The 64069-nt window shown below is 52.5% G+C and overlaps 1 protein-coding gene and 1 long non-coding RNA gene across 2 annotated transcripts; both read left to right on the top strand.

Moving 5' to 3' along the window:
- The first annotated feature begins 30368 nt into the window (after positions 1–30368).
- On the top strand, positions 30369–33926 carry Pim3 (Pim-3 proto-oncogene, serine/threonine kinase). Its single transcript, XM_059247074.1, has 6 exons — positions 30369–30930; positions 31015–31124; positions 31214–31264; positions 31349–31718; positions 32498–32674; positions 32752–33926. Exons 1-6 carry the CDS (start codon positions 30846–30848, stop codon positions 32937–32939), a joined length of 981 nt encoding a protein of 326 aa, XP_059103057.1. The 5' UTR covers positions 30369–30845; the 3' UTR covers positions 32940–33926.
- An 8786-nt stretch (positions 33927–42712) lies between these two features.
- Positions 42713–43775, top strand: LOC131896992 (uncharacterized). The gene is made up of 3 exons (XR_009375562.1): positions 42713–42901; positions 43004–43269; positions 43390–43775. It is a non-coding gene; the product is annotated as an uncharacterized LOC131896992 (long non-coding RNA).
- The last annotated feature ends 20294 nt before the right edge of the window (positions 43776–64069 follow it).

Genomic DNA, 64069 nt, shown 5'->3' with positions numbered 1-64069 from the left:
GCACCCTTTCTCAGGCTAGGGTGGGTGGCCGCTGCTTTGACCTCTCTAAATAAATGAATGTTTCTGGTGGAGGAGCCTGGGGCCATATGCAGCAGCGAGGAGGGTCCGTTGCTTGGCAGTGGAGGGGACTAGACGGGTATAGATTGAAGAGAGGTGGACAGGCTTCAGTAGGACCCTGCCCAGCACGCAAATGATACCGGCAGGGTCCTTGACCACAGAGGCGGTGGGGATGGGGTGGGGGAGGAGGGGGGTGGTCACTAGCTGGAGATGGGGCGGGGCATGGACTCTGGGGTTTGAATGTAGGCACCTCTGTGCCAGCACTCCGCCTTCTGGGTTGGGGTGGGAGACCTAAATAACTTATCCACCCAGGTTCCCTCTGCTCCTCGGCCCCAGCAGATCATGTCCTCGGACAGTATGGATGGCCTGTAGGAATCAATCACATCAGTCCTTCCTGGGTATATGGCCAGCAGGTGGCAGTATGGGCTTGTACTGGCCAAGTCAATGAACCCCCGTGTTCCAGTTAAGGACTACTGTTTCTGGGTTGGGCCAATCCTGTACTACTGTGATCCTGCCCTAGAACTCCAGGCTGGGGTAAGTCAGAAGCATGGCAAGCTCATGTTCTTCCCTCCCACTAGTGTTTGTGAGAAAGCATCTACAAAACTGATCTTCAAAACTGCGCATAAGCCAGGTGGTGGTGACACATGCCTTTAATCTCAGCACTTGGGAGGCAAAAGTGGTGGATCTCTGTGAGTTCAAGGCTAGCCTGGTCTACAAAGAGAGTTCCAGAACAGTCAGGACTTGCCCCACAGTCCCCAAGGAATTAACCTGGGGCCTGTGCTGATTTTCTGGCCCAATCGCCTCTTTGCCACACCATTAAGGAAGAACACATATGTGTACATGTACGTCTGTAGAATCAAAAGGATCTCACTTTTGATTCTAGATCCAGCAGGGTCTTTGGGGTCTTACATAAGCCCAGGTCTGGAGCCTTGCCAGGTACATCCTTCCTTGGCCAGCCGTTAGCAGCCATGGTGGAAGCTTATGGACCTGGCTGGTAGAAGTTCTTTCCAAGACTGACTTTGTTAGAAGGTATACCTCAAAGTGGCCATCTGGGAACGCTGGAGGATAAGGATAAGCCATTCTTCAAGGCAGTGGTTATCAGCAGGCAGCCACTGCGACCCCAGTGGTGGGGTACACTGTCTAAAAATACCGTGTCACAACTGAGGGACCAGTGTGACTGCCCAGAGTAGGTAGGTCCAGGAGTGTAACTCCACATTCCAGGATGCACAACACTACAGCACTCGAGCATATGTGTGTGCGCGACACACACACACACACACACACACACACACACACACACACAATCACCCAATGGTTATCCACAGCCGAGAAGAAATGCTGACAGGGGCACCCGGCAGGGCAGCCTGATTCTCAGCCAAGATCTCTGGGGAGAGGGGAGCTGGGCTGTGCCCATGGGCTGCTGGGTGAGAACAAACCTCCCACTGTGGCAGGGCAACAGCCAGTCTCCTGGAGGCACTGTCCTGGAGGCACTGTCCTGGAGGCACTGTCCTGGGTGCACCCCGGAACACTGGGGCAGCCTTGCTGTCCAGTGAGGGCATAACTTCTGCCTAAACAATCACTGCCTTCCATTCCTATGCTCGTTGTGACGTGACAGAGACCGACAGCATGGCTGGTGTCACCCAATTAAGTCATCCTGTCTACCTGGCTGTTCAAAACAGCTTCCATGGTAGGTGCTTGTTGCTGATTACTGGAGACACATGAAGAAAACATCTCATCACCCCCAAAAGGTCAGCTGTAGCAGAAACCACACAACCTAAGCCCAGCTTGCCAAAGTAATGAATATATTGGTGAAGAGTTACAGGCGCATAGGTGGCCCTCTAAGACAGTCATGTCACCCAGAAGTCCCCACCTTAGCATGGGTGACAACCTGAAAGCCACAGAGAGGGAGTCTTCTCCAGCCCCCACCCTTTACTTACACCTTCACCTTGTATGTAGTCTAACCACCCCCAAAGCACATGAAGCTGAGGCAGGAGGGAGCGGCTGGATCTCAAGTAAAGGGCTGAAGACCCCTCGCCAACTCGCTCCACAAGGGCATGGTAATAGTCTTCCATCTTGTGAGAGTCTCACGCAGATAATCAGCAGCCACTCTGATTTCAAGGTGGGCATGACCATGTCATGCCCGAGGTCAGCATTCTTCAGCAATCCTACTTCCACAGTAGGATTTCACCGCTTTCACAGTCGTGGGTACTATACTTTCATGGTGAGTAATCTTCAGTGTAGGGACATCCTTTGGAGATTGGGGTGATATTTCACTGTCAACACCTGTGTCTATACCCCAGTCCTTCCATCTGTCTCACACCAGACCTCTTCTCTCTGGTATTTCCGTCTTTCTCCTCCCAGCACCCACCCAATCAAACAGACTATATATCTGTGAGTCTCTTGGTTTCTCCATTCAAGTGTATGACCAGGGTCACAAGCACTAACTCTTCCCATACCTGCCACACTGTTGATTGTAGCAGGCTTTCTTGGACTTCCAGCCCCCAAATCATGACACAGAGACTTATTATTAATTATGAGTGCTCGGCCTTAGCTTAGGCTTGTTTCTAGCTAGCTTTTTTTTTCCTTTTTAACTTAAATTAGCCCATTTCTATTAATCTGTATGCTGCCCCAAGGCTCATTTACCTCATCTATGTACTGTCCATCCTGCTTTCCTGTTTCCTCTGTGTCTGTCTTTCTGTCTGGCTCCCCTTTTCTCTGTCCGCCAGCCCTGCCTATCCCTCCTCTGCCTAGCTATTGGCTGTATAGCTTTTTAGTAGACCAATCAGGTGCTTTAGGCAGACAAGGTAAAACAGCAACACATCTTTACTACACTTGATCTTAGCCAAAAGGCCAAGAAGCGATAACACATCTTTATATAGTTAAATGCAACATAAAAGCAACACATCTTCACATAATTAAACAAATGCAGCATAGACAAATGCAACACATCTTTACATAGTTAAACAATTATTCTGCAACACAAATACAACACATCTTTACATAGTTAAACAATTATTCTGCAGCACATCGTTACATAATTAAACAAATATTCTATTCCACAATAATTGGTGACTGTCTATTTGTGTTCATATGCCAAAGTGACATCCCTGAACCATTACAGTTGGTGATAGGAGCTCCTGACAGGCCATATTGTGAGCCCAGGGTCAGGCACACATGGGTAGTGAGTACCACGTGGCAAGTCCCACAAAGACCTGAGCCACGCATACATGTGGCAAGTTATATATCCTGCCATCCCAGAATCACTACATTACCTAGTGACTGTCCCTGGGTTTGCTGACCTGATGTCAGAGCATGAAAGAATCAGGCTAAGTAGTCAGTCAGTGTAAGAAGAAGACGGTCACAGAATAGTCTGTGGTCAGCTGTTTCATCTTCAACTCAGCAGGCACCGTCCCTCACTGTGGGTGAACAGCCTGGCCCTGCACCTTGAGTTTCTGTGACAGGTCCACCATAGGCACTCGGCCACGGACTCCATATTTCCTACCGAGCCCTTTAATCTGGAGTCAGATTGCAGTATGTGGACTACTTTATGTGTGGTTCACTGGCGGCTCTCCCTATTTAAAACTGCCCTTTTGTGTCCCTGGTTTGGGGCTAAAGATTTCCCAAGTGCAGAAGCCGCCACTCAGCACTGGAGCACCCTCCCTACATTGTGTGTCATCTAGCACAGGCTGCAACCGAGAGACCTGCTTTGAAGTTCTCCTACTCCAGCACCCTGGGCCCACAGGCCTCCCAGCTCTCAGTCACCCAGCAAGTTCAAGCCACTAGACAAACAAAAGACAAGAGTTACTACAGCCCTGGGCAGAAGCACCATAACTTGTCATGAACACAAGTGTATGGATCCTCTGCTAAGCAAAGTGGCAAAGCACGCACACGTGCAAGGGACGTGAAAGCCCAGAGCTGGAGAGCCTTGCTTCGGCAAACATGCCATCTCTGGCTCCTATTCAGACCGTTTTTTGTGCCATCTACTCTCCTCCCCCTATGCCCATCCCCTTGCCTTGTATTAGACATTCTAGTGGGATGAATGGAGCTCCTGTGAAACTGCCAGCCTTGCATCTTTTGGGTCTTTAAATTGTGTCCCGACAACCTTTCTTGTGAGTAACCAAGGACAGAATCCACACTGATGTCCCACTCTGTTCTGGGTCTGGTTGCTGTTGCCTGGTATCTGGAGGTGTGGACTCATGATAAGCAGGTTGGATGTGGCTACAGTTCCACGCTAGGGTAGCCATAATGACACCTCAGGACATTAGGGTCAGGACAGAACAGTGGTTCTCTAAATGCCTGATGCATCCCTCTGTCTGTATAGTCCCCCAAGCCAGTGGCCTGGGACCTTTAGGTGGGACTTGCAATGGTGTTAGGGACCCAGCTTCCTTAGGGGGTTTTGAGTCTGGAAACTGGGCAATGGGTCATGACTTTACCAGTGACTGCCCTGGCCTCTAGTCATGCATCCCTGCTTTCTTCTGCCCTGCAGGCTAAGTTCCCTGGGTGACTGCCCATCTACCTCCCAGGAACACGGTGTTCTGTTCACCTTAGCCAGGCCTTTGGCCCCACGCCAAGCTGCTTCTCAAACAGCCAGCCGCATTCCAGCCACTGACAGCCAGAAGCAGCCACCTGCACCACCATCCACGTCATTGTCACAGCTTTCGGTGACGGCTTCCGTCAGTACTCCACCGTGGCCTCTCTTGGTATTCCCTAGGGCGTGGCCACATAGTATGTCCTCTATCCTCCAGGAGCAGCATACCTGCTTCTCTTCTTGTGTCTTCCCTCATGCCCACCAGGCAGGTCTTGTAGAGTCTGTCTCCTTGGCTGTATTAACATATGCCTTTCATCGTGTCTCCTATGCTGCTGGGAGCCTCCTAACACTGTGTCCATACCATGTTCTTCAGCCCAAGTCCTCGGGAAAGGACTCCATGGCCACCAGGCTTCCTTCACTAGAGGACCTTCTGCCAGGAGCACATTGTAGATCCTGAGGTTCCTGTGGGGTACAGTCTTTTTGTTTCATCCAAGCCAGCTTGTCCCTGCCAAGATGTACTATAACTTCATTCTAGCTATGGATTTAGTGTCCAGGAGGGAGGTGGGGAAGTCCTGGCACGCTTTGCATATTTCCCAGCTGATGCAGTGGAGGATTTGGGTGCGATATCCCCACCACCACCTGAGCACAACACACTGGGCATGACAAATGCACTCATGTGCACACACGAGCACACACACATACACACACACACATACACACACACACACACGCAGCATGCATGAGGTGAAAAGAGGGCACTGGAACTCAGCTTGGTGTTATTGGGAGGACCAGAAGACTTTAAGAGGTGGGGCCTAGTGGGAAGTTTCAGAACACCGGGGATTGATATGCCCTTCAAGGGGACTGTACAGCTCTCTTCCTGAGTTGCCATTCCGCTGCCAGTCATGGTAACTCAGGCTTCCCCCTCAACTATGTCCCCTTGCCCTGTACCCAAGCCCTTGTCCTTGTTCTCACTGCCAAATCTGCTAGAGCCAACTGTGTGTCTCTGTGTGTGTTGATGGCTATGCATTTGAGTTCACACAGTACACCCTCCATGACTTTCAGAAAATAGCCTACGGCCTGGATGTGCAGGAGACCCTCCTGCTGCTGCAGACTGAGCACTGTGACCTATGTGCCTGCTAGGGAAAACTGGCCCTACCCCTCACCCCTCGACGGCTGTGGCACTAGTGAGAGCGGACTCTGCCCCTCACCTGGGCAGTGCAGGAGAGCTGGTCCTGGTGGCATGGGCACGGGAGAGCTGGTGGGCTGACCAACTCAGCTACCACCCAGGCCCAGATCCAGGACTTTGAGTTGGCCCACCCCCAGCATCTAACCTGTCTATGAGCTGCAGGATCTCTATGACTCAGGGCAACAGCAAGCTATCCAAAAGGAGTCCAGTATTGATCGCGCAGCAGAAGCCAGAGGCCTCACACCAGACCAATGACTCGTTGTAATGAATATTTACAAGTAAAGCCATTTGGACAAAAGGATATATACTGTGTGACACACCATGACACACTATAACTTCTGTGGTGAGATTTTTGTTTGTTTGTTTGTTTGTTTTGTTTTGTTTTACTTATTTTTTGAGACTGGGTTTCTCTGTGTAGCAGCTCTGGCTGCCCTGGAAATAAATTCCTTTGTAGACCAGGCTGGCCTCAAACTCACAGAAATCCACCTGCCTCTGCCTCCAGAGTGCTGGGATTAAGTGTGTGCACCACCACCGCCAGGCTTTTTTATTTAATTTTTATTTCTTAATTTTCATTTTCTTTTGGGGGGGAGGTTACAAGGGTGGAGGGTGGATATGGAGGGACTGGGAAATGAGTGGGATTGGGGTGCAAGATTTGAAATTCACAGAGAATCAAAAAATTATGAAAAAAAAGATTGTGGGGAGGCTGAAGAGATTGCTTAGTGGTAAGAGCCCCTTATTCTCTGGCAGAGGGCCCAGGTTAGATTCCCAACATGTACATGACAGTTCACAATCATCTGTAACTCTAGTTCACAGAGATCTGACACTAGGCATGTACATGGTACACACATATTCATACATGCAGGCAGAACACTCATACACATAAAATAAAAATAATGTGTTTTTAAAATTGGGGGGAATTTGTGGGTCCCTGCCTCAGACGCTTCCCACCCTGGCCACGATGGTCTACCTCCATCAGCTCAAAGGCAACACAGGCGGAAACTTCTAAAACCATGACAGACAGCCGACTGATAAGTGGTTTCGGACTCTGCCCAGCAAACAGTCCCTTCTTGTCAACTCTCAACCCACCAGCAGGGACAGTCACGCCATCTGGACACCTGCTGGGCAGAAGCCCAAGCCCTTCAACTCCTATGGGCTTGGTAACAGCTCTGAGGGGGCAGTCAGCTGCGAAGCCCCTGAGATGACCCTTTGAAGTGTTCTGAGCTATGGCAAGGGAGCTGTGACCCACATGGGCTGCTTAGAAAGAAAGGCTCCAGCCTGGGGCAAGCCTGGTGCCTCTCCTTTCACCTGAGCTCCCAACAGCTGGCATGTTCCTGCCTCCCCATTTTTCTCGTGCTGGACCCCTAGTCTCACCAAACCCAGCCTAACCCCGTGACCACTGCCTGTCCACTAACAGCCACTTTTGTCTGCACCATTTGGCCCTTACCAGACAACTCCTGCCTGGTCCCAGAAATGCCAGGGGACTACCCCTGCAGCTCTCAGAGACCGGGCACGGTGAATTAGTGAGCCAACCTTCCCCAGCCTCCAGCAGACACTCCCTGAGCTAAGCGTCCTCCTAAACTTGTGTCTTGGACAGGATTGGCCCCTGGAGACCCCTGGGCCTGCCACTCTCTGCTGCCCTTCCCCCCAGTGCAACCTCCCTCTGGGGTCCTGCTCCACGGAACTGTGATCCACTGATCTTGCGGCCAAGGCAGCAGACAGACAGGAAGGCCTGGGGTTGGGTGATCTAGCCCAGTGGGGCAGGGTGTCTCACAGTGAGGACACAGAGGTGGTAGGAATACTGAACTGTGACAAGGTCATGCACTAATGGTGTTAAAACCTTGGGGACAGCAGATAGTTGGCTGTACCTCTGGTTAGCCCCAGGTGACAGAACTGACCTTCAGGAGGGGGCAGGACAGTGATTGGCTTCAAAGTCTCCCCTCTCCCTCTCTCTCTCTCCCTCCCTCCTCTTCTTCCCTCCCTCTCCATCCCTCTCTCAAAGCGCTCATTGTGGCTGGGTGCTCCAGACGCCAGGCCAGCTCCTTTGGAGGCAGGTTCCCAAGTCGGCTGTCCCAACCCAGAAAGGCGCTTGCCCCCGCCTTTGTCCAAGGCTTACACCCCAGCTGCACCCACCGCCAGCAGTGGGCTTCTGACCAGGCTCGCCACGCCCCTTGAGATGGGTTGCGGCCGGCCTCAGTGACCCGGTGTCTTTAGGGGCCAATGAACTCAAGAACACTCCCACATCCCCTCCAGGCCCTTCCCGAGCCGCAGTGATCCAGGTCCGCAGCTGGCACCGGCGGGTTCGGGTCCTGGGAAGGGCGCAGAGCAGCGCCGCTGGAAAAGGAATCCTGGAGGGTTTCCGGTGGGGAACCGGGAGGGGCGGGGATGCGCAGGGGACCGGCCGAGCTCAGAGTCGCAAGTCCCGCCCCTTGCTCCGCCCCTGCCCCGGTCGAGGCTCCTGGAACACCCGCCCCCAGCACAGAAGCAATAACAGCTCCACACCAACCCATTCAGGGCGAAGGCCACGACCTTCCTGGAAAGCACTTGGCAACAAATGGCCGTGGGCGGGCGCTGGCACCCCTCGTCATCCTATGTACCCACGTTTCCTGCAGAAGATGAGCCCCTGGGCCGCGCGCGCCCTCCCTGTGTGTCTGGGCACGGGCTGGGGTGTGTGGGTCCGCGGCTTTGGGACACAGTGGGGCGAACCTTCCGCTTGAGAGCCGGTGCGCCACACTGCAGGGTTGGGACGTCGCACCACACCCACTGCGGGTGCTCGCCTTTTGCGGTCGGTCCCACGTTTTCACCAGTTGTATGGTTAGGAGTGTGGGCTGGCTGCAACCTGGAGGGCACCCGCTGAGATTCCCGCGTTCCTGTGTCCCGGGACAAAGCAATGGGAGCCGGGTCACGTGGATAGTGATAGGAATAGAGAATTTATTACAAGAAAAACACTTCCGAGAGTGGAAGTGGGCTAAAGTGCTGGGCCAGATCCAAGGCTCAAAGGCCTCCTGCCAGGATAGTCCTCCATTCATAGGTCATTACCATAGTGTCCACCTTTTCCCGCATTCCTAGATCCTGGCTTTTCTCCGCACTTCCTCTGTTAGCTGTAGCCCAAGGGGGGAAGCTTACGGTCTTTCTGTCATTGGCTGCTGCTGCTGCTGCTTCCTCCTCCTCTTCTTCCTCCTCTTATCTTTTTATTCCTCTTCCTCCTCCTTTTCTTCTTATTTTTATTTGTTTGGTGGGGGTGGGTGGGTGGGGTGAGTGGGGTGGGTCGGTATGTGGAAGTCAGAGGACAGTATGTGGGGAGTCAGTTCTCTCCTTCCATCATGTGGGTCCTGAGGATCGGACTCAGCTCCTCAGGCTTGACGGCAAATATGTTTACCTGCTTAGGCATCTCGCAGGCCCCACTGGTTTCTTTTATTATTAATCTACATGTCTCTTGCTACATTCCTGTTCTCCTTCACGTTTCCAAAAGCAATCCAGGGATGGAGCCTGAGGCCGAGCCCAGGGAAGCTGCCCTCCCCAGCCCTGGTATCCCCAGGGCAGCCACTCCTGTAGGTGAGGGCTGCTGACCTCCTCCTAGGTCACCCATTGACTGCCAAGATACCTGTTTGAGCTTCCAGAAGTGTAACCTGTGGCAGCGAGATTGCTACATAGGTTGGGGGCAGGAAAATGACATCTCTGTGACATAGACCTTCCCTAACTCTCCACTGAGTCTGGTGATTCTAGGTCCCCCTGACCCATACACAGCAACCCTCAGGTGAAGTGTGGAGGAGAAAGGGGATGATGCTTTAGCCTTAGGTAAGATCTGAGTCCCTGGCTCAGCTGCTGTCCAGATAACAGTGGCCCTTGTTGGGCTTGAGTGGGGGCTAGTACCAGCCCCGGGTGTCTCCAGCAGAGAAGGCCCCGCCCCCACCGCCTGGGCAGCAGGGGCAGGCACATTTTCCACTCACCCTTGGCCCTAACTATTAATAGTGCACTCTCCCTGCAGGAGCCGCTATAAATAGCCCCCCAGCCCCTTACACAGGCCCATTCAGGCGCCCGCTGCTGGGATGCATACAATCACCCACACACACTGCACACTGAGGCTCAGAATCGTCCGCTGGGCACCTTGCCCGCTCTTGGCTCCTCCAGAGCCAGGCACATGGAGAGGGCACCCCCACCTCATCTGGCTTCCAGAAAGACCAGACTCTATCCCTGTACCCCTTCAGGGTCCACCCATGGCCGGGCCAGGGAGCTTGTCCTCATTTCTGTATCAGGGCCTGAAGCTGGTCTGGCTTCCTTTGCCCCCCAGTTTTCTCCATCAGGGACTTTGGCATAGTGGGGTACTCTCTGGCCCTCTAGCTCTTCATCTGTGAAGCAACTGGCAGCTGGCCTGAAGGGAAACCTGCCCAAAGGGAGGGCCTAGATCTGCTGCCCCTTTCCAGGGGACTACCCACTACTAAGTCAGGCTATGAGGGTCACTGAGTCCCACCAAGTCCTAAGGGGCATAAGCTCAGCCATTTCAGTTCACCCCAAAGCTGGTCCACTCTCCACATGCCCTGTAGAGTGGGTACCTCTGAATTCCTGTTCCTTGTGTCCTCCTCAGGCCTCACCATGGCAGGCAAGCTGTGAACTCTTGCCCAATTCTCTGGTAAAGGATGGCTGTTTAGCCTAGGAGTGCTAGACCTCTCCTCTCCGGCTGCCTAGGCCTGGTGGCTGGTGGTGACAGGCGTCAGGGTGGGGGATTTGGGGGATGCTGGTATTGTGTAGAGAGGAAAAGAAGAAAACAACCCTGTTTACGGAAAAGTTACCTCCGGCCAGTGGCCTTCCTGGGGGGGACAGAGGTCCTTTGTTGGAAAAACAGGAAGCCAGGATTTCCAGGACCTGCCAGGCCACCCGCAGGCCACTTGCCCCAGCTTCCGCCAATTCTCATTGCTTCTGCCAGTCATCAGCTGCTCCTCTTGTCCATCCTTGTTTGGTCCATCCCTCTGGCTGGTACTCACTCAGGCCTCCAGCTTTCAGGCAAAGCTGTCTGCCAAAGCTTGCAGTGTGGAGACAGGACTCTCCTTCAGAGGGGCAGATACCTCATAGAACTCCCACTGTCCACCTTATACCCAGCTGTGAACCTGACAGGCACAGCCAGCCTCTTGATACCATTATCTATGAGCCACCAATCTCTGAGGGGAGCCCACTGAGAGACCAGCCACAAACGTTCAGTGTGTGTGTGTGTGTGTGTGTGTGTGTGTGTGTTCCTGTTAGGTTCCATAGCCAAGGGTGCCTCTAAGGGCAGTCTATGAACTAATACTCCAACGTAGGGCGGTCTCACAGAGAAGGGCTGGAAAATGATGGGGGTGGGGGGACGGCGGGGGGGGGGGGAGGTGAGCTATCCAGGAGCCAGGAGACCAAAGTAGCCAAAAGCCCAAGGAACACAAACACACAGTGAAGGCCAGCTAGGTCCTGGTCCTGGATCAGTGACCGTGTGTTCCAGCTACCCGTGCCAGCATTAGGTGACAGTCCACATACTGCATGCTACTCCCTGGTTAACCCTTTGCTGCATGAGCAAGTGTGCGTTCACATGTCAGGCATGCACCAACACCATACATCAACCCAGGCATGCTCAGCATCTTCACCTCTGCACGTACACAGCACAGACCTGTTTGTGTACACACACACACACACACACACACACACACACACACACACACAAAGTCACTTGTCATCACCCAGCAGTCCCTCCTCCACCTGGCCCAAGAGCAGTTGCTCCCAACTCCAACACTACCTGCCAGGGAGGCAAGAGATGGCAGGTCTCCCCTGCCTCTAACGGGAGGGAGCACCGAACCCAGCTGCCCTGTCAGAGTCACCCATACTCAGACAGCCGTGAGGCACCGTGTGGCGCCTGGCGCTGCAGAAGCTGGGCCAGCAATGGTGTGTGGATTGACAGCCAATGGCTCTCCAACCTGCCTGGGAAGGCTCCCAGATGCTGCTCTTTCACTCATTGGCTCCTTTATTCTCATGTCCAGCTTGGCCACCACTGAACACCTCTTGTGCCCCATCTGGGTAAGGGTTAGGCTGCATCACTGGTGAGCATGTAGGACGCTGCTCTGAGGCGGAGCCGGGCGGGGGTGGGGAGGGGATTCATCCAGGTCTGGCTGATGCCCCACACTCTCACACCTCAATTCTGCAGCCTTCTCGCTGGGCTGATGGGGAGAGAGCTCTGGGGTGGGGGCTGAAGCTAGGCCACCTGCTTCTTCAGGAAGTTGACTTGAGACTAGAAGGATGAGAGTGCGGAGCTGGGAGGGATTTCCTATGAGAAAAGCATGAGTTTAAGATAAAGCCAGAGCTGGGCTGCGGTGGCACATGCCTTTAATACCAGCACTCGGGAGGCAGAGCAAGGAGGATCTCTGTGAGTTCGAGGCCAGCCTGGTCTACAGAGTGAGATCCAGGAAAGGCGCAAAGCTACACAGAGAAACCCTGTCTCGAAAAACCAAAAAAAAAAAATAACCAAAAAAAAAAAAAAAGACAAAGTCAGAAGGTCAGATGGAGGTGAAGGAGGGCAGTTTGGACATAGTGACCTTGGCACTACCTGGCACAGAATAGCTCAGGGGATATCACCCTTGTTTGAGGTGGGAGAGCTGGGGGCTGCTGGGAAATTGCTGCTGTCTAGGTCCAATCCCAGCACTCATGGTCCAGATGCAGCATCCATGGTGCCAGCCTTGTGTTGTGGTCCCCGTGTCTAGTCTTCTGTGGTTTTTGAATGTCCTGCAGCCTTGTCCCCATTATTCGAGATCCCCTCGTTTTCTTGTCAAGGGGACTCACTAGCCACACTAGGCCAGACACAGAGTAGATGCTCACATGGTACGTGCTATGAGCCCTGACCTTAGGAGCATCATCCCTCCTGATCTTCCCGAAGTCCAAGGATTTGTCTGCAGATTGAGCACCAAAGCCAGAAACCTATCGTAGGTGATAAAAGGAAGGGAAGGCAGAACATCCCCTGTGGCGTCTGTTCGCCAAGAGGGAATCCTGGAGCCCCCTCTGGACATGTCAGTTGTGTCAACCCGACAGCAGGAAAGGGAACTAGCCAGGGTTAGCTCCTAGGAAAAGGGAATTCACTGGGCAGAGTAAATGAGTGGTGAATAAATGAATGGGTGAATAGTAAGTGGTTAGTTAATGACTGAAGGATGAGTGAGTGAATGAATGAAGGAGTAATGAGTGAATGCATGTGTTAACGAGTGAGTGAATGAGGGTAAGTGAATAAATGAGTGAGTGAATGAACAAATGGATGGTGAGCGAACCAATGATGAATGAGTGTGAGAGAATGAGAGTTGAGAGAGTGAATGAATGTGAATGAGAGACTGAGAGAGTGAATGAAGGGCTGTGTGTGCATGAACGTGACTTGCCCCTCCCCCAGCTCCCACTGCAAATCCCAGGCCCCTTGAGTGAGCCCCCAGGTCGCGGAGGCCATGTGTGGGAAACAAGAAATAGCCCAAGATGCCTAGCGCGTTAAACTCTGGGGCTGCAGGCAGCGCCTGGGTGTCTGGAGTAGCTGAGGCCACTGCCTCCTGTTTCTGAAGGCACAAAGCTGCAGCTGTTCATGGCCACAGTGAGCCCCATGCAGGGTGGCAGATGTGTGTGTGTGTGTGTGTGTGTGTGTGTGTGTGTGTGTGTGTGTAGAGAGAGAGAGAGAGAGGAGGTGGGGAGAATGAGTCACTTTAGACCTAAGCCTCCTCCATACCACTTTTTCTGGTACCACACCCCAACCTCAGCCTCAACACCACTCTCTCCGCTAGAATCCCGAGTCTCTGTAATCCCTCATAGGACTGAGAAAATAGTTGTCAGCACACCAGGCAATAGCCTCAATCCAGGGACCTCCAGAGTGTGAGCATCCAGAACTCCAGAACATGCAGCCCTTATTCCAACAGCCAGCAGTAACCCACAGGGACAGGATCAGAAGGTGTGCATGTCTACAGACTGCAGAGGGTCTAATCGCCAGAGCTGTCCTGGGAAATGAGCTCATGACCCACCCAAAGTTTCACTGCTCACCAGGCACTCAGGGTCCCAGGACTCTGGAGGCAAAAGCTGCGTCTTTAAGAGTTTGCCTCCCATCCCATACTTGGGTCCTGTAGCGCCAAAGGGGTCATGCTTCAGAGCATCACAGCCCAATCAGACCCCAGGTTCTCACCAGGGGGCACTTTCAAGATGGAGGGAGGCAGCTAAACCATAGCTGGGGGTCAGACCCACTCAGAAACTGTGATAATGAATGGATGTTGGGTCAGGCAAGTCAGTCACAGAGTGTTGAAGTGGAACTGGACCCTGACCTTAGCATGATAGCTGAGGTAGAAAAGGGTGGCAAGACCAGAACTTGGGATGACCCATGAGCCGAACTGGACCTATCATTGGGGCAGCAGGAGGGTGGTGTAGGAAATTCTGGAGTGGATGGGCAAACACAGATTGTGTCCTCAGGAGGGCAGAGGGAGAAGCCCCCAAACCGCATCAAAACACCACTGTGAGAACAGGGAGAAAGGAGCAGGAAGGGGCGTGGGACATGGCTCAGTTAATAAAGTGCAAACATTAGGATCCATGCTCTACCACCCAGCATCCATTTTAAAAAATGGGTGTGGTGGTGCATACTTCTAATGCCAGCACAAGGGAGGCAGAGACAGGAGGATCCTTGCGGCTCATCAGTCATCCAGCCTAGTTTAAATGAGTCCTGGGTCTCAGTAAGAGACCCCGTCTAAAAAACCAATGTGGATGGTTCTCATGAGATAGAGGTCCAGACTGGAGTCCTAGATCCACCAAGGGAGGTGGGCCGGGAGGGAGGGTCCAGGAACTGTGTGCTGGCCATGGAAGCAGTATGGAAGCTAGCCTGACACACACTGTGAGGAGCTTGCTCTGTCTGGAGTCCCACGGCTGGTGGTCTATGGAGACCTGTCAACAGGAGAGAGGATGGGTTTGTAACCCTGGTGGGGAAGCAATGCCTGGAGAGGGATCCTGCTAGGGGCACTCACAGAAAGGGCATCTAGGATGGGATGCCAGAGTTTGGGCGGGGAAGGTTGGAACAGAAGGTGCAGGTGGGGGTTTCTCCAGCCAAGTTCAGCTGCAAGGGCTGCAAGAGCACAGACTTGGGCAGGGGGTGGGGGAGCAGGAGAGTAAGGTCAACACAGTCTGAGCTGGGGTGGGGGCAGGAAGGGGTCAGGAAAGACAGGGCACTGCCTTCTAAATCTACAGTCAGACGCCACTTCATACCCGCAGGGATGGCTGCTGTGAGAAAATGAAGATGGTAAGTGGCGGTGCGCGTGGAACACAGGGCAGCTGCCATTCTTCAGAGGGCTTGTCACGAGTTCCTCTGGGCCCCTCTGTTTCGTGTAGTTACAGCACAGTTCCCGAGATCTGGTCATTCACAAGCAGGACTGAAGCGGCTCAACGCTCATAGCTCTAAAAGCTAGGGACTCAGGGGTGTGTGGGAGTCTGGTGAGGGCTTTCTTTCTGTTATCCTGTGGTAGAACACAGAAAGCAAGAGAGAAGAGCACAGAGAGACAAGGGAGAAGAGGAAGCAGGTTAAAAAAAAAAAAAAAAAGGACAGGGTTGAGGCAGAAGCCAAAGAGCAGGAGCAGGAGGAGCTGAACTAGTTATGATGCCAGGAGCTCAATCCCATGATAAGGGCATCAAGGCAAGGCCCCCATCCTTGAGGGTCAGGCCTTGGGATTCATCTCTCAGCACCACCCAATCGGGGACTGAGCTTCCCACATTTGAGTTTCAGGGACACATTCAGACCATAGTACTGTATGGTCCAGCCCATTCCACTTCTAAGTCTAGAATATGGAGAACTACACAGACCCTCACACCCTTCCCTGCCCAGCTGGCTTCACACGTGGCGGTGCCATCTGTCATGGTCACAACATGGAAGCCACTCCAGTGTCCAGGACTGATGGGTGGATGATCCAGGCATGGCACATCCACACGATGGAACATGATTCGGACTTGAAAAGGAAGAGAACTGATGAATGCTACACCATAGAGTGGGGCATAGGCAGAGAAGCTGGATGTAAGAGGAAAACATTGGGGGTTCTGGGTATGTGAGGTCCCTGGGGCCGTCACAGTCCGAGAGACAGAAGGTAGGATGGTAGTTGCAGCAGCTGGGGTTGGGACCCGGAGTTGTGTAATCGGCACAGGTTTTGGGGTTCTTCAGTGATCCTGGAGACGATGGCGGTGATGGATGCATTGTGAGTCTGCCTGATGACATGAACTGTAGACTTAATAATGGCAAAAAAAGCAACCTTTGTGCTATTTATATATTACCACAGTCAAAACAAGATAGCAGTGCCTCTAGCAGCCCGGCGAGAACAAAACAAACGTGGAGATGGAGCCCCAAGATCTCAGCACAGCCACTGAAAAATCTGCCTTTGACTCAGGAGGCTGAAGCAAGGGGGATACAAGTTTAAGGCCAGCCTGGGCTACAGAGTGAGTTTAAGGCCAGCCTGGGCAACTTAGTGAGAAATATTAAAATATATTAAATTAAAAATATTAAAAGTGGAAGGCTCTAGGTGTGGTGGCATACATCGCTAATCTCAGCACTTTCGAGGCAGAGACAGGTGGATCACTGTGAGTGTAAGGACCGCTGTGAGTTCAAGGCTGGCTTGGTCTATGTAGAGTCCAGCCTGCAAAGGCTCCAAAGTGAGACCTTGCTTCAAAAACAAAGGTGGGGAAGGGGGGGGGTGGGGGCTGGCAGTGTTGCTCAGTGGTTGAGTGCATGCCTAGCAGGCGGAGAGCTTTGGGTTTGATTTCCAATATTTCCAGGGGGTGGGAAAATCAACTCTTAATTTTTCCTTCATTTAGGATGACGTTATATGACAGAAAATACAAGTTGAAACTATCGAAAAAAAAAACTGTGTATTTTAATACCTATAGTATCACTTTTCCCTAATTCTTGAACAAGGGACCTTGAATTTTGGGGTTGTGAATTTCCGTTGCTCGCTAGACCCCATAGGGCCAAAAGTTGGGAAAGAGAGGTAGACGCTGGGTGAAGGGAAACAGGGTGAGGTGGGCTGCCTGAGGTGTCCTTTGCAAGCCTGAACTTGGCCCCTCAGGGAAGGAGTGGCCATAAGTGGCCTGAAGAAGTGTGTGGATACAGTGGTCTCGCATAGCCCGTGAACCAAAGAAGAAAGTCAGGGACCCTTTAACATCTACTCTTCTATAGGGCAGATTTGCCAGGCAGCTCAGGCCCCCGGCTCTACTGATGACCTGAGACATTTAACAATGTAAGCATTAAAACATGTGTGTTTGTTTGTGTGGCTGGAGAAAAAACTGACGTCCTTGTGCATGCTAGCAAGCTCTTGGCCACCTAGCAACACCCTAGCCCCAGTGTGTACATTCTTAAAGATATCTTTGTCCACCTCTGTTGCCATGGACTTGGAGCTCAAAGTCTTCAGTTACCACACATCTCGGGCTCACCTTGGCACTCAGCAGTTACCCTTAAGCAGGCAGATTTCTTTAGATCTCTGTCTCCAAGCTTGGTTCATGCCCAAAGCCTCCCCGGGTTGGTCATTGTCCATACTCTACTGTCCTTCTGCATCTCAGAGAGAGGAGGCCTAGGGCCTGCTCAGAATCCACTCCCCTGCCCTTAGCCCTAGGCCCACAGGATGGGGCATGGCCAAGTCTGATGGCACATATCTTTAATCCCAGCACTCAGGAGGCAGGTGTATGTAGACCTCTGTGAGTTCAAGACCGGGGCCATAGGGAAAGTAGATAGACTAATACCAGGGGTTAGAAGACACTTCATGCCCTGCTACCCTACAGCTCCCTCCACCAACTGAGGAGCTTGGCAATGATGCACCTGGGCCTGGGTTGTTGACTCTCCCTATCCTCAAACTGGGCCAGGACCAGGTCCTCCCAACTGACCTGCAAGAGAGGAGACATTCTGCGGCCCAGAATCATCTAGGCCCTGGCTGTGGTCCATGGCTGACTTTCAGCTGGAGATTCAGAATGACAGGGTTGAAGGTTTTAGGGGTCAGTAGTATTTAGGGTACAGGCCTCTGACAGGTAGAGGTACTTGGTGATAATGGTCAGATTCAGTGTGGCTCTAAATTGAGGCTGGCCTAGAGGCAGGTGGGTGCTGTGGGCCTGTAGGATCATCTCACCTCCGTATAAATGTGCACGAGGACTTCCTAGGAACCCGGTTTCCATACCTCCTATCGCCCCGCCCACCTCCCCGCAGGGTCACTGTTGTCCGGCCAAGGTGGGGGTGCTGGCTGGCTACATCAAAGTCCCTCCCCTGCAGTAAATGACAGCTGAGGGACATCCCTTTAACAGAGGGTCCCTAGTTGCTCGCCTAGCCTGGCCTGGGACTTGACTCCTGCCACCCTGGATACGAGGCTGGCACAACCTCAGTGTCCAGCTCTGGTTACTGCTCAACCCTGTCCTCAGCGTGACCACATGGCATCCTAACACCAAGAGGGAGGGAGCAGGGGTCTCAGCCCTCCCATCACTCACTCTTTGGTGATGAGGTCGGCTGGGGAGTCTATACCCAACCAGTTCTGGGCCCTGGTACCAATACTAGTCAGTCAGCCTCTGAACCAAGTATCATGTAGGACCAGGGTGGCTGTGTGACAGGGACTCTCTTGCCATCCTGTGGGCCTAGCCAAGTACCCAGTGCACACTGTCCTGCCCCCAGAAGAACCTAGGTACCCAGTGAGGGAGGGGCACGTGGTCGATCCTATCCCAAAGAGAAGCCCAGAAACCTATCTTGGGGGAGCGCTTAGTGACTTCCCAGTGGCCAAGTGCCTGGATCTTTGGGAAACTGCTCGCTCATCTCATTTGACTTTTTATTTGTTGTTGTTTTTAATTAATTTAGCGCTCTCTCTCTCTCTCTTTGTGTGTGTGTGTGTGTGTGTGTGTGTGTGTGTGTGTGTGATACGTATTTGATTAAGAGTTCGCACATACCGTGTCATATATATGGAAGTTAGAGAATGACCTTTGGGAGATGGTTCTCTCCTTCCGTTGTGGGCCTCGGGTACCAGACTTAGATCATCAGGTTTACACAGCCACTAATTCATCTCACCCGACCCCCACCGGAGTCACAGAGCTGCTCAGTGCATGGGGCTACACGGACCTTCTCCCATGAAGCTTCCCTGTGCCCAGACTACCATCACTAATGTCCTATGCTTGGAGGTGCCTTGGTGCTGCATGGCAGGGGTCTCAGCCTGTGCTGCCCCACAGAAGGTCTTTCAGCATGTGTCTTGGGGAGGCTGGCAGTACTCTTCTCCCACTGACCCTTTTAGGGTCTGTCTCTCCCATAGTTTCTGGTCCCGCTGAAGGTACCATGTCGGTAGGTAGCAAGGTGTCTCAGGTGTCTATCAGTGTGGAGGCTGCTTCTGCTGCTACCAGAGATGTGCCAAGAGATAGAGGTGATTCTGGTCACATCAGCACTGTACCCCTTCCAGCCCCATTTAGAAACTCGATAAGGGGCACTCCTCATGCCCCTGGCTCAGGCCTCTGTGGGAGGATTCCATCCCTGTCCTTCCTGACTCCCAGTCCTGGCCAGGGACCTTTTCAGTACATGCTGGGGACCCAGCCACCCTGTCATAGAGCAGATCTGGGCCAAGCCATGGGAGAGCTGGGTGTGGGCAGGATGTCTGGCGGAGCTATTGCTGCAGCTAGTCACTGTCCAGAGAGGGCCAGTGCCCAGGAGGGGCCTCAGCAGGGACTGGAACCAGACCTGACAAGTTTGGCCTCTGTCACAGGCAAAGCGTCCAGAGACAGCACAAGGCGGCAGCTAGGTCCCCAGGGCCGGAGAGGACAGCCAGGGAAGAGTGGAGGTGCAAGGCCCCTCTTCCATAGGACTCCAGAAATGACCGGCGGCAGCAGCGAGGCAGCAGAGAGCAGCTAAGTAGAGCACCCAGCACAAGGGACTCCTGGGTGCTATGCAGAGGGTTCTGTGGAGGCCACAGGGACAAGCTCGGCACGTGTCCTGGCCAGGCTACTTTCCCTGCTGGCCCCAAGCCACGGCCAGTTGGGGACACAGTGTGCAGCGGGAACAGGGTGTGTGTTTGCTCAGGGCGCCTGGAGCCCGGCATGGGACAAGGGCCCATTGTGTCCCCAACCATCCTGGCTAATCCTGCCCCACTGGCCCATCCATACTGCCCCACCTCCATCTCTGCCCTGTGACCCCTCACCGCCGTCCACAGCATTCTCACCCCTCAGCATGCGTCTACATCGTCTTGCCAATACTGAGTCTCCACCTACATTTAATGCCCAGAGACCTCCGTGAACCTTGACCCCTACCTATCCCCACACCTCATGTCCCTTCCTTCACCACCCCCTCCCATGCTGCCCTCTGCCCTCTCCGTCATCATCCCCATCCAGCGCCCTCAGACCCACACATTCCCTCCATCCTCATACATCCTGTTGCATACCCCAGGCTCACACAGGTCCTGTTCACAAGCACAAACACGTCACCTCTGAAGCCCCGGAGTCTCCCTCGGGGTGAGTTGCTGATGCCAGAGACAGAAGGGAGTGTGATCCTATCAGCCCTAGGGAACAGAGATGCAGGACTATGTGTCTGGTCTGGGGGGACATCAGGTTGGTGACTGAGTCTTTCAATCAGCTAGCGCATGGCTAAGGAATGAACTGACAGCCGCCCACTGGGGCTCATCTGGGGCTGCTGCTCTGCCAAGCCTCTTCCACACACCAGGGCTATCTATGGCAGTCTCTTCCTAGACCCAGCGGACTGGACTCAGTGAAGCAGAGCCCAGCTGGCATCCTCCACGTCTGCAAGGGTCCCTCATGAGGTAGGTTGTGAAACGGTGGATAAGTGGCTGGATTTCCTGGCCTCACTGCCAGCTCAGCCTCATGAGGCAGAGGCGGGGGTGGGGGTGGGGGGTGGGAGAGTGGGGGTGTGTGTGGTCTCCATACTTCTCCATGCTGGAGATACGCTCTACTCAGCTGCAAAGTGTCTCCTCATGCCCAGTCTCACAAAATCCTTGGCTTAAGCTGTACTCTCTGGCTCACGGGTAAGAAAGCCGAGGCTGGGTATCACTAGGGCATGTGCTGGGGGCTGGGACATGGTGAGTATATAGAGGGCTTGCGGCAGTGAGTCCTATACCAATGTGAACCTTACAGAGGCCTGGCTGATGGTGCAGAACCGGTCTGACAGGTGAAGCTACACGTGTGTGTGTGTGTGTGTGTGTGTGTGTGTGTGTGTGTGTGCGCGCGCGCGCTTACGCCTTTGCTTGCTTGCTCACGTGGACATGTGCACTGGGGCCCAGCCAGGAGGTAGGCAGGACACAGGCCCTGTCCTGCGTCATGGGCATCACCTCCGTCAGGTGGCCACCTGCTGGGGGTGTTGGCTCAGCTGGGAGTGGCAGAGCAGGTACAGCTGAGCCTTGAAGGCTAGGATAGAGAGAGGAATAGGTGGGCTGGACAGCACCCAAATGCACACTCCACCCATCTTCATGGGTCAGAAGCAGAAAGCACCCAGCAGAGCTGGGGAAAGGCAGCCTCACCAGGAGGCCAAACCTGGACCGGGTCCCTGGGTGTTGAAAGACGCAGAGACTCCAGCCCCATCCCTGGCTCTGCCCAGCCTAACCTCAGCCCCTGAGAAGCCAGCCAACACTCTAAGCCCTGGAGCTGGCTGTGGCAGGGCTGGTCTGACAGCTGCCCTGCTCCTCATTCCTTTGACCCCCCAGTGGCCAGGTTGGCTTCATGCTCGCCTTGTCCAGGGGCCGCTAAGGGGCTCCACACCTGCTGGACAGGTCACTAAATCACCTCTGCTGAGAGATTGTGTCTAGCTAAGCAAGATCTCAGAAGGGCAGACCCGGCTGAGGTCCCCTCACCCCTACTGGAGCCAGCTCCGTCATCCCAACCAGCCCTTGCCCCGCAGCCTCTGGCCATTCCTACCTCGGCAGCAGCAGCAGCACCTGGCACAGAGAACTGTGAGGGCCAGGGCCCCTGCTCCTCCAGCACAACCTTCGAGGGCCTGGACTAAACCTGAGTACGACCACATACCCAGGCTCCCTCCTGGCTATCTTGGGGGCAGCCACTTTACTTTCTCAAGCCTTAGTTTCCCTACCTATAAACAATAATCAAGAAGATGTCAAGACAGGAAAGAACCTGTGTACAGGTCCTACATGTATGGGTGCTACTGTTCATCCCCTCTCCTGCCAGCCAGCCTATTCCCTCGACAAGCTGCCAAGGCCTGGAAGGACCCCACCAAGGCCTGAGCCAACACCCAGGCCATTCCTATGCATCACTCACCCTCTTGCAGGCCTGTGGAGCTCGCCTAGCTGGGCTTTAGGGCCTCTGGAAGAGACAAAGCCCTGGCTGAGGTCCGAGGACACACAGGGAGCATCAAGCCAGGTCCTGGAGGTGAAAGGTAGTTCTGGGTGCTGGGAAGAACTGAGATGTCAGAGTGGGTCAGGATCCGCTTATAGACTTACAGACTGTTTATAGACTTTGAGGTTTCCCCTGAAGTCCTACCAGGTGGGTGGAGCTCCCAGCAAACCCATTCTACAGCTGATAACTGAGGCCTAATCTCTGCCTTTCCTCCTCAGGCAATAGGGATTCAATGAAGGGTTGTGAGCAGGAGACTCAGATGCTCAGAAACCTCTAGAGACAGATAAAGCTGAGGAGGACCCTTGGTTACGGAGCAGTAGCGGGGCCTCGGTTCTAGGGCTGCAGGTGAATCAGCTGGCACAGGGCCAGCTGGGTATTAGAGCCTATGCATCAGCTGGATAGCACGAAGTGAATGACCTTTTTGCTGCTGCCCGTGGGGCAGCCTCTGCCTAGGGTCCAAGAGCAGCCAACTTGTTCATTTGGGCGGGTTACCAGGGCCGGGTCGAAACCCCAAAACTGCGTCCCAGAAACTGCTAGTCAGCGGCTCCCCTCCCACAGCCTCTAGGGAAACTGAAGCCACTCTGGGAACACCCAGGCAAGGGTGTGGCCGGGACCGGAACCCACAGAGAGTAAAGACAGAGGAGCAGGTCATGGAGCCAGTGGAGATCTCCTTTGCACATATTCCCTGGGGTCCATAAGTCTTCTCCTTGGAATGGATACTGGACCTGGGGCTACCTGCCTAGGTTGTCAGTTCTTCCCCTGAGGGACAGAAAGCTGGTCCCCTGCTCTGGGTGTCTCCTATTCCCATTTAGACTACTTCCCTACTATTACCTAGTAGATGTATACTTATGCTCAGATAGGGACCTGGGGTTAGCAAGAGTGGCTGGCTGGACTTCGAGGGCAATGGGCAAGAGATTTCATCTCCCTGGCCCCACAAGCTCCTGGGGAACCCTGAGCTTTTCTCTCTTCTTCTCCTTCCTCCTTACACAACCCAGGGCTGAACCTGGCTAAGGGAACTCAGAGCTGTAACCTTGTCCCCAAATCTTTCAAAAGGACTGGATCACAGATTTTTGGGTGATACCAGCACTTTAGCATGGTGCTGATTGAAAGGCTTTGTGGGCTATCTGCTCATCCCCTCCCTCCCCCAACTTCAGCCCCCACCCCCACCAACTTTCATCTTCCCCTTTCCCCACTCCCCACCCTACTGCCGGCCTGGCTGGGGCTGACCTTTCTCTATCCGAGGGACAGCAGTATGTGCTCAGAAAAGCAGGTGTGTTCAGAGGGCAGAATGGTTGGTCAGGCGTGAGGCAGGAGGCACAGGCAGGCTCTGTATGGTCAGCGGGCACCGCTGTGCCTCTGATCCAGGAGATGAGCATGGATCCCAGGTACCCCAACACAGCTCAGCTTTGCAGCTTAAGCCCAGAAAGTCAAGCAGAGCCCTGTGTAGACAGTGAGACTGGCTGCCTAGACCCGGGGGGGGGGGGCAGTGCTGACATAGGCAGATGGACTCTGGACAGCAGGTCTTCTAAGTGCCAGGCTGTCGGCCTGGCACCCACAGCCCCAAGGAGCCAGTTAGAGCTCAATAATCACCAAGGTCGGAGAGGCAGTGGGAGTTGGAAGGGGTTCTGGAGGAGAAGGAGCTGGGGCCTGTAGGCTACTAACCTGGGTGGGGGCAGGGGTGGTGTGGAGTTGGGGGAACTGGGGAAGTACTCAGGGTGGGAACCCAGCCAGAGAGTGAAAGTGTAGAATTCTTCCCATTCCTTCCATTTGGAGCGCTGACTCAGCCACTGGGCTTCCTGCGCAAGCGTTCTAGTTAGTAGGATGGGGGTAAGGAGTGGGGCTGTGCCTGAGGACCCTCAACCCCAGTCTCCCGTCTCAGGTGCCCACCCCACGCCATTTTAATCCCCAAGCCAGCTCTCCTTGACTGCTTTGCACAGGGCCGGGGGGTGGGGGGGTGGGGGGAGAGGCAGGAGCCTGAACGTTGTGAGGAGGGTCCCATAGTGGATGATAATCAAGTCCTGCCTTACCCCAAGAGGACTCAGCTGCCTCACTTGGGGGTGTGGGTAGGCAGGTAGAGTAGCCTGTCCTTGGGCCTCTGTTCCCCAGCCCCCAGACAATGGACAGCCCTTGACCACCCCTGATGAAGTTCCCTGGATCTTCCTCCTGAGGAGTGGGACAATCCTAAAAGCCACAAAGCTGTGCCTTTGGACCTGGTGACCCTGAGGCAGTTGTGATGTGTGGGTCTCTCCAGCTTGCGGGAGGGGGGCTCAGGAAAAAAAGCAGGAAGGTTCATGAACCCCACAAACAGTGAAAGTACATGGCGGGGTGCTGACTACAGTGCCTATAGCCCAGTGCCCATCTGGGAGCCAATGGACACCAAGTACATTCCTTCTTGGGCACTGATCCCAACTGGCTAGCCATTGGGACATTTTGGAGTGTCCTCGAGGCTAGATTGGACCCCTCTGACTGGGTTCTGGAGAACTGGAAACCCCACTTCCTGAAGCAAGAACAATCACTGGAAATTTGTGGTGAGTGGGTCAAGAGTTGGGGCCTCCCCTCTGCAGAAGCCAGCTCAACCTATGTACAGACCAGGGCACCCCCCTCCCCCACTGCCATGCCTGTCATTTCCTAGGAATAGGGAAGTGGTCTTGTGGTTGGAACAAAGCCTAGCCACTTCTGAACTGGATGCCCTGCCCAGGCCACCACAGAGTCCCAGGGTCAGGATGGGTTTGTGAAACCCTGCCCAGAGATAGGGACAGGGCAAGGCCTTCCTCTGGCCTCAGTGGGTCTCTCTGGACTCTCATACAGCTGGGTTCCAGAGCAGACTCAAAGGACTGTCTTGGAGCTCCAGCAGCCCTGGCCCTGTCGCCTTTAGCTGCTCCTGGCCCTCCTGGTTCTTCACCTAGTACTGCTTGAAGGGGCAGGAAGGGCCTGAGAGACTCAGAGGGGTTCCAGAGGAGGGAGCCACAGCTTGGGTTCATCACTCCCCTATAGACCTGGCCAGCTGGGTGTGGGCACAGACACCCTTACTTCTGTTCCTGCTGTATCTTGGGATATGAATGCTCCTGGTGCCCATTAGCACCTGGCTCAGGAGCCAGATCAGTGTCCTTTCAACAGAGGGTGGGTTGGAAAGGGCAATAGGACACAGCCTGGGGTAACATCAGCTTTGTGGACTAGTGCTAGAGCCCAGCCCCAGCCTGGCTGCTCTGTATCCATACTGTGGCTTCCAGGATCTAGACCCTGCCTGCAGGCCTGGTATACCCAGCAGGTATGAAAGGGGAAGAAGGTGAGGGCAGGCTCCTGGCTGTCTGGTATACCAACACGTACCTCCAGGTGCTGTGAAGACATGCTGGTACTTCCCTAGATCTTTTGTGAAGACATGCCGGGATTTTTCCAGCTTTTTTTCTACAAGCAGAATTCGAGCCCATGTTTTTTCCTCAACACCATTGACTGCCCCCTCACCATACCCAGGTACTGGGAACTTACTCAACCCTCCTCTATTTCTGAGCCACTAGAGGTGGTCCACAGAGATTGGGAACCTAGGCTTTCCGGCTCCACACGGTGTGGGTACTGCCCACAGCTATCAGAGAGGGGCTGACTCACATCTGACCTGAAGCAGTCTTCTGTCTTGCCTTGTTTCTCTCCCGGCCCTGACTATTCTTGGGCAGAGGTCAAGCTGGCAGAAACAGTCCTCTCTGAGAGCTCCGGGGAGTCAGCTGCTGTCCACAGGCATGTCCTGGACCCCAACGTCTTCACACCAGCAAACAGCGCTGTTCTCTTTGGCCACATGCACCTACGGGAGGCAGGAAGAACCTGCAATATCAACATCCTAGGTTGACTTGAGGCATGTGAGTATGGCAAACTGATAGACACACACAGCAGGTGCTCACTCAGTATGCATCTCCGAGCTCATGATCACACTTGAGCTGGACATTTCTCCCGGCCCCTCTGCATTCCTAGGGGACAAGAGTCTTCCACCAGGAGTTAGGGAGGTTCCAAGCAATCGCCTACCTGTGTAGACATGGTAGAAGTAGGAGGAGTGTGAATGAGTACTCCTATTCCTATACCACATACATACTTGGGCTTGGCCCAGAGGTGTCCCTCGTATGGTGGAGCCCCACCATAAGCCAACCCGTGTGGAAAGTTTTGAGACTCTGTTATGAAATTCCAGGCTATGTGCCCACCAGGCACCCACTAGATACTGTGGACAGTGGTTCACAGGTGTTTACCAGTCACCAGAAGTCCCATCTATACACGGGGAGGCTGAAGTTGGAAGGGTATGTCAGCCAGTAGCAAAGCAAGGTCTGAGTGCTGGGTGGGTCCTGGACTGTGGTACACAGGCTGGGATTCTGAAGGTGAGCTAGAAAGAGGTTGAAGGGGGGTGGGGGCAAACTTGGTCCAGCACAGATGGTATGGGCAGCTGGGTTTAACCACAGGCAGGAACCTTGTGAGGAAGAGGACCTTCAGCCCAGTCTGCCAGGACCCTGCCCAGACCACCTTGCTACATGGGCCCATAGCCCCAGCTCAAGCTGACTCTGTCGGGGCCAATGTGGCTGAAGTTTTCTAGACAGTTGGATCTAGATGGGATGGGCTGATGGCATCACATCCACCATCATCGCTGCTCTGGGTGAATGATAGAAAACTTGGTTTAGGCCTGGATACTCATGGCATCTTTTTCAGGGTCTTTTAGGCCAGTTGAGTATGCCTGCCTATGTGTGCACCCTGGTTATAGTAGAATGCGAGCAAATGCTTCTCAGTGGCAGCAAGAACCATGCCAAGGGGGAGCTGCAATTCGTCAACAATGGACGGGCTCAGCTCAGGCTGAGGACTTAGGACAGGCCAGGGTCCCCTGGGAAGGGAGATGATGTCCAGCAGCCTCTGGGACAAGGTTGGAAGAGGCAGCAACAGTGGCTGGGCCAGAGTTCATGCAGGCTGGGGTTCTGTTTCTGATCCTGTTGGGCCTTCCCAACCCAGGGACGCCTTTGGCAAAATGTTGCGAAATCCTGGCTAGCTCCTCTGGCTCCTCTTCTCATTCGGGAGAGGTTTGCCAAGGAGTGTGGAGGCAGGAGGGGAAAGGGCCTTGCTTGCCTTAAACTGAGGGCTCTGCCTCCAGCCAGCCTGGGGGCCTGGCCTTGGACAGGCCTGACAGGGTGGGCAGCCAGGGCCTGTTGGCTAATCAGCTGGCCAGAGCCAGGCTCAGGGAGAGGTTGGCCTGGCACAACACCAAGTCTAGATCTGGGGCCAGGGCCAGGGCCAGGGGTGTGAGACTGGTGCCAGGTGTGCCTATCTGGGATACTGCCTGGCTAGGTAATCGGGGCCAAGGAGGGGCCTGTTCAGTTGGGCTCATCAACTCTGGTGGGAGCCAGGTCAGAGGTGGCTCAGGGTCCAGTAGGGACCGTTTGTAGAAAGGATTGACTCCGAAGGCCACAGAGGCATGGACTGGGCCTGGCCTGGGATGAGGCAAGAAACAGGAGATAGTGGGTTAATAGGAAGGAGGTAAGACAGAATAGAGATATAAAGGGCAACTGAGGAGACTCTTGGGATGGAGGGACATCGAAGACAGCCAGGGGTTGAGAAGACCCAGGACCTACCTATGGGGCAGTTGGACATGGGCTCTGTCATTGGCAAGAGCACTGGATGTGGACGAGATCTGCAGGGAGGTGAAGGCACCAGGGAGACTGAGGGTACCAGGGCAGGACAGCTTGGGGAGAGTGTGGGAGGTGCCCCCACCTTGTCCTTCCCTGTGATATCACAGATCTGAAGAGTGTCTGAAGTGTGGTTTTGTGTGTCTGTGTAAGTACATATGACTGTGTGCGTGCGTGCATGCGTGCATGCGTGTGTGTGTGTGTGTGTGTGTGTGTGTGTGTGTGTGTGTGGACTGAGGCCCTGACCATCCTCCAGTCCATCATCTCTTCTTTCCTAGCAGGAAGGACAGCCTGGCTCTGGTCACCACAGCAACAGCATGGCCCCTCCCACCCGCAGGACAGAGTGACCCGGTGGGGCTGGCTGTGCGTCCTGTCTGTGCCCACTGCAGGGCAGAAATGCCTGTTTCCAAGGCTGCAAGCACGTGGGGGACAGGATGGCTTGGGGGCAGCCGAGTGGGAGAGAGAGAGAGAGTACAGACCCTCTGGTAGCATCCATCCCGCTCCACCAGCCCCCTCCGTGAGTAACACCTGGTTAAGAGGGGAAGGCCAACAGACGGACTCTCCCCGTGTCACACTGATCTGGGACCCAGGGCGCCCTTGGCGTGGTAGGAAGGCAAGGAACGGGGCGTGGGCATCTGCAGCAAGGACCTTCTCATCTGGAGTATTCCGGCTCTGCTGGTGCCTGTGGAATGACTGACCTGTGGGGCCCAGGGCTATTTTTAAGGCTTACCGGATGGGCCTTCCAGGAGCCAGGAAAAAACAGGTGGAGGACTGGTCCCCGGCACAGGAACTGGCTGGGGGTGTTGAAACTTGTGGCGCAGGGATGGCCTGAGGTCCAGCTTCCGACAGCCATGCCCAGGGGGAACACAGGACCAGCAGCCCTGGGTCTGATTCAGTCTAGACTCCCATGCGAGGAGGTGAGAGGCTCCATGGACAGGACCCATCAGAACCTCCTTCTGATAAATTAATAAATAGGGTCAGCCATGCCCATTGCTGGTAGCGGGTAGGATGAGGCAGGATTATTTGGGGACACAGGGGTTTCCCAATGCCTCTCCAGAGCAGATGCGTGGGTAGCTGTTCAGATCAAGCCTCTTATCAGACCTCCCCCTCAGGCCAAATGGAATGTGATGAGGCCTGTATGGTTCCTGGGGATGAGGGCCAGGGTCTATTCTGATACGTCGTGGAGCTTAGTAGGTTTGCGGTCCTCAACACACACACACAGAGGCCCATAGAGTAATCTATCCACAACACAATAAAGATAAACCCCCACCTGAGGAGAAGGCTGCTTTCTGTTCCACGGATTCCTTGCTTCTCCCCAAATCTGGGGTCCAATACAACCAGACTATCCCAGCCTGGAGGAGGACAGGTCCCGTTGGACTCTTAGCTGGTCCTTTGGAAGCACCCATAGGCAGACACTCCACCTGAGCAGGTGCCCTGTGAATGCTGCTGGTCAGTGCTGCAGGGAGCTCTGTTCTGGATAGACGCCCGTTAGCCTCCTGGAAGCACTTCAGGGGAGAGAGAAACAGAGCTCCAAGAACCTGAGACCCATTCACAGCACGCGCCATTGGAGGTGCTTGTGAGTGTGTGTACCCAGGCAGTTTGAGGGACTAAGCCACAGGGACAGAAAGGGGCAAGGAAACTGGGTGGGCCCTGGATTATTGAATCAAGACAGTATGTGCCTCAGAAGGGTTCCAGAGTGGGGAAACTGGCGTGGTCTGTGGCATGAGTCAGAGGGACAATGACAAGCCAGAGGCCGGGCTCCAGATACCCCAGGTAACAGCACAGGATTATCAGTTGCATTGTTTAGACATCCATCTCAGGTCCTAGGAGCAACTGCAAAATGGGTTCAGTGCCCTGCTCTCAACCCGTTCTGACTCCGCTAAGGCTGGCAGATGACCGCTCACATTCCCAAGTCCTAGGCTGCTCTTGGCTTGGGGTCAACAACAGTAGAGTCCAATTTCAGCAGTGCCTTATAAAGGGCACAGGGAAATTGCTGTTGGCCGTGTCTACGTGGGCTGCTCAGAACGGGACTACGGACATGACAGCCATCAACGAAGGCCCACTGGTAGCTGTGGGCAGCCGATGGACACATTGTCAGGTGGCTGGAAAGCAGAGGGACAGGCCCCCAGGGCAGAGGATTTGGGGTTAGTTAGGCAGGCTACCATAGGCACCCAGCTAGGAGCATGAGGTCTGAGCCCAGCTGATGGGCAAACACAAGGTGTGCTCCGCGGAGGCAGGGGCTGGGCTGAAGGGTCTGAGGGCAATGCTTTCTCCCTTGGCCAGCCACGTGCGCACCGTGGCGCGCGAGCGATGGGTGACACACACAAGGCGAGTGTCAGCGAAGGCCTCAGAATCGCATGGGTGTCCTCCTGGACTTCCGCCTCTCTGAGGGAGCCGGCTCCTCGCACTCCACGCGCCATGGACGCCCACGGAAAACGAGGGAAGAACACGCGTAAGTCGCGGAGCCCGAGAGTGACCTTCCTTTGCGGGGCCTGCGGGGAGGGGGCGGGGGGTGAGGCTCGGAAGGCCCCGCCCCGCGTCGCCATTGGCTGAGTCCCCGTGTCCTTTCAAAACCTCGGTTTTCATTGGCTTATACGGCCCCGCCCGCGCGGCCAGAAGCATAGGGGCCGCCGCCCGCGCGCGAGTTGCGCGTGCGCAGGGCGAGTGAGCGTGCCGTGGGGGAGCCGCGGTACGCTGTGCGCCTCCGCGACAATACTACGGCAAGCTAGTCCGGACGGGTCGCCGTCCCCGTGCGGCACGGGCCCTTGACAAACCGACAGGGAACGTCCGGCTTTCCCAGCAACGCCTAGCGATACAACAGCCGCACTGCAAAGCCAGCCTCGGGCGGAAGGGGGCGGAGCCTTAGGCGGCCCCGCCTTCGCGGAAGGATACGCGTCTCCGTGGTCCAAAACCCCGGGGCGAGGCGGCCGGGGCGTGTGAGCCGCTCGGCCAGCTGTCGTATACGCGCTTCCGCGCGGCCACCGGGCAACTGCGCCGCGCGGCTGCCTCGCTGAGCGCTCGGCCTCGGGGCCGTGGGATCCGCCGCGCTGTCTGCGGTCGGGAAGACCGCCCTCCCGCGTCCGTGCCGGACGGGTCAGAGGCGGCACCGCACGCGAGGCCACCCGCGATGCTGCTGTCTAAGTTCGGCTCCCTGGCGCACCTCTGCGGGCCTGGAGGCGTGGACCACCTCCCGGTGAAGATCCTGCAGCCAGGTAGGTGCGCGGGCTGGGGAGGGGGCCCGGGCGATGGCTGGAGGGTCTTTGGGCCATCACCAACTGGATTGCGTGTCCCCACAGCCAAGGCGGACAAGGAGAGCTTCGAGAAGGTGTACCAGGTGGGCGCCGTGCTGGGCAGCGGGGGCTTCGGCACGGTCTACGCGGGCAGCCGCATCGCCGACGGACTCCCGGTGAGTCGGGGCTCCGGGCGCAGCCGCGTGGTCGCTGGCCACGCTCGGCCGCCCGGCTGACCGCTCGCGTGTCGCCCCCCTCCCCGCAGGTGGCCGTGAAGCACGTGGTGAAGGAGCGGGTGACCGAGTGGGGCAGTCTGGTAAGTGTGCGGGCGCGGGTGTTGCGGGTGCGGGCAGGCGCGGGTCGCCTTGGCTTTGTCCGCTGACCGCCTTGTCCCCCCCAGGGCGGAGTGGCCGTGCCCCTGGAGGTGGTGCTGCTGCGCAAGGTGGGCGCGGCGGGCGGCGCGCGCGGCGTCATCCGCCTGCTGGACTGGTTCGAGCGGCCCGACGGCTTCCTGCTGGTGCTGGAGCGGCCAGAACCGGCACAGGACCTCTTCGACTTCATCACGGAACGGGGCGCCCTGGACGAGCCCCTGGCGCGCCGCTTCTTCGCGCAGGTGCTTGCCGCTGTGCGGCACTGCCACAATTGTGGGGTTGTGCACCGAGACATCAAGGACGAGAACCTGCTGGTGGACCTGCGCTCGGGCGAGCTGAAGCTCATCGACTTCGGCTCGGGCGCGGTGCTCAAGGACACGGTCTACACTGACTTTGATGGTAAGCAGGTGGTGCGGCGTTCCGGCGACTGTTGGGAGGCCGCGCGCCGCGCCGGGTTTGCGCGCGCGCGGGGGTGGGGTGGGGTGGCGAGTGGGGACACCGGGGTAGCCCTCTGCGGTGTTAGGGCGCAGGGTCTGGGGACGGTGGGTGGCAGCCTGGGAGACCCGCGGTACGCGCGTGACGCAGGGCTCAGCCAGCCGCCTCGGCGCCTTGGCCCCTCCCTGTGCCGGGGAGGGCGCTCGCGGGCCTCCCTTGCGTGCGTGCGTGCGGAGCGCGGGGGCGCCGCAGTAGAAATCCCCGCATTGCGGAGCGCGGGGAAGCCGGGGCTCCCCCACTCCTCTGCTCCCTCCTCCCATCTCTCCCGCCCCTCCTCTTCCCGAGCTCCTCTCCTCCCCTTCCCTGGCCACGCAGAGCTGAGCAGGCAAAGCCGGGGCGGGAGGAGCTGGAACACCCGGCCCAGTTCCCTGTGGCTTACGTTGTATCTGTTTGTTGTGAAACTGGAGCCGGAGCTCATGTGACGCGCTCCTGCAGCGGGGCCTGTTGGGGGTGGGCCTTCACCTCCCTTTCACTCCTGCCCCTCCCCTGCCCGCCACGTCCCTCCTTTCCTGAGCCCCGCCTGCTGCTGTGTTGGGGTTTTTCCAGGGTGATGACAAGCAAGATTCGGAGGCCAGGGTGGAGGCGGGCTGTGAGCTAACAAGGGCACTGTGTGTGGCCCTGAGTTTCCCCTGTATATCTTGATGTGTTCCTAATCCCGATTCTTCCCCCTCCTTCCCCCCCAGGCACTCGCGTGTACAGCCCCCCAGAGTGGATCCGCTATCACCGCTATCATGGGCGCTCTGCCACTGTGTGGTCTCTGGGTGTACTGCTCTATGACATGGTGTGTGGGGACATTCCCTTCGAGCAGGATGAGGAGATCTTGCGTGGCAGGCTATTTTTCCGGAGGAGGGTCTCCCCAGGTGTGTGTTGGACAGCCTGTGGCTGGGTTGGGGGTGGGGCAGTGCAGGAGGACTCTGACCCCCTGTTGTCTCTGCAGAGTGCCAGCAGCTCATTGAGTGGTGTCTCTCCCTGCGGCCCTCAGAGAGGCCCTCCCTGGACCAAATTGCTGCCCACCCCTGGATGCTGGGGACAGAGGGGAGCGTTCCAGAAAACTGTGACCTTCGGCTCTGTGCCCTGGACACTGATGACGGAGCCAGCACCACTTCCAGCAGTGAGAGCTTGTGAGGAGGAGGAGGAACCTGGACTCCACGCTGGGGGCCTGGGCTCAGCCTAGCCAGCCCTCTCCCAGAACGAACATTCTCTGCCTGGGATGTCTCCTGCAAAAGCAGTGACCTCTGACCCCTGGTGACCTTTGCTCTCGGCACCGGGCCTGTTTCCTTTGCTTTGAGTGCCTTTTTGAACGCTGCTCCACAGGGCCTGGGTTTTCTTGAGCTCTTCTGTCCAAAGATGGCTGCGGGCTGAGCAAGGTCCCGCCTGCCTTGGGTGGATACTTGAACCAGAGACCCCTACCCTGCTGCTGCATCTTGGAGGCAGCCTTCCTGACCAACTGTGTCTGACATGGAGCACCCCGTGGTGCCCCCCTCCCACCCTCCAGTCTCATGGTGTTCGTCTGGGCATGTCTGCACAAGCAATGCAAACGGCTGGGCCGCTGGTGCCCATCTGCCAACCCGGGCGCGCAGCTTAGGCGTGCCAGGGTCTCTTATTTATGGTGTGACCACCCTGGAGGGCGCCCCTGCCCTGCTGGGGCTATTTATTGTTTAATTTATTTGCTGAGGTTACTTCCTCCAAGCAGCCCCTCCTCCAGGCCCCTAGGGTGAACAGGAGAGTCAAGGGTGGCTGTGGAGTCCACAGAGCCCACCCATCCTGCTTCCTGCACCTGGAGTAGGTCCCCAGCCCACATGTCTGTGGGAGGAAGAACTTGTACAGTGGCTAATTTAAGGGAAGTGGGAGACCCTGCCACCCTGGGCACTCTTGCGCTGGGGGGGGTGGGGGTGGGTTTTAAATTATTGACCTTGTACAGTCTGCTTGCTGGCTCTGAAAGCTGGGGTGGGGGACAGAGTCTCAAGCCCTTAATTTATTTTAGCAGCTGTGTTTCTGTGACCCTGGTGTGAGTAGGCATCAGGGGAGGGGGTTGTTTAAGTTCAAAAGTGTGAGATGTCTGGAAATCATATTTTTTATACAGGTATTTCAATTAAATGTTTTGGTATATAATGGATGTCTTCTGGTTTTTGGACTGGGACCCTGAAAAGGGTTTGGGGGCCTGAGTTAGCCGCCCAGGTTACTATTGGGGCTGTGTCAACTGGGCGATGGGGGCAGGGTGGAGACGAGCTTTTGTGAGGCCAGGCCAGTGTCCCTCCTTAGCCTTCTCTACCCAGAGATAGAGGAGGCTGGTCCATTAGGGGAAGAAGTCTGTTTCCTGTGGGTGTGAGTGACGTGCTGCCTTCAAGCCTGGTGGATATTCTGAGGGACGAGTAGAAATTTCCAAGGGAGGTAGGCGGTGGCGGGTAGATGGGGCAGAACAATCATTGAGAGTGCAGGTGGGTGAGGTTGAGTGCATCATGGTGTGTTGAGGTTTGGTCAACAGCAATTGAACCCTGGCCTGACAGATGTGGGGGGGAGAGCCAGAAGCCGCGTCCAGGTGTGAAAATGGGTCAGCGGTGGACAACGGCCTGTCTTGTGAGGCCACTGGGTGCCTTTAGGGCACCACCACCTGTTGAACCTCAGGCAGGCAACACAGCGGCAGAAGCCTCTGGCCAGGAGATTGAGAAGCAGGGAGTTGTGGGAAGTGAAGTGGAAGGAATAAAGCCACTTGCCTGCCCTCTAGAGCAGATGGATTGGGGGTGTCGTTGCTACCCATTTCTCCTGAGAACTCACATTGAGGTTCGGAGCACCAAGTTCAGTTTCACAAAGTGAGCCAGGCCACCTCCACAGCCTCCAGGCTCTGCAGAGACAGGGCCCCTCCTTGTGACATTGCTGAGGATGCTAGGCCCACCATCTGCCTGTCATCCTCTCTGTCACCTCAAGGATACCCATCCATGCTTTCGTCCACCAACCTGACCAGCTGTGGATCCCTGAGCTCTGCAGGGTCCTGAGTCAAACCCTGGGAAGATGGATCTGACATGCCTTTAGTTATCAGGTCCCTCAGCCAGGGCATTTCGAGGAAGGAAAACCCTCGGAGGAACTGAGTAGGACAATAGGAATTCTCAGCCTCCTGAAGCCCTCACGTGTGTATTCATCAGTGCTCCAAGAGGGTGGTGCTGATGGGTGCTGATGGGTCAGGAGGTGAGCAGACCTTGTTCATAAAGAGGAGGCCCCTATGTTCAACACACTGACCCTGGCACATGCCAACACCACTAGCAAAGCATGTCCTAGGAGTCTTAACGCTCCTGGATGGGGAGCAGAGGCAGATGGCAATCATGAAATGCCCAGTGCCACCACATTGAGTCCATGACCTCCACAGAGACCCAGTGACAAAGGTCTGGAGGTCTGAGCTCTTGTTTTGCTCAGGGGAGCAAGTCCCACAAATCCTGGGAACACTGCCTCCAGGCTGTCCCGGAGGCCAGGGTCACCGAGTATGCAGTAGGTTATCCAGGAATGCTGTGGAGGTGGAGCAGGCACGGGGGACAGTGGGGGCAGTAAGTGGCTGCTGGCAAGTTGAAAAGATGCTGAAGCTGTGGGCACAGGTGACCGAGGGGGTGGAGGTAGGGGACACCTGAACACCCACCCATTCCCCTACCCTGTCACCTCAGCTCAGTCTGTCCCTGGAGAGTTGTCCACCGCTAGGCTAGCCACTATTATCACTCCAGCTCCAACTCTGTCAGGCTAGGGCTGTCTGTCTGTCTAGCTTTCCCTGGGACTGAGGGCCAGAGGGGCAAGAACAAGAATCTTGTGTAGACAGCAGAATAGGACTCTCGTCCCCACGACTATGCCTTTAACCCACTGGGAGCTGCAAAGGAGAGGCCAGTGCCGGGCCCTGGGTGAGACTCCAATGTACTGGTTTTCCAACACAAAGATGACGGGCCAAGGGGGCCTTTGACACAGCTCCATGGGCTCCAGAAGGGGGTGTAGGCCTGGTCTTTTTTATCCTACCTGTGGGGCTAGGCACCACCACACAGCAGCAGCAGCCCAGGGTGTAAGGCCTGTGGGGCTTTTCCTGGCATCTGGGCCACACCCACAATGAGATTCTGAGAAGCCTCCAGGGCTCACTCCCAGATCCCGGACCGGCAGAATTCCAGAGCTGGAATGCCAGGAATGTTACTCAGCTTTCCATCACTGACAAAATACCCGATAAACAAACGGGCGAAAGGTTTGTTTTGGCTTCCAGTACAAAGTGCCAGAGGTTCTACTCACTAATTATCTACCTCATTGCTTTTGGGTCCATGGTGGCAAGGTACACATTGGTGAGGAGGACGTAGCTCCTGTTTACTATGTGGCAACCAGGAAACAAGACAGACAGGATGGGTCTGAGGTCCCCAAACCCCCTCAAGGGCCTGCCTCCAGTGACCTTACTTCCTCACATAGACCTCACCTCCTGGGAGCCCTCCCACCTCAGTGGGGCCAGAGACTGGGGACCAAGCCTCCAACAGAAGGGCTTCTGGAGCCACTCCAGATCCAAACTATAGCACATGCTGTCCAGGAAGCCTGGCCTGCTGCAGTGTCTGGCTGCTCCAGACTGCTTGGTGTACAAGGTACAGTGAAAGATTCAGAGCCTACCCCCTCCCACCCCCACTCCCTGCCCCCGGCTCTCTGTCTGGTGGCCCCTAACACATTGCCGCACAGGCTCTCTCAGGATCTTTGTGACCCACATGCTGCGGTAGACTCGAACCTCTGCTTTCTGGACCTTGGAGACCCTGAGTGAGGTCTGGCTTCTCTCTGGGGAGAAAGTAAAGCAGAGCTCCATTCCTTGTCTTAAGGTGGGTGTTCAAGCCCTTTCCCTATAGATAGGCCCCTCCTACTTTGCCTAGACAACCTCCAAGAGCGCAGCGACCCTCTGGCAGCTCGGGGCAGAGAGATGATACGTGTGCTTTCACTACACTTGTACCTGCAGGGCACATCAGTTGGCCATCTGGACCTAACAGGCCTCTAACACCCTCCCCAGCCATCCTCTTCCTCAGTGTAGGACGCTCTGTGGAGGGCAAAGGTCAGGCCCTGATATTTATAGGATGCTCTTCTGTTGAGATAGAACCCATCTACAGAGTCCAAGGCCTGGTACAATGAACTCCTCAGGACCAGGACATGCCTGTAGCTATTGGCTAGACCCTGGTCCTTCCTGAGGCTGCACTGTTGGCCATGCATTATCTGTAGAGCTGGAACAGAATAGGCAGACCACCTTAAATGCCCCTCTAGGCTCCTGCCTCCTCTAGGCTCCAGCTTCCTAGGTTTTTTTCCTCCCTCTCTCCCTCCTGCGTCCCTCCCCCCAGGAAAATTGCCAGGCTCTGAGCTCCCCACTTCACAGAGGCACTTAGGCTGGTCCTCCTTAACATTGTCTGGTGGCTCAGATGATGTTCTATGGCGCTGGGTCCTTAAAGCCTACACATCTTAAAACTTTCAGCCAACATGACTGACTTAAAGACATCCTTAGGATCAGTCAGATTCTACAGGCTGAGCCTACATGACACTTAGCGCTTGTGAAGGGTGGTTGGTGTGAACATCACTAGGCCCCAACCCGGTTCCAGCATGACCACTGGGTGCTCATGAGGGAGCAAAGTTTGGCCTCAAGAATGCTCTTCCTGCCCCCATGTGGGTTTGCCTCCTCTGCCTCCTCACCTACTGGGCCCAAAGCCAGGATGACTTCCCGTAGAGGGAAGCTGGGACAGGGATGGTCTCCAAGGCAGCTCCAGAAATGAAGTCCTGCTATGGCTTCGGTGCCAAAGCTGTGTGGCAAAGGGAAGTGGTCCCTGGAGGCCTTGGGAGCCTGTCTGCTCCTCCTGAGCACCCAGACCCCAGCCACAAGAGCCCTAAGCAGGAGAGGAGGGGCTCTAGAGGGGCACACCGTGCAGCTCTGTAGTTCACGCCTAGTCCGAAAAGGTTGTCTGAGGCAGAGGCTGGGTAACCCCAGACAGGCAGCAAGGATTGGCCAGACAAGAGTTGAGGGTCTGGATGCTCACCCATTTGATCCACAGTCACAGACTTCAGTCTCTGTGGGGGCCCCAAGGCCTCAGCATCTGGTGGATACCCAGGCTTATCAGTGGTACTCCACTGGAGCCCCAGGAGAAGAGAATCTGAGGAAGAGGATATTGGTTGCTGGCCTTGCTTCCCCTTGGGGAAGACAGTGTAGAAAAGTTGCTAGACCCAAGTCCATGTCTGGGAGAGTATCAAGCAGACCTGGCCCCTGAGCACAGAGCTGTGGGTTAGACAGGAGACCAGAGGCCTTGCTCATCCCTGAACTCTGCCCTGGATTTCTCAGCAGTTCCAACGATCTTTCTACAGGAACCTCTGTCGGGATGAGTACACATGACTGTCAGGCAGCCTTAGTAAAACCCTGAGCTTTGATTACACAACTGACCCACTTTTGTTACCCTGTGGCAGGCTGTGGCAGGCTGTGGCAGGGGCTGCTCCCCCAATACTGGTTATTGCCCTCTTCCTGACCAGACATCTTCAGAAAAGCGTCTCTGGGTGGCAGGTATACATGATTCTAGCACCTAGAGACCAGCCCAGGCCGGTGTTCCAGCTTCCTTTCTGTTCCATGGTAAAACATTCCAACCAAAAGCGCCTTAAGGGAGGAACGGGTTTATTTGGGGGTAGGGGTGGGATCCTAATGTTAGAAGGGCTGGGGTAGATGCTTCCTCCTGGGTAAGTCAAAGGGGTCCCCCTCCCTGAGGTGGGCCACTTCTGTCTAGCCCTGAATGAACCAGGTGGGGGAACTGAGGCTAAGGAAGATTTTAACTCCCTAAGATCATAACAACTAAGTAGACTCAGATCTGGACCCTGAGCACAGGGCTGTAGCACGAATCCTAATTGGTCTTAATAAAAACCCAGGGCCAGATATTGGGGTAAATGCTGAAAGATCAGAGATAAAGGAATAAGCCACAGCTACCTCTCACCTCACCAACTCCTCGGCAGAAAAGACTGAGCTCCTGTTTCCTCATGCCTTATATTCCTCTCTCTGCCCAGGCATATCACTTCCTGCTCAGCCTCCCTAGTGCTGGGATTAAAGGCGTGTGTGCCTCCCACGTACTGGGAGCAAAGGCATGAGATCCCAAGTGCTGGGATTAAAGGTGTGTGCCACCACTGCCTGGCCTCTATGGCTAACTAGTGGCTGGCTTTGCCCTCTGATCTTCAGGCAAGCTTTATTTGGGCATACACAAAATGTCACCACACAGGGCCTCTACCTAACCACTGTGGAAGATGATGCCCCAAGGGCAGTATGATTGGAAGCCTCCTTCCCAGCAAGGGGCTCACAGATACCAGCTGTTTCTGGCCTGGCCTCTGGCTCCTGCTGACCACTATGCTAATAGGAGACCGCTTGTCCTGCCCAGCCCAGCTGCCAACTGGTCCTCCATTAACATAGTGTCAGGGGTGGGAAGTGAAGAGACAGGGAAACCCTTGGACCAGCCTTTGATGGAGGCTACAACAGACCCTTCCCAAGGCCCTGGGGTCAGTCGCTACAGCTCTGAAGGCTTTGTCTTCATTCTGAGGCCCCAGCTCAAAGACGGGCATGTGGCTGATGCCCTGGAGAAGACAGCAGTCACAGTTTGCCTGAGAGGAGCTGGTGCTTCTCTGTGTCCCCTTCAATCAGTGTGGCTGGTGACCCCCACCTCCCTGGCCAATCTAGTTAATCAGGGGACCAGGAGAAGAAGGTGCTGGTTGAAAGGCCTCGGGCTGGATCTGACAGAACAGCTGTCTATAGGGGCAGACAAGGAACGGGCAGGCTTGGGAACGTTCTTGTCGGGTTTCCTGAGTGGCAGGCGTGTTGGGTCCTAGGACCAAACCAGGTCTGGCAGGGGTTGCTTTGAATCTGGTGTTCCAGTTTCCTTTCTGTTACTGTGGTAAAACATTCTAACCAAAAGCAACTTTTTATTTCTTACAGGTCCAGGTCATAAGCCATCGATGGAAGTCAGGACAGGAGCTGCAGCAGGAATTCAAAGCAAGAGCCCCTGCTTGCTGGCCAGTTCTCTCTAGCTTACTCAGAGACTCAAGGTCAGCTAGCTTTCTTACACAGCCCAGGCACACCTGCCTAGGGATGGGGCCGCCCACAGTGGGCTGAGCCCTCCCACATCCATCATCAATGCAGATGATTCCTCACAGACATAACCACAGGCCAGTCCGACCTGGCCAATCAATCCCTCAAGAGGTACTTCTTCAGGTGAGTCTAAGCTATGCCCAGTTGACAATTAAAGCTAACTAGGACACGCATGGGGTCCTGGGCTCTGGGTGCTGCTCAGGACTTTGTCATCCTGAAAAGACTCTGCCTGGGCCTTTTCCTTTTCCTGTTGTGGGCGATGTAGAGGACCAGGACCCGGAGGTACCCTGTGGTGCTCAGTCCACACATACAACTGCTAGTCAGGTCTCTGCAGAGCACCCTGGGGGCTCCACCTGCTGACCATGTGTCTGCTCTCCATACGTTCCCTCTTTCCACCTGGGAGGGACTAGATAGCCCTCCTAGTACTTGGCCCAACTGAGACACAACTGATGCTATGCTTTCAGACGTGACAGACAGGAGCCTGGAAGATGCCAGGCAGCTTTGCTGAGATCTAGTGAAGGGATACCAGCAGACCAGCGGGCACAATAGCCTGGGCCTATGTGGTAGCATTTGAGAGGCAGAGGCAGGAGAATTGCTGTGAGTTCAAGGCCAGCCTGGTCTACTAAACTAAACCTAGTCTCTCTGTCTCTCTCTGTCTCACACCACACACACACACACACACACACACACACACACACACACACAGCTCCAAGAATAGCTTAGGCTTTAAGGAGGGAGAAGAAAAAGGCAGGTACTAAAGAGCTAAGATGTCCTAGTCTAGCACACGCGCCTTAGGACCCTTTTCCTGGTTGGTCTAATGTTCCAGTAGGATAGCCTGCTCTACTCAAGGTGGCTGAGGAAAGGGTCCAAGGACAGAGAGACTGACCTCAAAGGCACAGGCTGAGCAGGGCCCAGGGATGCCTTCCCCTGCCAGATCCTACTGCTGAGAGATGGGATTGGGGCAGAGCAGGCAGCTCCAGTGTTCTCCAGCACAGAACCTGGATCCGAGAGAACCTGGGTCTCAGTGTTGGCCCAGCTCCAGTTCAGGCCCTGAGGAGGCCTCCTGTGGAAAAAGGCAGCTGGATCTATCAGCCCACAAAAAGGGTGCGTGTGACTTTGTGTTCTGTGTGTGTCAGGCCACATATATGTGCACAGCGTGTGCATTTATTTATGAGGGTGTCAGTGGGTGTGTAAAATGCCAAGTGCATGTATGTCTGAGTGTTTGTGTGTGCACATGTTTGTACCCATATGAGTCCGTATGTCTATGAAAATGGGTCTCCATGAGTGCCTATGTGTGCGTCCATGTGCGTCTTAGTATATTTGTGTGCGTGTCCCAGTATGACTCTCTGTGTGGACTGGTATGTGCACGTGTGTATGCATCCGTGTAGAATTAGCCTAGGCGGAGCCCGCTGCCCATACTAGAGTGTTCTTCCTACTCCCACCCCTCCTGCCACACTGCTGCCATAATGACTCACCCTCCCCCACTCAAAGGGCAAAGTAGCATGTGGAGGAGACTCCTGTGAGGCAGTTCCTTGGGGACTAGCCAGGGAACTGGTAGGCGAAGGAAGACGATGGCCACAGCGGAGCAGCCTGGAGCAGGGAGGAAGACAGGCAGGCCCAGAGGGAGGCTTTATCACAGGAGGCCCTGTGCACCCGGTCCTCCTGGCCAGGCTGCTCACTGGGAACCCTGGCCAGCCTTACGGACAGTAGGGCCACAGGAGTGTGCATCTGGAGATGGAGTTGGCCGCTGATGACTGTCTGTAACACAGGTTTCACTTTTAAAACTTTTATTACATTTACGTGTGTGTGTGTGTGTGTGTGTGTACGTGTGTGTGTACACGTGTGTGTGTACGGGTGTGTGTGTGTATATGTGTGTATGTGTGTGTGTGTGTGTACGTGTGCACACGGAGGTCAGAGGACAGATTGCAGCAGTTGGTTCTCTCCTAATACCATGAAGAATCCGGGGGTCCACCTCCAGTCATCACACTCGACAACAAGCTCTTTTACCCACGGAGCCATCTCATCTGCCCGTGAGGTGCAGGTTTGAGGAACATCCCAGGGCCCTGCATCCTGGATTTCATCTCCCTCGACAGTTGGTAGCCCTACCCCCAGAGAACCCAGAGTAAGGGAAATTTAGAGAATATTCCCCAAGGGTGGTGGTGGTGGTGGTGGTGGTGTGTGTATGTGTGTGAAAGAGAGAGAAGGAGAGACAGATTACAACGGATAGCCCTAGAGGGAGGGCTGGGGAGGGCACCATGCCAGACCCTCAAAGCAGGAAGGGAGGCAGGTGGAAAGGATAACACTGATGTACAGACCCTGCCCAGCCTCAGGAACAGGGACCGGCAAAGAGGGAAGGATTGAGTGGTCACAGTTCTCCAAGGCTAGGAAGAGGAGGTATGGTTCAGATGGTTTAGGAGTGAGAAGGTCACTCTGACCCAGCCGGGCAGGAGACTGCACAGCCTGGGAGAGATCCCGCCCCCATGATACCCATACACGTGAGGCCCCTCCCCCAAGCACCCGAGGACAAGTGTGTGGTGGAACAGGAGAGAGCAGGCCCGGACTGTGCTGACCGGTTAGGGCCAGAGAACTCTGCTTATCCTGGGGCAGCAGTCCTCTAGGCCTGGGTGGGACTGGGGATTCCGGCTCTGGTCCGCTGGCCTTCCCCCGCTCTCCCCTCCCTCGTCCTCCAGCCTTTGGGACATTCTGTCCCCACTCTGTGGTCAGCTGGGCCCCGGGCTTCCTCCGCTGGCAGGTACCTGACCCTGCCGGCCAGATTAGCTGTGGGCACCCTGAGCCTGTTATGGGGCCTGGATCGACAAAAGTGACCCTTTGTCCAGGTCGCACCAGGACACCTGCGGGCGTGGTGTGAGGGACCCACAGGTCCTAGCTCCTGAACAGGGCCCACAGAGCCTGGCCCTAGTTCGTTGGCTCCAGGCTGCAGGCGCCGGTCAGATCTTCATCTCCAGCCTTTCAAGCACCTGATGCCCTCATGGATAAAAAGGAGGTGAAAGCTTTTGCCTTCAGGGTCTGCGGGTCGCCCCAGCCCGAGGCTGGCCATGAGATGAAGCACCCGGGTGGTGGGTAACGGCGGTTCTCTTTCATCCAGGCCCCAGTGCAGTGGACTCACTCCCGAAGCCACAGAATCACTTTGTAGAGGGACACAGTCTGAGGCAAAGTAGTGGTCTGAACTAGGGCGTGGTCAGGACACCAGGCTACTTCGCGTCCTTGCCCACCCTAGTTCCCTCGGGACCACCCCTAGTCTCAGGACAGCGGGTACCCAGACCGCGGGGTTGCTGGCCGCGGCGCCCCCTGCTGGCCGACAACTGTTGGGAGGTCGAAGCTCCAGCTCAGTTTGCAAACCCTCTGGCCCAGGTGTGCACCCCCTTTGTCCACCCCTTACCTCCCAGGCTGCCTTTCTCTGCACTGCACCAGCGACCTCAGCCCTAGTCTTCTGCAGGCTTCTCAGGAGATCCCATCCCTCTGTCCCTGCAGATGCTTTGTGCAGATGTTCCACCCTTCCTTGTGGAGCTCGGGATCCGCGGAAAAGGCAACTTTAAGGAGATTATGGTATGGAGGCCAGGTTGGAGAGAGCTGCAGGCTTAGGCTCGAGGGCCTGAGGCAGGAGGTGGTTCGGAAGGCCAAGGGCTATGGGGGCTTGGCCCAGCCACAGAATGGACATGGTTACAGTGGCCGCGAGGTTGTTCAGGATGTGCTAGAGTACTGCGTCCCAGAATATTCTCAAGAACAAGAGCAGAGTACCCTATTCTTTCAGACAGCTGACTTATTTTTAAAGCAAATTCTTCCTAATCTAATACTCTGAGTCACTTTAAACAGTGCAGAGAACTGAATAGAAACCTAATAAAATCTGCAAAAAGGTATTTTTGAAACAACTTCGTTAGGGTGTGATTTACATTCTATAAAAATCCATCCACTTTGAGCAGTTTCAGAAGTCCGCCCACAATTCTATGATTTTTAGTAAGTTTATCTAGCTGTGCAGCAGCCATCACCATCATCCAATTTTAGAAGATTTCCATCCCCTCGACGCGCTCTCAGACCCGGCAGATGTCACTTCCTCTTCCCACAGCCCAGGCAGGCCCCAGCCCACTTGCTTGCTTTATCGATTTGCCTTTTCTGGACCTTTCCTTTAAACGGAGTCTCACAACTTGTTGAGTTCAGAGTCTGGCTGCTCTCACAGGCCGTGGTCCTGAGGTTTGCCTGCACTGTGGTATTAGTAATTACTTTCATAAGAATGTTCTCTGGAAGGGATCAACCATGCTTTGACTGCTCCTTCACCGGGTGATGCACATTCCCGGTGTTCCTGCACTTTGGCTGAATTGAATGTAGCTATGGTAGATATTTGCAGATTGCTCTTCCTGTGGACACGGCATTTTTCTCAGGTAGATACAAATGACAACAAAAGGCACTGCTTGGGTTCCACGGCAAGTTTGTTACCATTTGAAGAAACTGGCTACACATCCCACCAGCATGCTACCAGGGCTCTGCTGTTCCCACAGTCTGCCAGCACCTGCTGCCATATTCCTTTTTATTTTATTTTATTTTTTATTTTTTTGAGACAGGGTTTCTCTGTGTAGATTTGCGCCTTTTCCTGGATCTCGCTCTGTAGACCAGGCTGGCCTCGAACTCACAAAGATCCACCTGCCTCTGCCTCCCGAGTGCTGGGATTAAAGGCATGCGCCACCACCGCCCGGCCATATTCCTTTTTGATGAGCCATCCTAGTGGGCTGGAGTGATATCCCGGGTATCAATCTGGGTATTTCTAATGGCCAAACGCCAGTGGTATCAGCATCCATTGTGTGTGTGCTTAAAGATATTTATGTGTCTTATTTCTTTGCTACTGTTTTGAGAAATGGTTTTGAGTCGCTCATATTGGACTTGAATTCAACATGCAACTAAGGACAATTTTAAATTCCTCATCTTCCTGCCTCAGCCTCCTAAGTCAGCACTGAGGATTTCAGAAATGTACCAGCACACCCAGCTCCACTCATGTATCGTCTCTCTCCTCTTCCTCCTCCTCCTCTTCCTCCTCCTTCTTTTCTTCTTCTCCTTCTCCATATTCTTTTCTTTTTTTTTTTTTTCTTCTTTTTTGACTGTCCTGGAACTCTCTCTATAGACCAGGCTGTCCGCGAACTCACAGATATCCGCCTACTTCTGCCTCCCCAGTGCTAGGACTAAAGGCATGGGCCACACCACTTGGCTCCATGTATCTTCTTTGTTACAACATCTGATCAGATGTTTAACCTTTTTACTTGGATCCTATGTTTTGTGTGTGTGGTTTGTGTGTATAGGTGTGTGTGTATATGTGTGTTGTATAAACTCACACATGTATGCATGTGTAGAAGCCAAAAAGTCAACATAAAGCATCTTCCTCTATTTAGGTCTATGGTTCATTATGAGTTGGTTTTCATGCATGGTGTGAGGCAAGGGTCTAAGTTCGTCTTCTGACACGGGCATACAATTGTCACAGCACTATGTGTTGGAAAGGCTACATTTTCCTCCACCAGACACTTCAATATCTTTGTCAGAAATCAGTGGACCATTTGTAGATGCTTCATGGATCTGTGTGTTTGGCCGCATACCAGTACAGTTTTTATTACTGCAGCTTGATAGTAAGTTTTGAAATTAGAGCGTGTCTGTCCTCCAACATGTTTCTTTTGTTGAGATTGTTTTGGATCTACTGGATCGATCTTTTACATTTTCTATAAACAGCATTTCATGTAGCCCAGGCTGGCCTTCAATTTGATACCCGAGGATGACCTTGAGCTTCTGATCCTCTACCTGTCTAGTACTGGGATAGCAGGAGTGCACCTCTATTTCTGGTTTTAGGAAGTACTGGGAATCAAACCCAGGGCTTTTAGCATGCTAGCAAGCACTCTACCGATTACGCTACATCCCCAGTCTTGCCACTTGGCTTTAAGGGTTTAAGTGTGCCGCCCTTGCTCTATGGTTGTTATATTTACTTCTATGTATCGTATTGTTTCTGATGCTGTTGAAAATGGACTTGTTTTTTCAGTTTCATTTTTGGCCTGTTTGCTGCCAGCATCTAGATTTACAGTTGTGTAGATTAATTTCTAAACAGTCTTATTAAATAAGGAACACAGAGCCAAATATAGGGGTGAAAGCCATAGAGATCAGGGAAATAGTGATAGCCACCAGCTAACCTTACCACATCATCGTAGCTTCCCAAGAGAACCAGCTTCTTCCTGTCTAACCTGTGTGTGCCTTTATTGTCTTGCTGTTCTGCCTTCTCATTGGCTCTTAGCCCAGCCTCACTTCCTCATCACTGCCTGTCTGTACAGACCTCTAGGTCTCTATGGTTGGTACTGGGGTTAAAGGTGTGTGTCACCACGCTTGGCTGTGTCCTTGAACACACGGAGACTCTGCCTGCCATGTGATTGGATTAAGGGCATGTGCTAACACCGCCTGACGTTTGTTTATGGCTGGCTATGACCTCTGATCTCCAGGCAAACTTTATTTATTAACATACAAATAACATATCACCACACAGTTGATCTTTGTGAATTGCCCCGGTCCAGGAAACCTCCTATATCTTCCTGCAATTTCTCCTTCTACAAATGTAGAAGTAGTTGGTTTCTATTGGAGCCATGGTTCTCAACCTGTAGGTTGTGATCCCTTTGGGGGTCACATCAGATATCCTGCATATCAGATATTTACATTACGACTCATAACAGTAGCGAAATTACAATTATGAAGTAGCAACAAAATAATTTTATGGTTGGAGGGGGGGATCACCGTAACATGAGGAACTGTATTAAAGGGTCATAGCATTAGGAAGGTTGAGAACTGCTGTATTGGAGGAAAAAGGAACCCCAGGTAACTGGAGAGTACCAGGAAAAGAACAGAGAGAAAGAAGCCTAAGGAAATGATCCTAAGAGCTTTGAAGTTTTGAACTCCTAGGTTCACACTCAATCTGCATGTGCACATGTCTGATGCTAATTAGAATACCGGAGCACTATGGAGAACTGATCTTGAAGGTCAACCTTCATGTCTCTGTGAGTCAACAAGCTACTGTCCAGGCAGGCTGGTCCTTACTAGCAAAGCTGTGGAACTGAGCTTTGGAACTGCAAAGCTTTGGAAACTGAGTTGACTTGGGAACATATTCTATATGAGATAAATAACAAGAATATCAACTTTCCAACTTAGGGAAAGGACACCTGGAATTTCATAACATAATACTAAAAATTTCCAGAATAGAAACAAAATCATTTAACATATGAAAATCCCAATAATCAGTCAGGTGGTGGTGGCATACCCCTTTAATCTCAGCACTGGAGGCAAAGCCAGGCAGATTTCTATGAGTTCGAGGTCAGCCTGGTCTGCAAAGTGAGTTCCAGGACAGCCAGAATTACACAGTAAGACTCTGTCTCAAAATCACCAAATAAATAAATGAATAAATAAATAAATAATAATCATAGACATCAGTGAAGCAATGACTTCAGATATCTACATTTTTCTTCAAGTCTTTTTTCTTTATTTCTATTTTATTTTTCAAGACAGGGTTTCTCTGGGTAGCCCTGGCTGTCCTGGAACTCACTTTGTAGAGTAGGCTGGCCTCGAACTCACAGAAAAACATTTACCTCTGCCTCCTGAGTGCTGGGATTAAAGTCATTTATTTATTTATTTGTTATTGAGACAGGATCTTATGGCTATCCTACAATTTCATAAGTAGTTGAAGATAACCAACCTTGAACTCCTAATCTTCCTATCTTCATCTGAGATTACAGGTGTGTGCTACCACACCTAGTTTATGTGGTGTTGGGGATGGAGCCCAGGACTAATGCGTACCAGGTAAACTCTCTACTACTGAGCTCCTTAAAAAAAAAAAAAACAAAGTGCCGGGCAGCGCTGGCACACACCTTTAATCCCAGCACTCAGGAAGCAGAGGCAGGCGGATGGATCTCTGTGAGTTCGAGGCCAGCCTGGTCTACAGAGCGAGATCCACGACAGGTACCAAAACTACACAGAGAAACCCTGTCTCAAACTTCTCCTCCAAAAGAAAACAACAACTTCAAAGAGCTATTATGAAAATGTTCCAGCCAGAAATTGCAAACCGATGACATAAATATTATTACAAGTATCAAAATAGAGTGACTCAGTAAAGAAAGGGAAGGCATGCCGGGCAGTGGTGGACCCAGATGTGAGCAGCCAGGAAGCCCAAGCTCAGAGGCTTGCACAGCTCCGTGGGGTCACACTGGCAGGATCACCTATTGAGACCCGGAGGTCAAGAAAACAGTGAACAACAGAGATGAGCCCACAGCTTCCCTGAGTGTCTGAGTGGGTGGTGTGATGTAGGATGGCTTTCCTCCTGTTAAAAGAAGCAGCGTTGATGCAGGGGGTTATCAGCTGCTGCTGGGGTCTTGGGAACGCGAGGCAGAGCTCAAGCTGCTCTACCAAGTCTTGAAGTTGTACTTATGGCTGTATCCCTTATCCACGCAGCCTGAGGCCCAGGGGAGACTTTGCCCTTTTCCCATAGCAGATGTGACCACCCCCCTCCTCTGGTCCAGAAGGGCTGAGGAGCCAAGCCCTATCTGCTCCGCCTTCCCCCAACCCCCCTCCCGTGACAGCTACCTCCTCTGTGCGCCCAGGATGGGTCTCTCGGTCACGAGGACCGCCCTGCAGCTGCTGCTGGTCCCCACCTGTGCACTGCTGGGTCTCCCTAGGGGAACTGTGAACCTGTTCCAGTTGGCCCTCAGGGACAGGGACACGGTAGAAACCAGACCTCCAATTTGGAGGAGGTGGGGCCAGGGGCATGTTTGTGCCAGCTCCTGTCTGGTCCCCCCAGGGGGCCCTTCTGCTTGGAGCCAAAGAACTGGGAGGCAGGTGGTCCAGAGCACCACAGACGCCCTTCTTTAAGGTTACATCACCTCGATCCAGGCAAGAAGTGTCTCACCTACCTTCCCCCTCCCCCACATCTCAGTGGCCTCCACCCTCCCTTTCTCTCTCTGCAAAGCCAGTTCTTACATCTTGTATTTCGTCTAGCAGCCTCCAGATGCTGTGCCCACCACGCGTGTCTCCACCCGCAGCCCCAGGGCAGCTCCCACCTCTCTATCTCCCAGGCCCAATCCTTGGGTCCGCTTCTCCGCCTGTAAAACTCACATCCCCACTGCCTTCTACGTCCCACATGTGCTCCATGATCTTCGTGTCCTGTCCTTATACAGTTCTTGGGCGCCAAAGAAACGCAAAAAACAATAAAGTTTACTATCACTTATTTGCGTGGTGGGGTGGGGAGGGGGATGGAGGGACGAGAAGGCGCGATTTGCTGGGTATAGGATTAGGGCCTCGCACCAAACAAGACATTTTCCAGCTTTTCAAAGCAGTGTTTAAATGGAGTCAGGGCAGAGCTTTAGAAAAAAGCAATTCCAATCTATTAACTCGCAACATAATAAGCAGCAATTGAAAACCATCATTAAAGTAACAGAATTCTAACTGGAAGCTGTATTGATCCAGGATGATTCCGGAAGCGGCTGAAGCAGGCACGAGCGGTGTGGAGCTTGTGAGCCGGACCAGGGACAGGCTTGTGGGGACAGGGTCTCCCTACCTCTCCTACAGACTGAGCAGATCCTTGCCTTCGGCCAGCCCCACAGTCTGGACTTCCGGTTTCTGTGCTTCGCCACCCTCCCAGTCCTTCCCAGGCAGCCTCTTTGCAAAGCTCCACTTGGCAGGATCTATCTCCACTCCACTTGCCTGCCAATATGGCTGGTCAGTCCCAGGACACATGCTGACCGTTCCTTGCTTTCGGCTCTCTGCTCTCAAGCTTGGCCAACCTAGCTGTCTGGGCTGGGGGTTTTGCCCAACAGCTCTTCCCATGCCGCCAACACCTGATTCTTGGGCCTTGCTGCCTGCCTTTTGAGAACCCTTTGTTCCGATGCTGGGTTGAGAAGTCTACATATCTAGTTCCAGGACGGCCAAGGCTACAGAGAGTGATCCTATCTCAATGCCTCCCCCCCCCCCACCCCCGCACACAAAAAAAGCTACATCAAAATCGACATGTGAAAAAGTCAGCTTGCAGGGGACGCCTGGGAGCCCTTCCTGACCCTGGCATCATCTAATGAACAGCCTGTGCTTGAAACAAACCCTGTAAAATACAAACAGACGTTGGGGGCTATGAAACCATATACCAGCAGCTAGATGGATGCTTTGTGGGCTTTCCTCAGCTCACTAGCTCATTTCCATCCTTGGGATCTCTCTCTCTCTCTCTCTCTCTCTCTCTCTCTCTCTCTCTCTCTCTCTCTCTCCTTCCTTCCTTCCTTCCTTCCTTCCTTCCTTCCTTCCTTCTTTTTTCAAAGACAGGGTTTCTCTGTGTAGTCCTGAGTATCCTAAAACTCACTTTGTAGACCAGGCTGGCCTGGAACTCAGAGGTCCACCTGCCCCTACTTCCCGAGTGCTGATGTTAAAGGCCAGCGCCACCATCGCCTCTTGAACTCTAATAAAATCGTCTTCTAGCTTCCTTCTGAGTCCACTTCTAAATTCCTTTATTAATGAGAAAAGAAACCCCAAAGGGAACCCCAGTTCTCCTGGAAACAAAGAGAAATGAACTGAACTGTCTGAAATGGACAGTTACATAAATAATTCCTCTCTGTTTCTGTTGGGTGTTAGGTCAAAAAGACAAAAAAAGAAAAGAAAGAACTAAAAGTGACAGCATGAAGCACACCTACATCCTGGGAGTTACAGGAGAAGAAAAGGGGAAAAATAAACAACAACAAAAAAATACTCAAAAGAATAATCATCTTCCAATTCTCCTTTTTTTTTTTTTTTTTGAGAGAGGGTTTCTCTGGCCTGGAACTCACAGAGATCTGCCTGGCTCTGCCTCCTGAGTGCTGGGAATAAAGGCGTGTGCCACCAACGCCCCGCCAATTCTCCAAATCTTATGATATGTGGATCTGTATATATATATATCTATATATATATCTATATATATCTATATCTATATATATCTATATATGTGTGTGTGTGCGCATATATATGTACATAAATACAGATTCATACACACACACACACACACACACATATATATATATATATATATATATATATATATATATATATATTCACATAGGCTAAACTCAAAGATATCCACACTGGAAAACACTGTTGCAGTAGGAGAGAAAGCAGGGAAGATTCCAGGAACAAAGAAGGAAAAGAACCCTGGAGTCTGGCTGAACAATTGTGAAGATTGCCTACACAGAGACAGTATTCCTTTTATATAGAGATGTTTCCTATAAGAATGCTGAAGTAGCAGTGACTCACACTGAGAGCCTGAACACACATGGCCTTTGTCCTCTCCCAAACTTAAGCCTGAAGTTTTCTAGGAATCTCACAAGAAACCTCCATCGCCGTCAAAGACATATTGAAACTTTCTCGTGCAACTCCCGTGACCCACAAGCTATGATTTTTATCTTATCATTTTGTAATCCTGCCCATGGCATCTCTGAAGTCACTAGCATCTCATTCGCCAAAAAGAAGCAGGAGCAGTGGGGGAGAGGTTTCTTAGCAAGCCTGTGAGATTTAACTTAAGAGTCATTGAAATTCTTCTCTGCAGCAGAGTCAGGAGTCCGGGCTTCTCCTGAGTGGAGGTCTCTGAACGGAGCTCCTTAGAAAACTACAGCAGGCAGTGTGGGGCTGACTCTCTAGCCCCTGTCCCATCGTAGATAGCTGTACTTTGAAAAGGACTGAAGCAGATCTGTCATCGGCTTTGGGCTAGGGGTTAATCAGGCGTGTCCACCGGATGTAGCCCCTTGCTCCCTCTATTGTCACAACTGCTGTAGAGGAAAGGGACCCTCTAACAGAACCCTTCCCCCATGTGCCTGGGTTCCAGGCACATAACAGGGGCACTAATCCTTCCCCAAGGGAAGATGACGGACTTATAGTGGCACTTTCCCCATCTTTATAATGGGCATACCTTAACTAAATGTGCCTCTCTTCATTTACCCTTACGCTCCTCTAACTTACACATTAGCAAGATCCCTCTCCTTCGGGCAATGTAACACACACACACACACACACACACACACACACACACACACACACACCCCTGCTTCCCTTCTCCTGGGGATTCAGAGCTGGCCTGCAGGTCTGTGCTGTGGACTGCTCATAATAAAGGACACTACTCCCCACCCCCATCACGGGGGCCTGCATCTTCCTCAGAGTCTTCACCATGACGCTGTTTTTCTGCCCATGGCATCAACTCTTCCTATACACCTCCATCGACTGGAGCCCCTACTGTAGTGACCAGCTCTGTCAATGCCCATCTCTGTTGACCTCTCTACACACTGGAGGGAGAAAGGAAAATAAGAAGCCACAAAGATGCTGTATGTATTGGTGAAAGTGGGTCTGAACCTCTTTGACAAACCTCTGTCTCCAAAAATATTTACATTATGATTCACAGCAGTAGCAAAATTACAGTTATGAAGCAGTGGCGAAAATAATGTTATGGTTGGGGGTCACCACCACATGAGGAACGGTATTAAAGGGTCACGGCATTAGGAAGGTTGAGAACCACTGCTTTAATCCCAGCACTTGAGTTGCAGAGGCAGGAGGATCTCCGTGAGTTCGAGGCCAGCCTGGTCTACATAGTGACTTCCAGGACAGCCAGAGCTACATAGTAAGACCCTGACTAGAAAAAAAAAAAAAAAAAAAAAAAAAAAGAACTAAAATGAATAGAGACCCAGTCACTCAAGTACCAACACAAAACCACAACCCTCACCTCAAAGGGGATGAAAGAGAATTTATTCTGACAAGTATGAGTGATCATGTCTGAGGAACACAGATTCAGATCACCTCAAATCCCATCTCTCAACATGGTAACAATCTGATGAAGTTCTTATAGCAACAGAACAAAATCACAAGTCAAGTCATTTTTCAAGTGCATTGGTGAGAACGTAAAGTATGGATCACAGACAGCGCGGAAATCTCAGCTACTGACCTCAAATGCGATCTGATGACACAGCCTTTTGATTGGTGGAGACTATGGTGTAACGTCAATCAATCCAAAGGGCTTTATCTGTTAGTCACTAGATATTAAGTCAGACACAGAGGTTGGCAAGGAATGGCTATTTAGGCAGCTGGAAACAGCACAAGGTAATGTAGTTAAGCTCTGGACCCCACAACATTCCAACCTAGCCACAGACAATCAACTTCCAATCAGCTAATTGCTGGCAGAGGTTTCAGCGGAGGTACAGCTTCTGGGAACTCTTTCTGCAGTTCGTCTGTTGGCTGTCACATTTTGTGAATGCAGGAGCCACTTCTTATTTATGACATTTACAAATGTCCTACATTGCTAGGAAGCTCATTCTTTTTTTTTTTTTTTTTTTTTTTTGTCGGAGCTGAGGACCGAACCCAGGGCCTTGTACTTGCTAGGCAAGCGCTCTACCACTTAGCTAAATCCCCAACCCCGCTAGGAAGCTCATTCTTAGGATCTGGTGCAGATGAGGCTGAGCTGCAGGCAGAACAGCAGTCTTTAGGAGAGATGGCTGGTAAAGCCATCAAGAGGGAAATCTCTGGGTTTGTAGCATCAAAATCTACTAGCCATTATGATCAGGACATGATTTTCTTTATTGTCTGTATTTGACAGTAAGAATAATATACCTAAAATTAAAATAATCGATAATCAATAACCAAGAGCTGTCTGGCCCAATGGTGTGAAGATGTTTAATGAGGGAAACAATTTTAACGACCAAAGTTTATATATCTTTATTAAAATTAGACTGGCTATATGTTTCCCCTTACGTTTACAGTTATTTGTGCTCTATGAATTATTTTATGTATATTTAGAGTATTTAAACAAGTCTACCATCTTTTCTTTTCATTTATTTTTCTAGTTTGACCTTACAGCTACAACCTTACACAGAATGGCTAGCTCTAAGTTTAAAGAAATATTTTTAAAGACTTATTTATATTATGATTAAATTATGTGTATGTGTATATGTACGTGCACATAAGTTCAGGTGTAGAGGCATCAGATCCCCTGGACCTAGAACTGTGGAACTGAGCGTGGGTCCTCTGCAGGGGCAGAATACGTTACTAACTGCCAAACCATCTCTCTAGGCCCAAAAGATCGGTTTATTTAGTATCTAAATGATCATAACTGCTGTCTGTGGATACCAACTTGGCCTGTTTTTATTATATTGGTATTATACCAGATTTAGTTTGGAAAACTAAATGGAAGGTCACACTGTAGAAGAAATTAGATAACAATGTAGTGTTTTTTAAATTTTTCTTTCAATAAGATTGCCAAGCAAGGCGTGGTGGCACACACTTTTAATCCCAGCCCTTGGGAGGCAGAGGCAGGTGGATCTCTGTGAGTTCCAGGCCAGCCTGGTCTATAAAGCAAGTTCCAGGACAGCCAGAGTTGTTACACAGAGAAACCCTGTCTCAAAAAACAAACAAAAAATGAAAACAAAAAGATTGTCTTTTTAGGCAGAGCCAGGCAGATCTCTGTAAGTTCAAGGCCAACCTGGTCTACAGAGCTAGTTCCAGGACAGCTAGGACTACACAGAGAAACCCTGTCTTGAAAAAAAAAAAATCTAAGTTTTATAGAAAATAACAATAATTATGATAAGAACTAAACTATCAAGTAAAGAAAATGAAATATAAAGGCTACATATATACATTGTATTTTTAGTAAAAGAAAAAAAAGCTTAAAAGAAAAAATGCATTTGGATAAGAAAGGACTTTATGTGGTGTATACCTTTAACTCCAGCGCTTGGAAGGCAGAGGCAAGCAGAGCTCTGAGTTCGAGGCCAGCCTGGTCTATACAGAGTAAGTTCCAGGACAGCCAGGACTACACAGAGGAACCCTGTCTCAAAAAAAAAAATTCTAAAATAGAAACAAATGAGAATAATTTTAGAAGATTATAAGATAAAGGTTACCAAATTTTTAATATTTTATTTTAAAAATATTCTTATTATTTACATGTGTGTTCATGTGTATGTCTATGTATGAGGAGATCAGAGGGATGGAGCTGGAGTTATAGGCTGTTGTGGGCTGCCTGATGTAGGTGCTGGAAATCGAACTCATGTCTTATGCAAGAACAATATGTGCTCTTAACCACTGAGCCATCTCTCCAGCCCTAAATATTTTATTTTTAACTATGAGTATATGTGGTCTGTTAGTGAGTTTGTGCATATGAGTGGAGGGAGTGGAGAAAGTCCTGAGTGAATGTGTATTGTTGGCGTGGGGACAGCCATGACAAGGACCAAGGTCTCAACCCATAGGTATTTGGCAAAGCCATTTACCTTAAGGCAAGACTCAGAAAACAAACCTGCTTCCTCTGGTCCAAGTATGAGTGTCATGGACAGTTGACTGGCTTGTACAGAAATGAGTAACTGCTGTCTCTTCCTCCTGGATGTTTACAGCCCGAGAGTACTCACTACAGACCCCTCCTGCCAGCTAACTGGGGACTGTGCTATACATCATAAACACACTGAGGTTCCAGGCAGGACAGGGGCTGCTCCACCTTGACCCCAGCTCTCCTGTACTTACCTGTCCTTACTTCATTCCCTCCTGCTCCTCGTCAGGGTTCCAGGACCCAAGCTGGGCAAGTCACAGCATGTGAGTGCAGTGCCCAGAGGCCAGAGGTGTCAGATCTCCCTGGAGCTGGGGTTACAGATGGTTATGAGATGCCCAATATGGATGCTGGGAACCAAACTCAGGTCCTCTGCAAGAGTAGTTCAAGCTCTTAACCATTGAACAATCTCTTTTGCTCCAAGTTATTAAAAGTTTTATGATCAAAATCAATAGCCATGAGATAAGATTAATGCTTGTTCTCTGTTTACAACAGTAAGGCTTTTGAAGTATTAGTCTATTCATAGTAATGTTCACTCACTCACACACACACACACACACACACACACACACACACACACACACACACAAAAGAGGCTTAAAAAGGCAAGGGCTTTGTTTTATCCTTTTACTAAATAATTTTATCTATAGCTATACTAAATGTTTTATTGTTTTACTAAACATTTAAAGTTGGTGATTAGATTTTAATTTTATTTTATGTTTTCCCGTTGACAGAGCCTTTACGAGTTGAATACCCACTACATGTTGAATATCATTTCTTATAACTTCAGACGAACCTACTAAATTACAGAATGATCATGGAACTCGTTGATTGTAGTGGACAAATCTATAAATCTTTATAAAATTTGTCCTAGCACATAAATAACACTAATAAATAAAAAAATTAACCCAAGGTTTTTGCTTCCTTCTAAGATTTACCTCTGCTTCTGCCTCTCACGAGCTGAGATTAACGGCAGTCACCACCACCAACTAGCAAAAACATTTTAAGTAAGAATGTTAAATGAAGCCGGGCAGTGGTGGCACACGCCTTTAATCCCAGCACTCGGGAGGCAGAGGCAGGCGGATCTCTGTGAGTTCGAGGCTAGCCTGGTCTACAGAGTGAGTTCCAGGAAAGGCACAAAGCTACATAGAGAAACTCTGTCTTGAAAAACAAACAAAAAAAAAAAAAAAAAAAAAAGAGGAGGTAACTAAAACACAGAAAACATATAAATGGTATTTTAAATATCTAACAGTTATAAACAGAGGTAGAACATATTAATAGTCCTTTTCATCTCCGTAGTAAGTACATTAATCACTTAACAAATATTTTACCTAAACTATCTTTTTTTAAAACTAAAAGCAGAGATGAGTAATTGCCCTAAGTATAATATTATGGCATAATGTAACACATTAAGATGATCTTTTTTCTTTTTATTTATTCTTCTCTCACACAGTACATCCCAACCACAGTTTCCCCTCCCCTAAGGAAAAAAAGAAAAGAAAAGAAAACAGAGAACCATCCTCACTACACACCCCTAATAACCAAACCCCTCCTTCTCTTATGGGAATTCCCATAAAATGAAGCTTCCAAACAATAAACTGGGCTTTTCACTCTTGTGGTCCATGACTGTATTACAATATAGTCTAATCTTATCTACTGCTTTGCTTTGAATACAGTTTCTATGCCACCTAAAAAAAAGATTATTTATAAACTAACTCCAAGATGTCTTTGTAAGCCTTGAAGCAGTGTTTTTTTCTTACTCTTCTCTCGTGTGTTTCATTCTGACCACAGTTTCCCCTCCCTCCACTCCCTTCAGCTCCATGCTCTCCCATCCACTTCTCTTCTGTTTCCCTCCAGAAAAGGTCAGGCTTCCCAGGGATATCAACCAAACACTGCATGGCAAGTTACAGTGAGACAAGACACAGCCCCTCACATCAAGGCCGGACCGAGGCAGCCCAGTAGGAGGAAAAGGGTCCCAAGAGCAGGTGAAAGAGTCAGAGACACCTCCACTGTCACTGTTGGGAGCCCCACAAAAACACCAAGCTACACAACTGTAATGTGTATGCAGAGGACCTAGGTCAGACCCATGCATGCTCTGTGATTGTCCCTTCAACCTCTGGGAGCCCCTATGAGCCCTGCTTAGTTGACTCTGTGGGCTGTTTTCTCATGGTGTCCTTGACTCCTCTGACTCCTACAATCCTTCCTTCCCTTTGAAGCAGGTTTTTTAAATGACTGGTTTTTTTTGTTTTTTTGTTTTTGTTTTTGTTTTTGTTTTTGTTTTTTTTGGATTTTTCAAGACAGGATTTCTCTGTGTAGCTTTGCGCCTTTCCTGCATCTCGCTCTGTAGACCAGGCTGGCCTTGAACTCACAGAGATCCGCCTGCCTCTGCCTCCCGAGTGCTGGGATTAAAGGCGTGCGCCACCACCGCCCAGCCTTAAATGACTGTTTTTATGTTGTTATTTTTTGTTGTTGTTGTTTTCCCCTGAGACAGGGTTTCTCTGTGTAGTTTTGGTGCCTGTCCTGGATCTCGCTCTGTAGTCCAGGCTGGCCTTGAACTCACAAAGATCTGCCTGGCTCTGCCTCCTGAGTGCTGGGATTAAAGGTGTGAATCACGGCTGCCTGGCCATTAAATGACTGTTTTTAAAAAATATTTAGAGTTGTATCTCACATAGGCTTGGCTTAGATACCAGCTTTGAAAAACCTTTTTTTTCCCCCCAAGACAGGGTTTCTCTGTGTAGTCTTGGCTATCCTCACTCTGTAGACAATGTAGACAAGGATGGCCTCAAACTCAGAGATCCATCTGCCTCTGCCTCCCAAATGCTGGGATTAAAGGCATGCGCCACCACCAGCCAGCAACCTGTTTCATTTTTTAAAAATTGCACGGGCGGTCGTGGTGGTGCACGCCTTTAATCCCAGCACTCAGGAGGCAGAGGCAGGCGGATCTCTGTGAGGCCAGCCTGGTCTACAGAGTGAGTTCCACGACAGCCAGACAGAACTATTACACAGAGAAACTCTGTCTCTAAAAACAACAAACAAACAAAAATTGTAAATGTTTATACACAAAAAATACACCTAAAAGCATAGAGATAAACATCCCTGGGATAAGGAGTTTAGCATCTCAGGGTCAATTAGTGAATATGAAAAATTGTACCTGAAGAAGGAGCAGTCATTTTTTAAAATTAAGTTATTCCCTCAATCAATAGGACATTTTGTGGAATCAAAATCCAGATGAGGATCAATTAGATACCATTTTGACGGGAAGCATATAATTATGTATATCTTATCTTTAAAAAAAATTTTAATTTAAATTTAAAAACTCATGTTAATTCCTCCAAAGAAAGATCCAGGACCCCTCTGCTTGTTTCTCCAAGGTGGTCACACTGATTTCCTAACCCCCTTGTCACTCACTTGGTCCCTTTAATTGGTGAACTAGATGCGTGGTGTGGCTAAGCTTACTGAGGGAACAGTTGGCGTTAGAGATTTTTTTTTCCCCTTCACATTTTAGTTTTACTGTGAGCTAAAAGAGAGCTGGGCCAATTGAACAATTTTAGCTTACACAAACACTTTACTGAAAAGCCAATTTGGTACTGAGTAAATGATGTTAACATAAGCCCACATGGATAGTGCATACACGGAGAGTTTTAAGAACCAAAATTTTGACTTTCTGTTTGTTCAGATTCTCTCTCCAATAATCCTCACTGTGAAGAGGAGACAACACAAAGGCTGAGAGGGTGTGAGCTTCTGAGAGGCAGAGAGCTCTGTCACCTCTGAACCCTCCCTTTACTTAGCCTCTCAGAGTGACAGACTCCATCCCACTACAACTGGCCTCTCTTTGACATCTAGGCCCTAGGGAAGCCAATCCCAAGGCCTAGAGCTCAGTGGCCATTTAATAAACAGTGCAGGCCTGGTCCCTGAGGACTTGAGTCCCTACCTCTCCACGTGGCCTCCATGCCCTGCTCCTCCTGGTATTCATAGATCCCACCGGCTGATGGCACACCCAGGTTTATCCACTCAGTGAAAATCAATTAAAGGTTTGTTTAGGGCTCAGGCTCTGTGAATAAATATCTGCAGAGACCCCCCACACACACACCCTCCCTCTTTGGAGCTCACCTTCCAAGACAAAAGGCAGAGTAATTTGACAATCTAAGAAATCAGTGACTGTTTTTGCATGGTTCTCCTTGTATAAGAATGTGGGGCTGAGCCAGGTGGTGGTGGCGCATGCTTTTAATCCCAAAACTCAGGAAGCAGAGGCAGGTGGATCTCTGTGAGTTCGAGGCCAGCCTGGTCTACAGAGTGAGTTCCAGGACAGGCACCAAAGCTACACAGAGAAACCCTGTCTTGAAAATCCAAAAACCAACCAACCAACCAAACAAACAAACAAAAAGAATGTGGGGCTGGGCAGTGGTGGTGCACACCTTTAATTCCAGCTCTTGGGAGGCAGAGGCAGGTGGATCTCTGTGAGTTCGAGGCCAGCCTGGTCTACAGAGCTAGCTCCAGGACAACCAGGGCTACATAGAGAAACCCTGTCTCAAAAAACTCAAAAACAGACAAAAATAACAAAAAGAATGCAGAGAAACAACGCTGGAGTCAGAAGTGTGAGGCTATAAATCCACGGGGTGTCCAGGAGAGGGAAGTGAATCTGCATGAACTCCTTTTCAGCTGGGCTAATTCCTACATGATGAGGGAGCACCCACAGAAGTGGGATAGTGCTCCCTGAGTGCCTGTGGGCATGACTACCCCTGGTCAGGCTGAGGTAAGGAGGGAAGTGTTAGCAGGTGGGCTGTTGCTCAGGGTCACAAGCAGCAGGGTGGGGGGCTACACATGGACCTGACACCCAAGGGGGCGGGGCTTTGTGCTGGCCCTGGCCCACAAAGGCTCCATCAACAAGGAACAGACTATTCTTAGTCTAAAATGGACTCCTCCTAGAAGATCAAGGCCCTGGGTTTCAGCTAGTTGCCAAGTCACATGGCAAAATAAGGGTCAGGTCTAGCTGGGTGGAGTGGCATGGCATATTTTTAGTCCCAGTGCTCAGGAGAGAGAGAGGTGGATCTCTGAGTTCAAGGCCAGCCTGGTCTACAGCCAGGACAGCCAGGGCTACACAGAGAAACCCCGTCTCAAAAAAAAAAAAAAAAAAAAAAAGAAAAGAAAGAAAGAAAGAAAGGAAGAAAGAAAAGAGAGTCATGCCTGTTCCATTCTGGGATCTGTGTAGCAGGTCCTACGTTGGTTACCTCTCTCACCCTGAAGGCCCTCTCAGCTCAAATCCCTAAGTCCAGCTTCTTCCTGGGTAGGACAAGGACTCCCTGCTTCCACCTCTGACCCAGGGAGGCCACTGTACCATGTGAGGGAGACACAGGAGGCATGGAGAGGGGGTGAATGCCTGGATGCTGAGCCTGGACGTGTCTCCGCACTTCATGGCTGTTCAACAGACATCGTAAGGGCGGAGAGCAGCATTCCTGGACAGACCAGGGGAGAACACAGACTGTATCAGGAGGGGACCAATGAAGCATGCTGAGTTGGGAGGGGGCTCAGGTTCGTGCATCAGAAGCAGGGGCCACAGGTGGGACCCACTGACCTCACCCTTGTCTAGGGACCCCACCCTTCTGCCAGCCTAGCCCAAAGTGCCAGAGCCCACAGAACGAGGCCCTAAATCACCGGGGCCAGACCAGCACTTGGTGGGTGGGGACTTCTGTGGTCGCTGCTGGAGCCACACACTGTGCTGCTAGAGAGGAAAGAAAACAGGGAGAGAACAGCCCTGCTTGCCTGCGGCCACAGTCCCCGGGAGAGAAAGTCTAGTGCAGCCTCTGTGTGGAAATGTGGTCAGCAATGGGTGTGACTGAGACAACCAGGAAGGCCAGCTCTGAAAGACCCTGCTGTACTCTGGGCCCTGCTACAGCAATGCAATCTGGGGGTTCCAGTGGAAACTGCTGTGCCTTGGGCAAAAGGCCTTCTAATGATCTCATGGGCATTCCCACAGGAGTAAAGAGAAGGGTGGAGACCCCCGTGAGTCGACTCTTGTCAGGACGGTAACCTTTACGGCCAGCTCAGATGAGTCTTGGCTGCCAGGTGACAGATACATCTGCCGCTCTGCACGTGTCATCCCAATGCCATGAGGGGGCTGTGAATGATTCTAAGTGGACCTTATCGTGAGGCAAGGGTAGGGCGCGCGCACACGCACACACACACACACACACACACACACACACACACACACACACAGAGAACATTGGAAAGAAGGCTAGTGTTAGCTACAACGAGCCCTCACCTCTGCCCCTTGCCACCTTCTCCAGCTTGAGGCCACGGGGACATTGCCCCCCCCAACATTCTCAGTTCATTTCTTGTTCTCAAAACTAAATGTCACACATTGGTACATTTATAAAGAACAGAGTTTTATTTGGCTCATGGTTCTGGAGGTTAGGAAGTTCAAGGGTATGGGGCTCGCGACTGATGCTGGGTGTTGGTGTGTGTCTGAGGGCTTGGTGTGATGTCAGGACATGTGGAAGGTGTCCCATGCAGACTGTGCAAGTGTACCTGAGGGAACTTGCCTTTAAAACAAAGCCATACTCAAGACAACCTATTAATCCATGAAAGGATGAATCTGTTCACAAGGGCCCTGGCAGAGGTCTCCTCTCTCAAGATGGTTACACTGGGGACACAGTTTCCAGGACACGAACTTTTAGGGTACATACTCATACAATAGCAGACCTCCAATGTCCCCAATAGCTGGCTCTGTTCACCACGTCAGGACCCCTCATCAGCCTTATTCTAGGGAGGACTTGGGCCTTTTCCCGTGCTTGGATGTCCACAGACTGCCTGGTCCCTTGAGCTCCAGAGGGCTTCAAAACTGCACCGTGACATAGAATCTAAGAGATCCACCTTGCCTAGCACCCATGCTTGAGTGCAAAGCATGGGGACCAGCACACCCTAGACGCATTGAATACGTAAATAAATGGGTGTCCTGCAAAGGACCCTCCCCGGTGGGAGACACCCAGCAGCAAAGGGGCGACCCTCAGAGAGGAAAGGTCGTCATGGTGCCAGGGGTGGCTGCCTCTCCTCTGTTTCATGGCCAGAGCAGGGATCAGTGTTAACAGGCTTATGAATGTCTGCCCAGGGAGTGAGCAGGAGGACTGGGATGTGGGCACAGGAGAGGGTGGGGCTCCACAAGAAATACCATGGTGGCAATCACAATTTCTCTAAAATAGCTCTGTATACAAGGTCCCTCGTCTATGTGTCGGTTCCCGCAGAGACGAGCCATGATCTGGGGGCGTCTCGGTCCAGTCTTGGTCCTCATCCTGGTCCTCGTCACGGGCTCCGCCAGCTGCCTGGCCGCCCGCCGCCCCGAGCAGCAGAAGGCGCCTTTTGGTTATCTAGGCGCAGGGAGAGGCTTGCAGGGGCGGGGCGGGCGGAAGCCACAGCAAACTAGGCACGGCGCTTGGTGGTCCCACGGAAGCCCTGCGAGGAAAGGGGCGCTGAGACCCGCCCCGCTGGCCCGACGGGGAACAGCCCCTCGGTGCCCTGCCCACTGCGGCGCCCACTGCCGCTCCCCCGCTACCCCATCCCACTGCCTCAATCCATCAACTTGTTCCCACTACCCTATCCCACTGATGCGTCCACTACCCCATCCCAATGCCCCATCCCACATCCCCCAGTGCTCTGTCACCATCCACCGCCTCGTTCCCACGCCAACAACACCTTGCTCCGCCCACTGCCACGCCCGCACAGCACAATCCCTCGACCTCTGGACCTCTGGGCCATCATTCCCCCAACTCACTGCCGCCCTGCACTGTTCAACTCCACCGCGGTCCCGCCCTATAGGCCCTCCTACTCTCCCGTCCTCAACGCCCCCAACATCCACTGCCACAGCCACTGTCTCCACCATCCGGCTGCCTGAGGTACCATTGCTCCTTCCCTACCTCTCCACCCCACCCATCTGTTCTGACCAGTGCTGCCAGTGGGGAATTATGCCTCCTGCGCCAGTCACTTCTGCCCCGGTGAATCTGAACTCACCCATCGCACCTTGAGGCCACACCCACTGTACTATGAAACCACGCCCATCATCCAAAACACCAAAACTCCTCCTTCCTGAGACCCTGTTCCTAGGGCAGACTGTAATAAGGCACACCGGCTTCACACCATTTCTACCCATAGAACGAAAGCCTAGTGCCAGCAGGCTCCCAAACACACTCACTTTATGGATGCCACCTGTCTCCTTTACTAGCTTTCAGAAAACCTAGACTTCTCAATACACAAACTAGGGCTGAGGAGTGGAGGTAGAGTCTGCGGTGAAGGCCATAGAGGCTGGGGATGGCCCCATTTTGTCCCTCTCTACCTTCCAACCCCCTCAACACCACCAAGGCATGGGCAGTCCCAGCCAGAAGGAGTGGGTGGGCTCTGTGTCTCTGGGCTACACTACAGGGCTGGTCTTAGGAACAGAAGGGAAGGCGCCATTCCCATTTCGGGAGGAAGCTGCCCTATTGGACACTGGACACCAGAGGGCAGGATCTAGGGCTCACTGAGCACAAGAGGGCTGCAACATTCTCCTATCTCCAGGAGGTTTACCTTCCTGGGGAAGGTTCCTACTGGTCCTGAAACTGGCCTTTTTCTTCCAGCTTTCCTTCCAGATCTTTGCCCACCCCCTGCCTTCCTGGAGGTGGTGGCCAGGGGAGACCTAGTGTCCAGGCTGTTCCAGGAGACACACAGCCCCAGACCTTCATGCCCTGGGTGGAACTGAATGATGAGTCCTGTCATTGACCAAGATGGGGGTGGGCACAGGGGACCGAGGGATGATAAAGGTAAGGGTAACCAACAGTCCTTATTCTGCAACTCTTCAGCCAGCACATGGAGTAGGCAGGG

The sequence above is a fragment of the Peromyscus eremicus genome, chromosome 20, assembly GCF_949786415.1.
Source record: "Peromyscus eremicus chromosome 20, PerEre_H2_v1, whole genome shotgun sequence".
Lineage (NCBI taxonomy): Eukaryota > Metazoa > Chordata > Mammalia > Rodentia > Cricetidae > Peromyscus > Peromyscus eremicus.
This window is presented reverse-complemented; position numbering and strand designations above follow the sequence as displayed.

Coding starts and splice junctions, on each gene's coding strand:
- Pim3 (XM_059247074.1), top strand. CDS start 30,846: ATGCTGCTGTCTAAGTTCGGCTCCCTGGCGCACCTCTGCGGGCCTGGA. Junction 31,125..31,213: donor GCATCGCCGACGGACTCCCG/GTGAGTCGGGGC, acceptor CCCTCCCCGCAG/GTGGCCGTGAAGCACGTGGT. Junction 31,719..32,497: donor GGTCTACACTGACTTTGATG/GTAAGCAGGTGG, acceptor CTTCCCCCCCAG/GCACTCGCGTGTACAGCCCC.